This window comes from Anolis sagrei, chromosome X (genome assembly GCF_037176765.1).
Source record: "Anolis sagrei isolate rAnoSag1 chromosome X, rAnoSag1.mat, whole genome shotgun sequence".
NCBI lineage: Eukaryota > Metazoa > Chordata > Lepidosauria > Squamata > Dactyloidae > Anolis > Anolis sagrei.
This window is the reverse complement of record NC_090034.1, coordinates 91,111,389-91,175,137: the sequence shown is the minus strand read 5'-3', so window position 1 is coordinate 91,175,137 and position 63,749 is coordinate 91,111,389. Positions and strand designations below refer to the sequence as shown.

At 40.9% G+C, this 63,749-nt stretch overlaps 2 protein-coding genes across 2 annotated transcripts; both read right to left on the bottom strand.

The window, feature by feature from the left end:
* Positions 1–19,682: 19,682 nt before the first annotated feature.
* LOC132781413 (free fatty acid receptor 3-like) lies at positions 19,683–41,101 on the bottom strand. Its single transcript, XM_060785668.2, has 3 exons — positions 41,012–41,101; positions 36,633–36,710; positions 19,683–20,714 (listed from the first exon to the last, which is right to left on the bottom strand). Exon 3 carries the CDS (start codon positions 20,696–20,698, stop codon positions 19,718–19,720), a length of 981 nt encoding a protein of 326 aa, XP_060641651.2. The 5' UTR covers positions 20,699–20,714; positions 36,633–36,710; positions 41,012–41,101; the 3' UTR covers positions 19,683–19,717.
* A 20,265-nt stretch (positions 41,102–61,366) lies between these two features.
* LOC137097913 (free fatty acid receptor 2-like) lies at positions 61,367–62,576 on the bottom strand. The gene has a single exon (XM_067473380.1). It carries the CDS (start codon positions 62,574–62,576, stop codon positions 61,557–61,559), a length of 1,020 nt encoding a protein of 339 aa, XP_067329481.1. The 3' UTR covers positions 61,367–61,556.
* Between the last annotated feature and the right edge of the window lie 1,173 nt (positions 62,577–63,749).

Here is a 63,749-nt window from a genome sequence, read left to right as displayed (position 1 = left end):
GACACAGGCAAGAGGAAAAAGAAACAACTTTACTCTTATCAGCAAAGGCAATAAACTTGCAGTGTTGCATACAAAATCAAACAGTGCAACAAACTTACATAGTCCTTGTAAGTAACACAGAATAAGGCTTCTTCATCTTCATTCAAATAAGAGAGCAAAGCATAAACCTTGGGTAAATAGTAGGGCTGGGCGGTTTCGTTTCGTTAATTCGTAATTCGTTTAAAAATTCGTTAATTTTTCAATTACAAAACGATAACGAACCAGTCGGGAGCATTTTTTTTAAAAAACGAATTTTTAAATCGTTTCGTAAATGTTTTGTATTTCGTTATTTTATTCATTTCGTTATCGTTTTGAGGTCGTTTCGTTATTATTTCCGCATGTCTGGGGCAAGTTTTATAGTTGTTTTTGGTTTTCTAAGGGTTTTTATAGTTGTTTTTGGTTTAATTAAGCTTCAGAAGTTCCCCCTGTCTCATTTGGAGGTTTTTTAGCGTATTGCGTGGTCGCGTCCGCCATTAACGAATCGATTCGTTATTGTTTCAGAAATCGATTCGTTATTGTTTTGTAATTTTTTTTCACATTTACGAAATTTCGTAAATATCGAACTTTTTTAAAGGAAAATTTTGTAATTATTTTAAGTAACGAAACACAAAACCCCCCAAAAAACGAATCGATTTTAGAAACAAATGTTTCCGTTGTTACCCAGGCCTAGTAAATAGCTATTCCACCATAGCAAAGAGCATTGCTGTTAGACCATAGCAGCATTACAGCATATTGCATTTCCTTCAGAGCATCATATTGCTTCTCCTCCAAACTGTATTCTAAAATCCATACAGTTATACCCCACCGGGTGTGGCCCAAACATGCTGGCAGACCTATATTACCAGCTGCAAATAATAATTAACATCATAAGGTTTTTCTTCAACATATACACTTGATTCTGCTACGACTTACTGTAACACTATTTGCATCCATTAACACACCCATTTGGAAATGCACAGTAAATACTTGAAGATTTTCTCCATTAAAAAGTCCTCACATAACCTGGATGGACTGACTAAAGGTGGGACATGTAGAAGGTCTGGAGAGTCAGAGCTTGGCTTCCCTAACTCATTCTCCTCCTCTCCTGTTTATCACCCAAAGCACTCTTTCAGATTTTCCTCAAATAATAGATGAGAAACCTCTCTCAATGAAGCCAGGTAAAACTGTAATTGGGAGTGTTCCTTCCCAAGTGAACATCCTCTGAAATTATGGATTTACATAAGTCAACAGGTTACTTGAAGGCACATGTGTGAAGACAAAGCTTAAAGAACTGACACAGAGTCCATTAAAAATATTAACAGACCAGAAGTAGGTTCAACACTTCTCCACCTCTTTGGTGTAATGGATGGGTGGGAGATATCATGTGAGTCCTACTTGGAGAATTGCTAACTTATAATTCTAGATCAGGGGTCCCAAAACTAAGGCCTCTGGGCCAGATGCGCCTTCCTAAGCCATTTGTCTGGACCCAACCTAAACTGTAGACTTAGAATCACCCTGACTCTGAAATAACATGAAGGCACACAACAAACAACAATTGAAATTAACTTGATTATCTCATCAGCCAAAAGCAAGCCCACACTTATTTCGTATCAAAAGCATTGCATAAATTAGTATAAAACTGATAAAAATAGAAGGAGCACAAGCAGCTAAATATCTTTTGACCAAAAACTGGCAACAGCAACCACATTGCCTGTAGCCTCAAACAATTCTTCCTCTGTACATGAGGCAGGACATTGTGGACAAGCATATTGATGCGGAGTTGTCTCTTCTGCTCCACAAGGTGGAGGATTCTTCTAAGTAGTGCCATTTTGTCAGCTTGTCTTTTGACCTGCCAACTCCACTTCTGAGCCTGTTCAGGGACTTCCAAGTTGCCCATTCTTGGTTTGCCCCTGAAGTAAGACCCTCATGACAGGCCATCCAATTGGGATTTCCTGGTTTCGCTGCCCAGAGAGATTCCTTTGCTGTTGCTGGGGGAAAACGAAGAGGAGCGGTGGTTCTCATGAAGCTTTTCCTTGATTTGACTCTACTGGGAGGAGGCTGATATAGTGGAATAGTGGTAAATTTATGTTGGTTACATTGTTCTGCATTTTGAATATTGTATTGTTCCTTTGTGGTATTTTTGCACTACAAATAAGATATGTGCAGCGTGTAGTCTAGAACCCCAACAGTTTGAAGGGGCCATGAACTGGCCTTCAGCTTAAAGGGTTTGAGGCACCTTGATCTAGATCAGGGGTCTTCAAACTAAGGCCCGGGGGCCGGATGCGGCCCTCCAGGGTTATTTACCCGGCCCTCGTTCAGGGTCAACCTAAGTCTGAAACGACTTGAAAGCACACAACAACAATCCGATCTCATCAGCCAAAAGCAGGCCCACACTTCCCATTGAGATACTAATAATTTTATATTTGTTGAAATTGTTCTTTATTTTAATTATTGTATTGTTTTTAAGTGTTTTTTGCACTACAAATAAGATATGTGCAGTGTGCATAGGAAATCATTCATGGTATTTTTTCAAATTATAATCTGGCCGTCCAACAGTTTGAGAGACTGTGACCTGGTCCTCTGTTAAAAAGTGTGAGGACCCCTGATCTATATTGTACATAAGACTTAAAGCTATTAAGAGAAATATATATTAACTCACTTTAAAAACTGTACCTATATTCTAAAAAGACTTCAGTCTGCTCTTAAGGAGGCTTGTCCTGGGACCAGGTATAATATAACCTTTATTATCACTTCCATGTTGCCTCTCCCAGCCTTCAGTGCCAACTTTTCTGTGGTTCAGTTTCCATCGGAGGTCGTTGCCATCATAGGAGAGAACATCACGCTGAACTGTGCCTTTTACATCCAGACTGGGCAGGCTCCTTCAGCCAGAGGGGCCATGTCCTGGTTCAAAGGCTCACAGGGGGCTGAATCAGCTGTGGATAAAGGACACCGCTACAACATATCTTACCCAAACACATTCCTCAGCTCAGGAGAGGGATCGCTCATCATCACCAACGTTTCCTTGGAGGATGCTGGGAGATACACCTGTAAAATGATGGTCTGGGGTCTAGGTGAAGTACGTGGGAATGGAGTCAATCTCCAGGTTTATGGTAAGAAGGACCAATTACAGGTAGGCTCTTTGGGACACATCAAGCTGCTGCACCCCAGTCATCAGCAGGCTAGTCCTCCATTGCTCACTGTCGCTGTTGGCTGTTAAGATAGGTTTGGGAAGTCAAGTTAGAAAACAATCAATAGTTATGTATTTATTTTATTGATGTAGGCACCTAGCAACATTTATATCCACATGTCAGGGGTGACCTTCCTGTTAATGGGGCACAAAACCTGCTCCAGGTTTCATTCCCCACTATTATTTAGTGTCTGACTCTGGGGGTTGGTGCTCATCTCCTGAGTGGTTTTAAACCCTGAAATTCACATGTTTGTACAACTTTCCCCCAAAATCTTTATCCCACCACCATACGAACATAACTAGTGTATGTTCGTAAATACTTTCAATTATTATTTTTTTAAAAAACTATACACATTTTTAAAATGAATGCATAGTTTTGTACTTTTTCTCTGAAATTCCACAAGGGTTGTAAATAAATGAAGTTTCAAGTCATAAGTATGCTCAATTTTTTTACTAAAAACTTTTGCCTCCAATAAATTCCTTTCACTTAGATTTTTAAAAAGGCTATCGCAAGTCGGTTAAGGAAAAAGAAAGTTACTGAATTTTGGGACAGAATATAAAGACTGTTATTCCTTGCTGCTTTCTTCCTTGCTGAGAAAATAAAAGCACAACTGGAAATGATTTTACTATATTGATGGGAGAATGTGATCAGTATTTGTGCTGTCTCTTTGCTGCCCCCTGCTGGAAACGGCGGGAACATTGTGTGTATTTTTCCAGAGTGCGTAACTTCAAACCATCATGCACAGGGGCGGCTCAACCCATTACGCAAAGTAAGCATATAGTTGATTTTGCCCAGGGGCGCACTTGAGGCACTCTTGGGGGGAAATAGACCTTGACATATGTGAGTTGTAGTTACTGGGATGTATAGTTCACCAAAGAGCATTCTGAACTCCACCATGATGGAATTGAACCAAATATGGCACACAGAACTCGCACGACAAACAGAAAATATATATCAGTGATTTTGGGGGGGGGGGGGCTAAATACTGTTTGCTTACCATTGAAAATTACCTAGGGCCGCCTCTGATCATGCACACATATTATTGTGAGAGTGGTCCTACTCCCTTTCTCATCTTTCTTAACTAGAAATTTCATGCCCTACCATAGATAGTAAAGGTAAAGGTGACCCTTCGACATTAAGTCTAGTTGACTTCGACTCTGCGGGGTGGTGCTCATCTCCATTTCTAAGCCAAAGAGGTGGCCTTGTCTGTAAACAACCTCCTAAGTCATGTGGCCAGCATGATTGCATGGAGCACCATTACCTTCTGGCTAGAGCAGTACCTATTTATCTACTCACATTTGCATATTTTTGAACTGCTAGGTTAGCAGCAGCTTACCCCATCCCATGGATTTGAATTTCTGATCTTCTAGTCAACAAGTTTAGCAACTCAGCAGTTTAACCTGCTGCACCACCATGGCCCCCTTTTACCACAGATATGTCCCATATTTATCTTTATAATTTATAATAACACCTAGCAGTCTATTAATCAGATTTTTTAAATTTCTTGGTTCTTTGATGTTTATTGGCTATTGTTCTTTCTGTTTCAGTGAGATCTTATTTTTCCTGTTTTTAATTTTTAAATCCATATGGCTCAGACTTGAACACCGACCTAAATACAATTTGCAACCAGAGATCTGCTCTTTGCCCAGCTTGAATTGCTATTTGATCAATAACAACCACATGAGAAAGGAAAAAGTTTTTTTTAATACTGGTAGCTAAATTTTGTTCATTTTCATGATTTTCTCCTTTCTGCTGAAATTGTCCACATGCTTGTGGATTTCAATGGCTTCTCTGTGTAGTCTGTGTAGACAATTTCAACTCTAAAATCAGGACAGTAAATAAAGAGCAACACCCAAGAAACGGGAATTCCACATAGGGAACTATCAGGGCCAACAAACACCTCCCAACAAAGGATTCCCCAAGCAGGAAGCAACCAGGCTTTGAAGCTGCAAGGTTGTTCAATGCTAACCAATCTGGCCAATTGCAACAGTCACACTTGCCTCAAACAGACAAGAGTTCTTTCTCCCACCCTGGACTTTCCACAGATATATAAACCCCACCTGCCTAGTTTCCAATAGACTTCACAACCTCTGAGGATGCCTGTTATATATATGGGTGAAATATCAGGACAAAATGCTTCTGGAACATGGCCATACAGCCCAGAAAATTCACAGCAACCCAGTATTTTTTCTTAATTGTGTTGAGATTGATTTATAAGCTTGAGTTTCCCAGACGGAGTTCCATTGTTTCTCTTCCACTTTAACCCCTAAATATGATTTCCATACTAATCTCAATCCATCTAATTGTCTGAGTTTTGCTTCCTGAATCATTTGATATATTTTTGAGACTTGTCTTTTGATTTGATTTGGGAAGGGTTGAGAACTTGAAGACATGAGGGCTGCTTGGACAACTCATATCCTGCTACAGAAGTGGGCTCTGGCCATGTGATCGGTAACTACTTTTTTCTCCTTCCTGCAGCTCGTCCCTCCCATCCCATCATTTTCTTACAGATCCAAACTGAACCCAAGCCAAGCTGGACCCTTGTTTGCAGAACACATGGCTTCTACCCAGCTTCAGTGCAGCTTACATGGTATCTTTCTCAACTGGAGCTACCTTCATCCCAGCATAACTGGACAGACCCCACCGGGTTCCACCAGGCCTCCAGCCACCTAGATCTGCCTTATCCCCACCAGAAAGCAAGCTACACTTGCAATGTGGAGCATCCTTCCTTGATTGGACCATTGACTGTTCAGTATCACTTTGGTGAGTTGAAGAACGTAGATTATTGAAAGCATTTTCCCCTCCTAGTGGTGGTTTGAAGAAGTACAGAAAGTCCAGAATCACAAAAGTGATAGCAGTGGAAGGACTGGGGAATCACTGGTGGAAGGATTAGAGTATCGTGTATGCCAGTGTTTCTCAACATGGGGGATGGGACTCTGGGGGGGGGGGGTGAGGAGGTGTCAGAGTGGTCACCAAAGACTATCAGAAAACACAATATTTTCTGTTGGTCATGGGGGCTCTGTGTGGGAAGTTTGGCCCAATTCTATCATTGGTGGGGCTGAGAATGCTCTTTGATTGTAGGTGAACTATAAATCCCAGCAAACACAACTCCCAAATATCAAGGTCTATTTTCCCCAAACTCCACCAGTGTTCACATTTGGGTATACTGAACATTCCTGCCAATTTTGCTCCAGATCCAAAGTGGTCTCTGGATGTAGATAAACTACAACTCCAAAACCAAGGTCAATGCCCACCAAATTCTTCCAGTATTTTCTGTTCATTATGGGGGTTCTGTGTGCCAAGGTTGGTTCAATTCCACCATTGGTGTAGTTCAGAATGCTCTTTGATTGTAGGTGAACTATAAATCCCAGCAACTACAACTCCCAAATTTTAAGATCTATTTTCCCCAAACTCCACCAGTGTTCACATTTGAGCATATTGAGGATTTGTGCCAATTTTGGTCCAGATCCATTGTTGTTTGAGTCCACGGTGCTTCTGTGGATGTAAGTGAACTACAACTCCAAAACTCAAGGTCAATGCCCACCAAACCCTTCCAGTATTTTCTGTTGGTCACGGGAGTTCTGTGTGCCAAGATTGGTTCAATTCCATCCTTGGTGGAGTTCAGAATGCTCTTTGATTGTAGGTGAACTATAAATCCCAGCAACTACAATTCCCAAATGACAAGATCAATCCCCCAATTCCACAAGTATTCACATTTGGGCGTATCAGGTATTTGTGCAAAATTTGGTCCAATGAATGAAAATAAATCTTGCATATCAGATATTTATATTATGATTCATAACAGTTGCAAAATGACAGTTATGAAGTAGCAACAAAAATAATTTTATGGTTGTGGGTCACCACAACATGAGGAACTGTATTAAGGAGTTGCGACATTAGGAAGATTGAGAACCACTGATCTATGCCATTTATTCACCAGCTTTCCCCCACAACTGAAATTGAAGACGTCTTATATATATGACATATAGTAAAGCCTATATCCATGGATCAACACATGTGGTTTCACTAAAATCCAAGGAAATGCGCTCTCTCTAGGAATTCCTAGGTCCTCCAGTGTGATTCTGCAGTATGCTTCCACCAGTTGTTGACCAAAGCATTGCACAGGATGACCTAGAAATGCTTTCTCTAGGCTTTTTTCTAAGTCTTCTAGCACAGTTCTATGGTGTGCTTCCACTGTATTGTGGAACTGGATTACACAGCTGCACAACCAATTATGTAACTGCCTGTGTAGCTATAGATGCCCTCCTTGTGCAACAGTTGCTCCCAACTTGACCCCCATTGCCAAGGCTCGCACTGGTCAAGTTTCTTAAGCAGCACATTGAGGCTTGTGTATTGATGTCATAGGGCTTGCTCAACTTCATATAGGGTATTGTCCTCGTAAAAGCTCTGAGAAAGTCCAGGTGCTCCCATAAAAGCATTTTACAACAACAAAAAGTCACAATAGGATTCAAACAACGTTCAGAATTATAGTCTTCAACCATTTCAGTAGCACAAAGATACAGGGGTAAGACAAGTTTTTATATTGACTCTAGCGTTAAAAGACAGAGGAATCATGCTGTGACAAATGCTGGCAACCTTTGAAGAAACCGGATCAATTTCCAATGCTAGTAAACCCTCTACTTTTATCCTTCTAGAACCCCAACTTCAAAGCTGTTTAACTTCTTCAGCGATTGAGATCCTGAATCTGCTCAAGATTGGAACAATCTTCAGTATCACCATTGGCTTTCTGACACCAGGTACAGGAAAAAAAAATCTCCTCCCACCCCACACTGTATCTCTTTGGGAACATGACTCAAAGACAGAGCTTTGTTGGAGCATGTAAAAAATCAATTAACTGAAAATATAAAACACGAAGCTAATTGGTTGGGCTATGCCTGAGAGGCTAGCTGAGCCTGGGAGTTTTGGCAACAGTTACATATTTAGGCTTTAGCTGTGCAAGAGCTTACCAAGACAGGTTTGTCTCTGGGCTGGTGGAAGAAGATCTTCCACATGGACACCTAAGAACCATTTGAATCTCTCTCAAAGGAAATTGTGTGAGTCAATGAAACTCTTCACATGACTGTATATATGTTGCTCTGCATTTCAAAGTGTAAATTCCTTGTTCTTTACTGGTCATCTGTGTGGCATATCTGGCAAGACTGGTAAAAACGTGAACTATGTGTGATTTTCATTCTGCCTCAGCCTTACAGTCTAGACCAATATGCAAAGGGATATTGTACCACTTGTAGAAGATGTAGCATATATTATTCTTGCAAGAAAGACTGGACTATCTTTTGGATTCAGCTATCACACAAAGATTAGCAATTTTGACAAGATGGATTTCATTTCTTTCTTGGATGATATGGCTAACCCCTTATCTCCATCCATAATGTTTTCCTCTGAAATCATAGTTCCCAAGTACTTTTATTCCTTCTGACATAGATCATATCACTTATCCAAGCAGGCATCACACACGATAAATGTGATAGCATGATGTTATGATGGCATAACAGGGGCTGCAGTGGCGCAGCGGGTTAAACCGCTAAGCTGCAAAACTTGCTGATCGGAAGATCGGTGGTTTAAATTGCAGATGAGGTGAGCTCCTGTTGTTAGCCCTGGCTTCTGCCAACCTAGCAGTTTGAAAACATGCAAATGTGAGTAGATCAATAAGTACCACTTCAGAGGGAAGGTAACAGCACTGCATGCCGGCCATATGATCTAGGAGGTGTCTACGGACAACGCCGACTCTTTGGCTTAGAAATGGAGATGAGCACCACCCCCCAGAGTCAGACTTGACTAGACTTAATGTCAAGGGGAAGCCTTTACCTTTATAATGGCATCACTAGGGCAAATTTGGGGGGAGGGGGAGGAATTGAGGGTATCAGTAGCAAATGGCACCTTTCGTGTTAGTCAAATGGTGAATATACTGTGGGGTTTAGCTTAGACTATAAAGAACCTATCCACAGTGCTGGATCCATCTTGAAGAGTCCAATAATTTGGATAGGCCCTTTAAAATCTGGCCTAAAACTTGGGAGAAAAAAGTTCACAATACTGTAATCCCCAAAATACAGTGGTCGCATGGCTACTTCAGCTCTTAACTACATGTCTTCTTTCATTTTCCTTCTATAGTGTGTGTAGGTTTCTGCAAAAAGCATCCAGGAAGATCCCCCCATTGCTCATTTTAGAGGATCTCAGCGCATCTTGGGTTCCCACACCAGAGGAGTCTTCTAAGAGAGAGACAAATGGAACTTTTGCAGAGCAGGGGATCCATTTTGGTATATCTACATTTGAAGAGGAAATTCTACTTCATGTCTAATAAGAAAACAGGAATTTCCATTTATAATCTGTTGCATGTCTATGCTTTGCACCTACTGCTGATAGATACAATGATTTTTGTGATAGATTAGTTTGTTTGGCTCTGTGGTATGTTACTTTACTTACATAGACAATCCCTCATTGTCCGAGTATAATGACTTTCCAAGTGTAGTGTTTTGGCAGTGGATACGCAGGTGTCTGTGGAGCCCTATTCTTGACTCACATGCTCTTTGAAAGTAAGTTTCCATGTAGAAGGTGGTCCTGGTCAGAGTTGCTTAACATGCCTTCCTCTTGGCATGTTTCTCCCTTTCACCCTCCATTCATGCTTCTTCAAATTCTGCAGCATGCTAGTCACAGCTGACCTCCAGTTAGAGAACTCAAGGGCCCGGGCTTCCCAGTTCTTGGTGTCTATGCCACAGTTTTTAAGGTTAGCTTTAAGCCCATCTTTAAATCTCTTTCTTCTTCTTCTTCTTCTTCTTCTTCTTCTTCTTCTTCTTCTTCTTCTTCTTCTTCTTCTTCTTCTTTTTTTGTGTGTGTCAGGAGCAACTTGAGAAACTGCAAGTAGCTTCTGGTGTGAGAGAATTGGCAGTCTGCAAGGACATTGCACAGGGGATGTCTGGATGTTTTGATGTTTTACCATCCTTGTGGGAGGCTTCTCTCATGTCCCCGCATGGGGAGCTGGAGCTGACAGAAGGAGCTCATCTGCGCTCTCCCAGGATTCGAACCCGTGACCTGTCAGTCTTCAGTCCTGCCGCCCAAGGGTTTAACCCACTGTGCCATGGGGGCTCCACACTTTATAATCAATTGTATGGAAGGAAAAGATGATTGACTCCATCCCTTTTACTATTGGGGTCAGCCATTTTCTTTCCTGCCCTTAATTAAAACTGGCAGTCAGTGGAGCCTGGATATCCTTCATGTGTGTACAAGAAGAGGATGAGATTCATGCAGCCCATTAGACATTGTTGGACTGCAATTTCTAGCATTCTTCCTCGCTGACTATGCTGGCTAAGGTTGCTGGGACTTGAGATTTTTCAACCATTCTTCTAAAGGAAATACATCCCAAGGACTTTTCACATTCTCTTCCATCTTGCCGCCCTATAACTTCTCATTAGGACTGCTGTTCATTCAGTAGTTATGTCTCTGTTCACTGAAGCTAAAAATATCCCCAACATTATCTAGTCTGGAGTCCTGCTGCTTTACATCTCTCCTGACAGCTTTTGGAAAGGCAGCCAAAAGTAGATGCCAGCCAGCCTTACTAGGATTCCTCCTCCTTGCTTAGTCATTTGTGGACCAGCCATTTCTCTCTCTCTCTCAAATCCAAAAAGCATATTCAGAGTCATTGCTCTCATCCTTTCATTGAAGACCCAGATTAGAGCCAAGATGTGACAGAGAAGGAACTCATGTTCTGAGTTCGGGCGGACATGAGCTTACAAGTGGTGTCACCAAAGTTCATATTCCCTGGCTAGGGAATAAATGAGTTTGAGCAACACATAAATTTGCCTAATGTCAACAACTGACATTCTAAGGTTGATGTCAAGGACAAAATAATGGTGCTGTTGAAGATGGAGGAGGAGAACTTATCTCAATCCAGTTTATCAAAATGCAGCCAACTTTCTCAGGTAGTTTAGGACCATCGGTAGGAAAAAATAGAGGCTATATCTAATTATCATAATTAATTATACTGATATTTAACCCATTTCTGAATCAACCTGATTAGTATTTTTTGGAAAGTGTGCATCTCCATAACCATTTGGGAGATGGGATTAATAACCTTTTTGAATAACCACTGGTCACTGGAAAGGCATGACCTTGATAGAAGTCACAACCTTTTGAAAAGTGATGTTCACCAGAATTCATGCAAGGCAACTAGGTCTCTCAGCTCTCAGCTGTTAAACTGATGTACCTAGGTATGTCTTTGAACTGCTAGGGATAAAGACATGCCAATGCACAAAAGCATATATTCATTCAGTATAGTTTCAGAAGTCTTCTTTTAGTTGCCCAAAAACATCTAATCTCTCTTAAAATATGTTTTCCTTTAAATCGTGCTCTCAAGAGACAAAATAAACAGTTACTCTTTAAAAGTAACAGAGTTGGTTTACTCACAAAATTTCATGTATACAGCATACAGGCACTTTGCTTATGAATCCAGTTACAAAAGGATTTTAAGTATTTTCTCTGTGTAGGTAACACAGAACATCTTCCTTAGATTCAATAGTCCAATCGGGCCTAATGGCTTCTACTCCTGCATTGAATCTGAAGCATACTTTTCTATAGGCTGTTGTTGTTTATTCGTTCAGTCACTTCCGACTCTTTGTGACCTCATGGACCAGACCACGCAAGAGCTCCCTGTCGGCCATCACCACCCCCAGCTCCTTCAAGATCAAGCCAGTCACTTCAAGGATACCATCCATCCATCTTGCCCTTGGTCGGCTCCTCTTCCTTTTTCCTTCCATTTTCCCAAGCATCATTGTCTTCTCTAAGCTTTCCTGTCTTCTCATGTGTACATGTGATGCATCTTTGCCTCTCATATCCTTCCTTCCAGGCTTTATTTCCTGAAGTAAGGAGTCCCCGGTGGCGCAGTGAGTTAAAGCGCTGAGCTGCTGAGATTGTTGACCGAAAGGTTGCACGTTTGATTCCCAGGAGCAGCATGAGCTTCCACAGTTAGCACCAGCTTCTGCCAACCTAGCAGTTCGAAAACATGCAAATGTGAGTAGATCAATAGGTACCGCTTCTATGGGAAAGTAACGGCGCACCATGCAGTCAAGCCAGCCACATGACCTTGGAGGTGTATATGGACAACGCCAGCTCTTCAGCATAGAAATGGAGATGAGCACCACACCCCAGAGTCGGACACGACTGGACTTAATGTCAGGGGAAAACCTTTACCTTTTATCTATGGACTGGTTGGATCTTCTTGCGGTCCAAGGCACTCTCAGAATTTTCCTCCAACACCACAGTTCAAAAGCATCTATCTGTCTTCGCTCAGTTTTCCTTATGGTCCAGTTCTCACATCCGTAGGTTGTTTCTACAGGCTTCTCAAAGCAAAACTGTTTCTGATATAAACACACACTGACTTCTAAAAGCATACAGATGGCTTCTACAAACTAAAATGGAGTATTAGTTCTGAACATGTCTAGACCTGATCACATGGTCTTCAGCCCCTCTCACAACAAATAGGTTAGGTAAAATTGCAAATCAATATACGTATTTAATACAATACGTTATTATATACATAACAAACACCTAGTGAGACTTGAGAAGGTTGTTATGTCCAACATATTTGCTCACTACTAAAATGGCAAAATCAAGGTTTCCCTTTCAGAGTTTTTAGAAAATATTTGGTAGCCATGGATGGTTGAATCCATTGATATTAGAATCTATGAATAAGGTCAACTTTTATGAAAAAGTGGTATTTTTTTATATATTTCTGTTACTTTTACATCTGCTTCTTTCTCCATCCTACCAACACTAAGTCTTAGTATGTATATACAATGGGGAAAACACACATTTTAGATTACTAAGAGTTAGACAAGAGAAGACAAATGGACTGGAGAGGCAGCCTTAATGTTCCAAGCAGTAGCAACATTGTCAAGGTTGTTCTTTCCAAAAGCAAGATTGGTTGTTTGCTTTCATTTAGCTTGGGCAGCAACGTAATACCTGAAAAGGGAATGCTTCAGTGGTATGTATGCCTCAACAAAAACATATACTGAATTTTACAGAGGCAAAAAAGGCTAAGAGAAAAGATCTGCTTCAAGCTACACAGCATATTTTGGAAAATTAAGTCTGAAACATCTAGAGAACCAAATACAGAACTACCAGTGTTGATATACTCATTGTTGAATAATACACAGGGCTTCAAAACCAATCCAATAAAATTCTCAAGAGCCCTATTAATCCTATGAACCTGATTTTTTTTTTTTTGTGACAGGAGAGACTTGAGAAACTGCAAGTCGCTTCTGGTGTGAGAGAATTGGCCGTCTGCAAGGACGTTGCCCAGGGGATGACCAGATGTTTAGACATTTTACCATCCTTGTGGGAGACTTCTCTCATGTCCCCACATGGGGAGCTGGAGCTAACAGAGGAAGCTCATTCACATTCTCCGGATTTGAACCTCCGACCTGTCAGTCTTCAATCATGCCGGCACAAGTGCCACCAGGGGCTCTGTGAACCTAATGGTTGTACCTACTGGTTTCTGCTTACTTCCATTTCTGCTACAGAATGCATTCATGATGGACAGGCCTGTAGCCAGGATTTTGATTCGGGGGGCGGGGGGTCAGGATCTACCCTAGCAAACCTTTTGTATCATTATCTCAATACCCCCATGCACATGGGATATATTGAGCATAGTGATCAGATCATGATATGAATAAACATAACCTTCTCGCGGACCACTCTGAGAATTGGGGGGGGGGGGGCTGAAGCCCCTCAACACCCCCCCCCCCCCCCCGGGCTACAGGTCTGATGATGGATTTTCACTTCTGCTATAAAGAGGATTAATGATTTCACTCCATCTCTGGGGTCCATGTCTTTTATTTATTTTACCACAGAAGATCACCCTGCAGACATTATCACATTGTGATCTCATCGTGGAGCATCAAGTGCTGTGCAAACATTCGCTAATTGTGTGTTCTTAACCTCCACAGTGACTTACTATATTGAAATTGTTTTATCTTGTGCAATGTTTGGCACCCAGGAGACAGAGGATTAGAGAGATTAAATCAATCCATGAAGCCAGAAACCTGGTTTATTGTATCTACACCCACTCTTGTTTCCAGTGCTTTAAACTGTTTTGGTCTGTTTTGAGATGAAGTTTGTCAGGAGCTGATCACACACATGAAACCCTTGTCTTGATCTTGTTCTAACTCGTGCCATCCAAACAAATTGTTTCAAAAGCATCAGTGTTGTCCTTTTTCTAATATAGCCCTCTCTAATACATTCTTATCTCTCTTTGAGCCACTGTGCATCACATGTACACATAGAGAGTTATGACCACCTCCACAATAATAAATCATGAGATTGGTTATTTTTCCAGAGGTTCATACGTCAAACAGGCTCTTTAGTCTATCATCAGGATAATGCTTCCCAAGTGATAAATTAGGCTCTTAACTGGAGCAGCCACAGCAAGTCAGCAATGGCTTACAGAGAGATGTTAGTAAAAGGAGTCTCTCTAGAGAGCAACTCAACTAATCTAAGAAATACATTGGGGTAGCCATGCAGCCATGAATCAAGATACAAAATTCAAAAATGTGCAAAATATCTGTATCTATTGTGGGCCAACTAGAAAACATCAAATACCTTATGGAAGTTCTTGAAGCTCCACTGGCTTCATCATCAGACAAAATCATACAAGAGAAGAAAAGTGATGATGTTAAAGTCACAGGCCTACATTTTATATATTTCTTCTGGTAACCTATTTCCCACCTTGTGAGTGTCCAGTTTGTAAGCATGTACCTGTTGCATTGATGTCTTGCCCCTTTAGTCCTGTGTAATTAAATGTGATTAAAGTGTGGGTTACAGAATTAAAACGTAATGTGATGAATAGAAAGGGTAAGATTTTTTTTATAATTTATTTTTATTGAGGTAAAAATAGAGTTTTAAGAAAAAAGTTTCTTTTACATTAAATTGGGAGAACAATATGATTTAAAGAAAGTAGGAAAAAAATAAAAAGAGAAAAAAGAAAAAAAAGAGGATGTTTGACTTTCTTCTTCTCCTAAGTGGTTGCTTTAGATTTTCTCGATTTTTTAAATAAAGAAAAACAATAATGGTCTATCTTCTTCCCCTCTGGCTCATATAACTTCCCAAGATCCTTTCTTCATTTAATTTTCCCTTTACTAAATTATAAGTTCCAACTTGGATTGTTTGAAGTAATCCTTGACCAGGTCCCAATTCATTTGTTTCTTAGGTGATCCCTGATTTGGAGATAGCCAATAGGTCAATCTGTCCATGTTCATTATCTCTAGGACCTTATTTTGCCAAAGTTCTCTCTTTGGTATCTCCATTTCTTAGCATATACTATTCCGCCTGAAATAACCAGATAATGAAAATAAATATTTATTTGTTCTTGCCCTTTTCTAGGTCTAACATTAATAGTAAATACTATTCTGGTTCTTTTTATATATTAACCTTTAAGATTTTTTTAATGTCTCCATGTATGTAGTTCCAAAATTCTTTTGCTTTTGGAAAGGACCACCATATGTGCAAAAAAGTACCTATTTGTTGCGCACACATCCAACATTTATTGGAAGTATTCTTGTAGCACTTTGAGAGTTTCTGTGGCATTATATACAATCTATATATCTCCTCTTGATATATAGATGGTATATCTATATTAAGTCATAGGCATAAATATATTTAAGCCTCTGATTCCAAACTTTTCCCCATTTTTCTAAATTTATTGAGTGACTAATATTTGCCACCCATTTAACCATGCATTCTTTGATCCGGTCAGTTTCTGTGGCCCATTCCAATTTAAAAAATTGTAAATTTTTGTAATTATTTTATTTTCTGATCTCATCATACTGTCTCAAAAAGAGTCTTTTTCAGCAAAACTTAACTCTTATCTTTCTTAAATATTTATTTGGTTTGTCTGTGTTGGAACCATGAAAAGTTTCTAAATTTTTGTTTGATATCTCCTTCATCTCTTAATTCAATTTTCTCTCTTTAATATATCCCTGTAAGTTGGGCAGATTTGCCACCCTAATTCCCTTCTTTGAAAAGCTTCCAATGAATAGAAAGGGTAAGATTTGAACACCATGAAAATGTTCTGCTGCACCATAAATTAAAACGACTATTATTACTATTGTTTCTGAAAATTCTCTTTAGCAGTTATGAATGTGTTTAGGGGCTACTTAGGGACTGTGAAAGTCCCCCAGTTCCTATATACTGGACAATTGCTACTGTGATCAATGGGGGTCTTTCCCCTTATGGATTGAGAAGCAGCTGATGGACAGTCCCAGCCCTTTGCAATCCAAGTGGCAATCAAATAGGGGATGAGTCACAATGCAGAATGAGATATGTTGCCTATCAGAACACAGCACTCAGTGGGTGTCACCTTTGCACAACAGGGCATTTTGCATGATGCACCATTATGCACTGATATTCACTAGTATAGTTATGTATCATGTCGGGAGCACAACTCCATCCATGGAAGAGTTATGCATTGTAGCTTCTGATGCAGATTTCCAGTCACATTTTGGAGAAATATCAATCTCTTAACCACAGATCAAAATGTCTTACCAACCTTTCAATCCTTTGCACCTTTCCTATTATCCAAATCACTTAGTTCTCTCCACTTTTAATTTTATTGGAAGGAAACATCTCCTATTAGTGGGAGTGCCATTTGGGGAAACCTGTGGAACAAAGACTTTAAGTTTACAGTGGTGACTTCAATTAGTGGGAGTGGAAGATTTTCTTTCAGTTTGAATCAAAAGTGCAGGCAGGAGAGAAAATTGGGTTAGAAATAGAGCAGAAAACAACTCTACTTTGGGGTGTAAACCTAGAACTGAATGCCCCTACTTCCTATGTATGTATATTAATATTTCAGATATAACTCACCAATTTATCACCTAGAAACAGTAAAACCATGTAATCATCTTAGTGTGCCTTTTTCTGAAGAGAAACTAACTACTTCCGATTATTGGGGATATGTATGCATCTAGGCAGTCACATTTGGCCAACTCGGCATGGTGTAACACATAGTAACTCATATCAATTTATGAAAACACAGAACGTTTCACAACTGTACCATATTTATTCCATTTGTGAAATAACACATTACAAACATTTTCAGATATTGACACCTGACATGCTGCAATCCACTTTTCAAACCTGTTTCTGTCAATTTCAGGAATACTGTGGGATCTAGTTTGGTACTCTGGAATTGAGCTTCAAGACTCCAGTGGGACAGAATTCAATTTTAGGAAAATATCTCCTACTACTTCATCACACTACAGAAAAAAAATCCACTTAAAATCCCGTTTCTGCCTCCTGCAGAATTCTGGGGTTTGTAGTTTAGTGAGGCTGTTAAAGGCTCCTCCCTAAACTATAAACCCCAGAATTCTTCAGGAGGCAGAAACTGGATTTTAAGTGGATTTTTTCTCTAGTGTGATGAGGCGCTAGAAAAGAACTATATTTTTTCATTCCCTCTTATTCGATACAGCCCTTGACTGGTGTATGACCATAACAACCATCTTCCAGAATATGGGGCACATAATATGCACCAATTCAGCAAGGTGTTATGGTTGATGTATTCCAACACATCTAGAAGACACGACTGCTCATTCAGGGACCTTATTTCTAGCATGGAACACAGTGGCATGAGTTCCTACTGGAATCCTTTTTCTGCCTCTGAATAATCTCTTTGGGCAGGGAAGAGCATGGGTGAACTTCCACCTCTGTGATCCCCTTGTGAAACACCTCTATGGGTTCAGGCCTACTGGAACTCATTTTTGGTCAATATACTCTGTGAATCAGGGTTATTTGTATGGTAGGGTTGATTCTGTGAGGTAGGCGGGATAAATTATGAATGGTGTTATGTCCTTTGGGAGCTATTTCTTCAAGAAAAAATAGCCATCAAATTTTGGGAAGGGTTTGTGAGTCTCAAGAGTCAGCATGTTGTAGTGTATAAGGTTACCTTGGGCAAATCACATTCAGTGCCACAGAGGAAGTCAAAGGCAAAATTCCTCTAAACAAAACAGACCTTGCCAAGGAGAAGGTCAACATAGATTGGAATCAATTTGAAGGCACAACAACAACAACAACAACAACAACAACCACAACAACAACAGTAATGGGCCTTCAGGGGTGGCCATAGCAGTTTACAAATCCATTTAAATTGACATTTAGGGCCAAAATTAATCCCGGAGATGCTTAAATTGAGAGTTCTGCCCTTCACTATTTTTACCATTCCTCCAAATTTTCACGCTCTATGATTTTTCATAATTTTCATAGCAACAGCTTTAGAATCCTCCACACTTTTCTCCTTGTGTAAAATAGGTGGCAGCATTCACTGCAAAACAGGCTCTTGTGGCATTTCACACACAACTGAAAGTCACACATATTCTGATCAGTGCATTTCAAAATATCTTAAAACCAGGGAAGGCAGCCATAGGTTTAAACAAGAAAAATCAACACTGTTAGTGCAAACATAAGCAAGTCAAAACCTTTTTTCCACACAAATCACAACCTCCTGCTTTTAAAAGTCTCTTTTATGCTCTGCTTGCTCTTCATAGTTTTAAAATAAAATTTCCCTCTGAATTTCATTTTCCTCCTTGCTTTATCTTCCGGTACTGGTTTAACCTTGTTAACTATCGATTTCCCCACATCTTGCTCAACAACTCTTTCTGCCACCGGAGGCCCTATTTCAGAGGGAGCTCCATCCTATAATGACTCTGGTCAGTGCTGAAGAAACACTTGTGTCCATACATCCTGTAAGACGATGCTAACAATTCAAGCTGAGGCAATCAGACAATTTTACTCAGCTTTTCAAAGCAACTAGATACATTTCCAGGGTGTTCCATGACAACAGAGCTAGCCCTTCTATAAGGCACAGTGATATAATTTTCTTGAGTGGCAGACATATTAGACAGTATTCTAGCTATTCTTTTTGAGTGCCAGGCACCATGACTGTTCCACTGTGCAACACAGTCTATTTTATTCCCCAAAGGTCTCTTGCTATCAGCAACTTCTAATTGCCAGTCCAATAAATTTCTTTAAGTTTGGGGAGGAGATCATATTGTCTTTTGCCTCCACCAACAAATGTCTTTGCAAGACAGGGACCAATGAGTTGCACTTCCTGTTCTTCAATCCTTAAGTATGATGTCAAGGGGAAACCATACACACTACTTCCTCTTTTCCATTGGAGAGATGGGTGTCCTCCCTCAACTTGTCAAAAATTGTGAGGTCATGGTCACCAAATTGGGTTCCTCCATTCATCCCCAGGAAAACTTCTTTCCCATTCTGGTTGGAGAATGGTAGAGTTCACTTATCATTCTTTTCAGATTTCAAAAACCAGGAGGTAAGAAGACTGACTTTGATTCCTCAAGTCAGTGAGAAAAATACTTACATCAATGTTTTGGAACAAAAATTCTAATATCAGGCATGACTTGCGAGTTTCCGTTCTGGAGGAAACTATTCCTATTTCACTGTCTATTTGACAGGCACAGAAAGAATTAGGAAGTTCCCATTGAGATCGGAGGTCATAGCTTTGAAGAGCAAATGGACTCTTGAGGGCTTGGTCTCCTCAGGCTTGGAGTCTTTCCGAAGAAGACCTTATGGATCAAAGAAGGCAAAGTAAAGATCCTTTTTGCCCAGCTCAGAAAGTTCCAACATGAACGCTGTACAGCAGAAGAAGAAAAGTAGAAGATGATGGGGTCCAAACTGGCACTGAAGGTGCTGGGAATCAAGGCTTCGTCCCTCCACTCTGGACTTTCCCACTTGATGAAACCAACCACATGGGAGATGTTGTAGGGTGAAAAACAGATGATGAAAATAGTTAAAGTAGCTGCCACCAATCCCACAGCACGTTGCTTTTTGCTCTTGCGGATATGAGCTGATGAAATCACAATCCTCATAAAGCTGAAATAGCAGAAGCAGGTGATCAAGGAGGGCACCAGGAAGAGGACAATGCCCAGCTCTAGGCGGACAGGGAGCAGGATGGTAAGCTGTTCATTTGTGAAGTTCCTGTAACAGAGGTCATTGGAGAAATTGACTGGTGGAGAAAAATTGTACGGGTGAAACTCTGTGATGTACACAATGCTGCAGTGCCCAAAACAGCAAGTCCACAGGCTTAGGCTGGCCACTACTACGTAGACCAAATGGCGCCTCAGCCTGTAGTGTATGGGGTATGCAACACCTAGGTATCGCTCCACGCTCACTGCCGTGAGGAAAAGGGTGCTGGTGTAGATGGTGCTGAAGTAGAGAAGGCCACTAAGAGGGCACAAAAATAAAGGCAGAGCCCAGTGGCCCACAAACTGCTCAGATACCTTGAAAGGCAAGAAAGCCAGGAAGATAAGATCAGAAAGAGTGAGGTTGAAGAGCAAGATACTGTTGGGAGTTGCTTTGGTCCTCAACTTCTTAACAAGGGCATGCAAGGCAAGCAAGTTGGTGGGAAGCCCTGTTAGGATGGCGAGTACATAGATGGAAAGATAGAAGCTCCGGGCTTCATAGCTGGAAGGCATGTTGGAGGCTCTTTACCTGTTGAGAGAGAAATTACATCTGAGTCAATGTATAAATGATGAGAAGAGACAAGAAATAATATATTTCACATATTCTTCTCAAGCATTCTGGCCAGAAATATAGAAATATTTTTCTGGGACTTGGACAATTCAGGATAATCCATGTGTTGGTAATACTACCATTATACCTCTGTTTAATATCTGCCATCCATATCCATGCCCTGCTCACCCCACCAGCATAATAGATATCTTGAGCAATGATTAATTGATTTGCCCCAAGGAAATGAGAAAATAATGTTTCCATTCCTTGTTTGATGTTTTGTCATATGTCTGTTATAACAGGCTGTGTTTAACAATTTGTGTTTATATGTTGAGTTGTTTAAATTTTGTTAGTATGGATGTATTGTTGTTGTATTCAGGCATTGAATGTTTGCCTTTTATGTTTTGAATCTGCTCTGAGTCCCTTTGGGGAGATAGAGCGGAATAAAGTTATTATTATTATTATTATTATTATTATTATTATTATTATTCAGTTCTTGTGGGTTTTTTCGGGCTATATGGCCATGTTCTAGGGGCATTTCTCCTGACGTTTTGCCTGCATCTATGGCAAGCATCCTCAGAGGTGGCCTCACCTCTGAGGATGCTTGCCATGTTCTAGAGGCATTTCTCCTGACGTTTCGCCTGCATCTATGGCAAGCATCCTCAGAGGTGACCTCACCTCTGAGGATGCTTGCCATAGATTCAGGCAAAACATCAGGAGAAATGCCTCTAGAACATGGCCATATAGCCCAAAAAAACCCCACAAGAACTGAGTGATTCCAGCCATGAAAGCCTTCGACAATATTAATATTATTATTATTATTATTATTATTATTCTTACTACTACTTCAGATTAAATACTCTAATTCTACATACATTTTAATATTATTTTTTTAATTTGGAATTGTATATGTTTTAAACTATGTGTGGTTTTACTTATTGTTTACTTGTTATTTTATATTCAATTTTGAAGCCCACTTTAGAGAAAAAGCAGGATATAAATGACAGAAGTTCTCTACAGAAGAGATATGAGAAAAGCATACATCTTAGCTGTCCTGAGACCCCTTGAGGAGACAGAGTTGCCTATAAATAAAGTTTATTATTATTACATATGTCTATCTCCCCTCTTATTTTTCTTACTGGTTCTTTTCTAGTTTGGACTGATTTTTCCAGCCAGATTAATAGATTAATAGTGCAACTAGGGATTCAATTATTCATTACTTTTCTTTTCAAAGGAAGCAATTAACAATTTTAGCAATTATCTTGAAAGAGTGAGAAAACCTTAGAACGCCACCCAGTTTTTGAGACCTATTTGCAATTCATGAGTTATTCCCTATTATTCTGTGAAAAATTGAAACATGGCTATTTTGCACAGAAACCTTTTTTTTTTTTTTGCACAGGAAACTTTTTTGGATAGTATACATAATATTTCTGCATATGGACAATATTTCCTGTACAGAAATAATTCAATTTTTTTGCAACTAAAATGCAACTTTGTGCAGAATAAATCCAAAACTGCAAATATTTCCCAGGATTCTTCTCATTTGTGTTTCTCATTACTTGAAAAAAATATGTTTTTCAATGGTTTTTCAATTTTTTTAACTATGGTTTGTTTCACCCTTGGAGAATTTCTATTAAATTCTTCCCTCACTTCCTACTAAGATGGAAAACATTGATATGACAGAGAAACATAATTCTAGCAAGGTGAGATTTTGTAAAATGCCTAAAAGAAATCAGTATCCAGTATTTCACATTCATTTATTTACCCTATTTATACCCCACCTTTCTCTACCCCGGAGGGGACTCAAGGTGGCTTACCTATAGGCAATTATTCAAGGCCTTAGAACACATAAAGTAAAGGTAAAGGTTTTCCCCTGACATTAAGTCTATTTGGGGGTTCGTGCTTGTCTCCATTTCTAAGCCAAAGAGCCAGCATTGTCCATAGACACCTCCAAAGTCATGTGGCTGGCATGACTGTATGGAATGCCGTTACCTTCCTGCCGGAGCAGTAACTATTGATCTACTCACATTTGCATGTTTTTGAACTGCTGGGTTGGCAGAACCTGTGGCTAACACAGGGAGCTCACGCCACTCCCTAGATTCAAACCTGTGACCTATCGATCAGCAAATTCAGCAGCTCAGTGCTTTAACCCACTGTGGCACAGAACACATACAATTCCAATAACATAAAAATTAAATTAAAATTAATACAGTGGGTTGTTGTAGGTTTTTCGGGCTATATGGCCATGTCCTAGAAGTATTGTCTCCTGCTGTTTCGCCTGCATCTATGGTAAGCATCCTCAGAGGTTGTGAAGCCTACATATTAATACATATTAAACATTTAAAAACATTAAATTCGATATTAAAACCCCACCATCCATAATCTTAGTCCAAGGCTGTTACATATGAAATTTTATTGGTTTTATTGGTTTTAGTGGGTTTAGATGTAATGTATTGTTGTTGTTTGCTAATTTGCGTTATTGTGTTTTATTGTTGTTGTATGTTACGGGCATCGAATTGTGCCTTGTATGTGTAAGCCGCCCTGAGTCCCCTTTGGGGTGAGAAGGGCGGGGTAAAAGTAAACCAAATAAATAAATAATAAATAGTCATTGGACATTTTCCATATCAGTTATTGCAATAACAGGGGGTTATTGCATCCTGCTGTGTACTCTCTCTGGTTGGCATTGTGCTCTTCTCTTCCACTGTGACCATAAGTTCACTCTATGGTTAGCAATATTCTTAAAGAATTTCCTCCTTATTGGCAGCAGGCCCAGAAAATGTCAAGAGGAGACCTTAGTTTATAAACTATGCAATGAGACAGCTATGTGTTTAGATAAAAGATTTGGCCACCAGCCCTGCACCAGCCAACTGGCATAAAGCATTCTGGCCCCTTGGCATCCAACCCTTTGGTAACCCTTTGGTAACCCTTTGGTAACTCTTCTCTTTTTCACCCTATGTTTTCTGGCTTCCTGGGCCTTCTTGTTTCTAAGAAAATCACAGCCATCAGGAATGGATACATGGGTGGAATGGAAGCAGCACATCTCCAGGTGGTAGTGAACTTATCCATCAAATATATCCATAATGTTATTAATCAACAATATTCTGTCATTGACTCAGACAAATATACTTCACCAAACCACAATATTCCCATGAGTCTGTAGCATGGAGTCATGGCAATAAAAGAGGATTTTTTAAAATCATGTGCCTGCAATTCCCCATCCACTTTGGCAGCACCAGAGAGTAACAGATACAGAGTCATCCACAGCTGGGATCAGAAAAGCAAATTAACAAAGAAAATAAAAGCTGGACAAAGGTTAATATTCTTCTGGAACTGCGGAAGGTGAATGAAGGGTCACAACTGGAAGGGGGAAAGAACTCGGGGAGAACCATTTCCTATGACAAATAAAAACAGTGACAGGGAGCCTCGTGGCAGAGAAAGCTGTTTCATCTCAAAATTGTTGTTTGCTTTGGAAATGGGCATTTTCTATCATGCTGATTTGTGTGTGTTACTTCTCTCAGACTTTATCTGTTTACACTGTGATAGCAGCCTGGAGGTTTGCAAGAGCTGATCTGAGAAACAGAAAGTGGCTGCTGCATCCAGGGAGCCAGCCTGCTCTGGGTAAAGAGGAGCCCAACACCCCATTCATGTGCATCTTCTAAGATGGATGGAAAACAAAAACTCCCCAAAAAGATCCCAGAGGAGGCTTTATTCCTCGGGTTTTTTTATCTGCAAGAAAGAATCAGACTAATCAAGATCATTTTTTACAACTCTTGTAAGAACTCTGATATCTTGTCTCATCTAGATCAGTGGTTCCCAAACTTCTGTTGACCAGGGACCACTTTGACCAGGTACATTAGTACCAAAAGGGTTACAAATCAATTTTTGGTCAACTTTAGATTTGGTTTGGTTATTTGGGTTGCTTAAAATTGCATTGGATAGACCACATCAGATCTAGTTTCTGATTCAGAACTTATGCCATCCAGTAGTCATCATCTGCTCACCCAGAGAAAATTATATTTGATAATCTTGAACTGATTTGTTAGTAGTAATCTTTCATATATAGTCAGCCTCTCCACTCTCAACATCCCCATTGCTTCGGCACTATAAGAGGATTTTGCGAGACCAGTCACTCTTGTTGCCGTGTGGTTTTGAAGCAATAGTGTAGTAACGGCGAGGCAGAGGACCATATTTTCATCCTTGTGGATCACTGGTGGCCCACGGAGCACAGGTTGGGAACCACTGATATAGATGGATTACATGTGAGAGTCACTGGCTTGACTATGACTCTGGATGGCGTGATTCATTGAAATGTATTTTTTCTATGCATATTATGTTTTAATATTTAACTTATGTTTTGACTAATGTGGTATGATGTATTGTCAAAGGTTTTCATGGCTGGAATCACTGGGTTTTTGTAATTTTTTTGGGCTATATGGCCATGTTCTAGAAGCATTCTCTCCTGACATTTTGTCTACATCTATGGCAAGAATCATCAGAGGTCTCACAACCTCTGAGAATGCTTGCCATAGATGTAGGTGAAATGTCAGGAGAGAATGCTTCTAGAATGTGGCCATATAACCCGAAAAACCTACAACAACCCACTGATGTGGTATGTTTTAAGGCATCATAGAGGTGTAATTGTAAGTTGCCTTCAGTCCCTCTCAGGGTAGAGAAAGGCAGGATATAAATAAGGTAAATAATAAATAAATAAATAAATGTGTGCATTAACTTTTTGGAGAGAGAAAAACATTTCTGATGACTAATCTAGAACATAATCCCAAACTGTGCTGGTTTTTGCAATTATGCTCCCACCCACAATTAGCAGCATTTTAATTTATTTAATTTTGATCTTGTTCTTCACCTGAATGGGACCCAAGGTGGATCACAACATGAATTCATGTGTGTAAATTTAAAAATATATCATTAAAATTAGCCATATTAACAAGAACCAATATGTGTGTTAGAGAGAACCAGATAGTTCTTGTGATCTCTTGCAACTTTATGATTCTATCTGATCTCCCAGCACATCAAGTGGAAGAGGGCAGAGGGCCCAAATCATTATTTATTAAATCATGCATTTGCTCCTCTATTCTGAAAGTACTCCTCAAATGTCATGAAACCTTTTTTCTAAACAATTTTCAAATATTTTCTTATATTCTTTGATTCCCTATAGCATCAGTTCCCTAATTGTGATAATCTATGGAGCTCAGCAATAAAACCCAAATGGGGTAGCAATAGTACACAAATAGTACAGCAATTTTACACAAACAGACACAGGAACAGGGAGCCTATAACATTCTACAGCCTTTCCATCTTTGTGTTTCATTTCTGTGCCCTCCAACAGTTCACAAAGGATGGAACACTAAGACATATGATTGAGATAGAAAGGTTATCAATGGGGAGGAGCACACAAACCTGAACCTACTGGGGGGCCTCAGTGACATAGTGGGTTAAACTGCTGAGCTGCTGAACTTGTTGACTAAAAGGTCACAAATTCAAATCCATGTGACCCCATGGATCAGTCCATGCCAGAGCTCCCTGTCAGCCGTGGCAACCCCCAGCTCCTTCAAGGTCAAGCTTCCATCCACCTTGCCCATGGTCACCCCCTCTTCCTTTTCCCTTAAATTTTCCCCAGCATACTTCTCTTCTCCAAGCTTTCCTGTCTTCTCATTATGTGGCCAAAGTACTTCATCTTTGCCTCTAATATCCTTCCTTCCAGTAAGCAGTTGGGCATTTCCTGGAGAATTGACTGGTTTGATCTTCTTGCGGTCCAAGGCACTCTCAACACCACAGTTCAAAAGCATATATCTTCCTTCACTCAGCTTTCCTCATGGTCTAGCTTTCTCATCCATAGGTTACTCCGGGGAATACCACTGCTTTAACCATAAGGACTTTCGTTGCCAGAGTGTGGTGTCTCTACTCTTAACTATTTTATCTCTACTCTTAACTATTTCCTACTTTCTTTATACTTAAACTTTTCTTATTTATCCCCCTTTCTTTCTTTTCTTTGGTGTATTCAGCAAATCATAATTTGCTGCTTCCTTGTAAAGACAATTTCAATAAAACCAACATGCTTGGATCCTGATGCGTAGATTGTAAACAGTTTATGGGCCAGGGAGGGGAAAAAAGGTTCCCAATGTTGACATTCGATATCAGTCACTGTTAATAGCCTTGCAGAGAGTGATACTGTTCCCAATAGAAATAATTGCATGCTAACATAATCTACCGTTGCACAACAGCTTGATTAAGACCAACTAAAATGCCATATAACATTATCATAAGCAAGCTAATGAAATGCACCATGTGGTTGTTGATTAGAGATAAAGAGCTAAGAATGATACTTCATTCTGGGTATACAGGTCAGTGCAGAATCAAGATGAGATTCAGACAGAGTCTTCATATTCAGGAATGTTTGATAATGGGTGCTAAAAGTATAGCAAATAGTCTTTCAAAGTTGAGCTTCCCCATCTTTAAATACATTCTGGGATCCCCTGCCTTGCAACAGTCACTATCCTCCCTCTCTTTTTCAGGCTATCCTACATGATAGGATTGTTGTGTGAATAAACCGGAAAGAAGAGCCATGCATACTGACTTGAACTTCCTGGAATCAGGACAGAAAGGTGACTAATTCATTGTATTTGCTAAGAATGGATACATCCAATAATAGGGACTGGCACTGATGACACAGAGAACATATGTGTTCCTGGTGGGGACAGGTTGTCCAGTAACTAAGGTTAATTGCATCCTTCTCTCTTCTTCCCTCAGAAATAATGAGACAACTAGATGGAGACTGCCAGATGCATAGCCACACAGAGAGAGGTCCTCGGACTAAACTCATCCAGGCATTGTGTTATGATTGCTTGGAAATACATTCAGTTTTATTGTATAAAGCAGGAATGGGCAAACATGATAGCACTCCCTGCTTAGAGGACTGGCTGCCCAGTCATGGAAGGAAGGGAAGGAGGAAGGAAAGAGAGAAGGAAGGAAGGACAGAAGGGAGGAAAAGAAGGAGGGAAGGAGAAAGAGGGACAGAGGAAAAGAGGGAGGAAAGAGGGAAGGAAGGAAAGACAAAAGGGAAGGAAGGAAGAATAAAAGGGAGGGAGGAAGAAAGGAAGGAAGGAAGGAAGGAAAGATGAAAGGGAAGGAAAAGAGAAGGAAAGAAGGAAGAGAGAGAGGGAGGAAGAGAAGGAAGGAAAGAGAGAAGGAAGGAAAGATAAAAGGGAAAGATGGAAGGATGAAAGGGAAGGAGGAAGGAAAAAGAAGGAAGGAATGGAGGGAAGAAGAGAAGGAAGGAATAAAGGAAAGAGAGAAGGAAGGAAGGACAAAAGGAAAGGAAGGATGAAAGAAGGACTAAGGAAAAAAGAAGGATGAGAGGGAGCAAGAGAAGGAAGGGAAGGATAAAGGAAATAGATAAGGAAGGACAGACAAAAGAGAAGGAAGGAGGGAGAAAGGGGAGATGGAAGGAAGGAAGGATGAAAGAGTGGAAGAGAAGGAAGGAGGGAGGGTGAAAGAGGGAGGCAAGGGAGGAAGGGAAGGGGGAATGGAAGAGAGAAGGAAGGGAGGATAGGATGGTGAGAGAGAGGAGGGCCCGAGAAAAGATCCCAAGGGGCCACATTTGGGCCCCGGGCCTGGGTTTGCCCATTTTGGGTATAGAGAATAATTCCCTAACATGCTTTTGGAGTGTGCCAATGCAAGGAAAACACTGCACAGGAAACATTTAATTTCTCCCAAAGCAGGGAGAAAACTATGGAAATGATTTGTCCATGTATGCAAAGATTTCCCTTCCTCCTGAAAAATCACTTCCTCACACTACCCTACAGAAAAGCCTCTGTTTTTGGATGCAATATATATGAGACTAGCAAAGCAGTCAATAGAAAGAGATGAGAGCATAAGGTGACAGAAATGAAATTTATCCAAAACAGATGGCAAAGTGCCATTAGTAACAGTGGTTGCCCTGTGCTGTTGTTAGTGGAGAGGAAATTGCTGTGGATCTAACTCTATTGCCTTTGTCTCCTGATAAGGCGAATGAGACATTTTCAGATTGTTCACTGGCAAGATTAAGCTGATTTGCTTCTGGGAAGGTACTGCATGCCCTGGTGCTGATGCAATTATAGCAGGCAATCATTATGATTCAGCTTGACAGCCTCGGGATCCCTTCTAACTTTGAGATCAAGGAAAAGGAACAACTCCTATTATCTGTGTTCTGGATAAGCCTGATGGAAACTGCAGCCCCCAAACATCTGGAGGGTGACATGTTCCCAGTCCTACCTAGATCCCTTTGGGGATGTGCAGCCTAACACTGCTATAGATAAGCAGATTTGTGCTTTTATAAAACACGTCTATTTCACCCCAAGGACTGTCACCAATTCTCCCTAACATGTAATTCAGGCATGTAGCTTGAGGAGCTTGCCCCCCCCCCCCCCCGAAATTCTCATGGTGGTTCGCAAAAAGGCCTTAATGGTGCATTATTTAAACTGTTATGTTTATTCATATCATGATTTGATCACCATACTCAATATATCCCATATGCATGGGGGTATTGGGGTAATGATACAAAAGATTTGCTAGGGTAGACCCTCTTTCACTCAGACTCAGCCCCCCCCCCCTGAAAAAACTCAGCCCCCCGCCCCCCGAATCGAAATCCTGGCTACGGGCCTGATTGGAGCTTTGTTAAATGGGTCTCACACCAGGATCTTAGTTCTAGATTTGTTCTAGCAGCCCAATATGTGACTGCCTTCAGTACACCGCAATATCCCTCAAATGCAATATCCAAAAAAGTAGTTATGAGCATAAATCATCAAGAGAATTCCTGCCAATGAACAGTGGGGTTGGACTGGATGACCCTTGTGGTTTCTTCCAATTATGAGTCTACTAAATATGGTGGGGTGCAAAGAGATTGGACTACAACTCCCATCCTTCTCAGCAGGAACCACTGTCTAACCCAGGCATGGGCAAACTTCAGCCTTCCGGATGTTTTGGACTTCAATTCCCACAATTCCTAACAGCCAGTAGTTAGGAATTGTGGGAGTTGAACTCCAAAACAATTGGAGTGCTGAAGTTTGCCCATGCCTGGTCTAACCACTCATGATTCCCTGCTTGGGGAAAGATGAGTTCCTCCAACTCTCCTCTAACAACAGTAGACAGGGCTGGAAAGCATATTCAGAATTATTTATTCTTGGGTTAAAAAAACAAGATTCCAGACAGTCAGGAACCCTCTCTGAAAGCATAATAGATCAATGAGAATTTTGTACCATTTTCTCCTGCTATCCAGAGTGTTGTATAGAAATTATTCTGCAGAGAAAAATGTGTTGTTTATTTTTTTAGGAATATCTTCCCTGCCATTATCTATATAGAAAGTAGGTTTTCTGCACAAAAGCACTGCTTTGGGACAGGAAATCTGCATAACAGAACATGTGCTTTTATCCAGAGAATAATTATTGTGCAACACTTTAGGACTTTTGAATCCAGAGAGATTTATGTGGAAGATCATATAATTTCTCTCACACCAGGAATAAAAACCAGATTTTACTTTTTGTCAAAGATCTGCAGCCAAGCTACTAATAGGAGCTGATCACAGGGGGCAATACCACTCCACTGCTAAAACAGCTCCACTGGCTGCCTGTTTGTTTCTGGGCCCTATTCAAAGTGCAAGGCATAACCTAATCAATCCTACATGGTTGGGATCCAGCTTATTTGCTCGACCACATCCCCCTTTATGAACCAGACTGAGCCCTGAGATCTGCAGGGGAGGCTCCCCTCTCGGTCCCACCCCTGTCACAAGCTTGGCTAGAGGGAGCAAAAGAGAGGGACTTCAATGGCTCTGCAATGTCCTTACCAAAGAAATTAGATTGGCTCCTTCCTTGTTGATTTTTAGAAAGCAACTTCAATCTTGGCTCTGGAAGTAGGCTTTTGGAGACAATCAGTCTTAGATGGAGGTATTTTAATATGATTGATGGTTTTAACATTTTTAATGCTTTTATCCCAGCAAGAGCAGCTATTTTTTATGTTGATGTTATTTGTTATTGTTTATTTGTTCAGTCAATGTTGATGTTAGGTTATGTTCTTATATGTCAGGCATTCTCAAACTGCGGCCCTCCAGCTGTTTGGGCCTCCATCTCCCAGAAGCCCTAACAAGCTTGTTCAATTGTCAAAAATTCTGGGAGTTGAAGGCCCAAACAGCTGGAGGGCCACAGTTTGAGGATGCCTTTTATACATCATGTTATGTTCTTATATGTTTTCAGTAATTGCAATGGTTTTATTTTAAATTGTGTTAATTTGACCTGGGCCCCCTGGTGGCACAGCAGGTTAAACCACTGAGCTGCTGAACTTGTTGACCTAAAGGTTGGTGGTTTGAATCCTGGGGGCAGGGGGAGCTCCCGCTGTTAGCCCTAGCTTCTGCCAGCATAGCAGTTCGGGAACTGGCAGGAAGGTAGTGGCGCCCCATGCAGTCATGCCGACCACATGGCCTTAGATGTGTCTACGAACAACGCCAGCTCTTTGGCTTAGAAATGGAGATTAGCACCAAACCCATTGTCGGACACAACAATTTTCAGGGGAAATCTTTACCTAATGTGACCTATGTAGTATTTGTTAAATTGTTTTAACTGTTACTTGCTGTAAGCTGCCCTGAGTCTCTTCCCGGAGAGGGGACGGGATATAAATAAAACTTGTTGTTGTTGTTGTTGTTGTTGTTGTACTAAAGTATTTAGCATAATCTGTCATAAGATCTAATACATCACCAAACTACACACCCAGAGGATGCAGCCATGGCGATTGAAGTAGAATAAATGGTATTTAACTGCATGGTGCAAAAGGAACCGTAAGCCTAAAACATTTCATGGATTGCTATAAAAATAAATGATAGACCCTATCCCCTCACGCTCTCACCCTTTGGGGTGAGAAGGGTGGCATATAAATGTCATAAATAAATAAATAAATAATTCTCATGTACAAAAGACCAGATGGATTGGCAAGTGCATATTTCTTCAACACTAATGCTGGAACCAAATCTTCCATGGTCCCCAAAGGCATCTAGTTGCCACTTTTGAGCATCTTACTTAAAACAGCTTTCTCACTCTGCCTGATGGAAGTCCCAGCCATGGTTCTGATATCCACAGCTCAACTCTTACTGTGTTTTTTATTAAAAAAACAAAACAAAACATTAACATTATCAGACTATGACAAAACTAGACATTTTTGCAGTGAGGGAATAAGAGATGGTAGATTTAAGGTCCTCTGGGAACTCATATTCTGATCTGTATTCGCCTCTATGGAGCCAGGCTGAGCTCCGCCTGACATCATCCAGACAGAAAGAGTGAGACTCTTCAACCAAGAACATGCCCCTCTAGTTTGATCAACACCTAAAGAGGCAACGGCAGTGAATGTAATTTTTTCCATTGCTGTTGACACCAGTTCCCACTTAAATGGAGCCAGCACTCATGAGACCAAAAGAAAATGATTTTGACACAAGAGGCTGAGATTATAGTTGTGATTTCATGCTTTTTTAAGGTGCAGAATTAATGCAATTTGACACTATGTTAACTGTCATGACCAAATGCTATGGAATTATGGAAGTTGTAGTTTGGTGAGGCACTATTTAGCAGAGAAGGCTGAAGACCTTGTAAACCTAGTTGTGGGATGCTTGACACACCATATGTTTTAGATTACAGTTACCAGTAATTTCACTGTTGACCAAACTGTCCAGATCTTCTAAATCAGTGTTTCTCAACCTGGGGGTCGGAGGGTTGTGATGGGATGTGAGAGGGGTCGCCAAGGACCCTTAGAGAACACAGTATTTTCTGTTAGTCTTTGGGGTTCTGTGTGGGAAGTTTGGCCCAATTCTACTGGTTGATTGTAGGTGAACTATACATCCCAGCATCTACAACTCCCAAATGTCAAGGTCTATTTTCCCCAAACTCCACCAGTATTCACATTTGAGCATACTGGATGTAGGTGAACTCTTGGATGTAGGTGAACTACAATTCCAAATCTCAAGGTCAATGCCCACCAAACCCTTCCAGTATTTTCTGTTGGTCATAGGAGTCCTGTGTGCCAAGTTTGGTTCAATACTGTCATTGATGGAGTTCAGTATGCTCTTTGATTGTAGGGGAACTATAAATGCCAGCAACTGCAAATCCCAAATGACAAATTTAATACCCCCCCCCCCAAAAAAAATCCCTCCAGTATTCAAATTTGGGTGTATCGGGAATTTGTGCCAAATTTGGTCTAGTGAATGAAAATCCATCCTGCATATGAGATATTTACATGATGATTCATAACAGTAGCAAAAGTACAGTTATGAACTAGCAACAAAAATAATGTTATGGTTGGGGGTCAACACAACATGAGGAACTGTATTAAGAGGTCGTGGCATTAGGAAGGTTGAGAACCACTGTTCTAAGTGTTAAATTCCAAAATGCATACCGAGGGCTAACATATCCTTGCACAATGCACATACTCTTCAGGACAGGCTTTACAATTAGCTAGTGAGACAAGCAATGTATATAGCTGACATGGGACAGAAGAAGGAGAAGATAATACCTTCCAACATTTCACATATGTAAACTAGAACATGTGGGGCCAAGTAACATCAGTGTGTGAATATTTTTCTTTATTTCTCTTTTCCCCAGTCCACAGTAGGGAAAGAGATGGTAGCCTCCTCTTATGCCTTAGACAACAAAACACCTTGGGCTAAACCTAATTGCATATATCAATAAAAAACTCATTATTTAGGCACTGGATTAAGCTTTTACATCCCATGATGAGAAACAACCTTTATCATTCCAGCCATTGTGTCATGGAGCTCTGGTTAAACCCTTGTGCCAGCTGAACTGCTGACCTGAAGGTTAGCAGTTCGAATCCACGAGATGAGGTAAGCTCCCATCTTTCAGCCCTAGCTTCCCATGTGGGGACATGAGAGAAGCTTCCCACAGGATGGTAACACATCTGAGCGTCCCCTGGGCAACGTCCTTGAAGACGGCCGATTCTCTCACACCAGAAGCAAGCTGCAATTTTTCAAGTCACTCCTGACATGGAAAAAAGGGAAAATAGGTGCTGTAGTTCAACACATCTGCAGGGTTTATAACAGAGCATCATAGTCATTCCAAATTCCACTGTACATACAGCAGTACAATAAGTTGGGCAACTAACTAGATAGCCACCTGCCTGCATCTTTTTAAACTTTTTCCCACATTATGAGTGATGTGCAATTTGAAATTCTGTTGCCATTTCTCAGATGGACTCTGGCTGTGTTACAGACATAGCTTTACTCTGAAAATATGGCTAGGGCATTGAATGTTTCTTTAGAACTTGAGATAATTGAATCCACATCTCCACTTAAGCATAGAGAAGCTGCGGACTACAATATGGAAATATTTTGTAAAAATATGGAAAATTTGCTTTTGCCTGAGCCTACTGGAAAATACAATATTTCACCGTCACCACCACCACCACCCCCCCCCCCCCGCTCCAGTGAGTTACTTGAATGCAATTTGCTTTTGAAATCAATTTGCATCAATTGAAGTAGGATGAGGATAAAGAAATGAAGTGAGAGGAAGAGAGTAACAGAGAATTTTGGAAATGTCTGAAAAACTGGAATAACAAGACAGTCTTTGCCAAATTGGGATGCTTAGAGGTATGCAGATGAAAACTGGGATAGGTGCTGACAAGAAAATTCAAAGAGTCATCAAAGTGATGAGGAATGGATAAGCTACGGGATCCTGCAACTTTGATTTGCCTGAGTCTCCTGGGAAGTGCAAGATTCTCCTTTTCTGTTCCCATTTGCAAAATTAATTAAATGCAAACTGTGGTAATTTTGCAGTCTGAACTCAGTTTTCTGCAACTGAAGCAAGTTGAAGATGAAGGGGAAAATAGAAAGAGGAGAAAAAAACTGGGAGGTCTTAGAAAGTGGTTTAAAATGGGGGTGACAGAGAATTAATCAGGGCCTTCAATTCTAAATAGGAATATTTGGAAGACACGGTAACATGGGGCAAATTATATTGGATTAGGTTGTTGTCGGTTGTCAGAGGTTGTGAGGATGCCTGCCATAGATGCAGGCAAAACGTCAGGAGAGAATGCTTCTAGAACATGGCCATATAGCCCAAAAAATCTACAACAACCCAGTGATTCCAGCCATGAAAGCTTTTGACAGAATAAGGGGGCAGCAGTTTTCTGATCCAACCGTCATATTTTGGTTAAACCTTACACATTTCCAAGAGCTTTGAAGCAAACATTCCATAAAGTTTGAAGAGCTTTAAAATAAAGGGTGACTTCATTCCATTTTAATAAATATGCTTTGGAGAGAGAGAGAAGGAGGAAGGGTATCATTGTCCGTATTCTTTCTCTATTTACAATCAGTCAGTCCAAGAAGATTATTCATGAGTCTACCTCCAAGCTTTCGCTTATTTTTCTTTACAATTCCCGTCAATTATGACACACCACTTTAGTGGACAATTAAAAATACGTAAGTCAAGAAATTCGATTTCCCCCCTGAGCCATTAGCAGTAATGATTCTCCTTGTTGTCTGTTTTATGGAGTGACCAAAATGTGATGGCAATTAAAGAATAATTTAATGTGAGGCAGGGTGATGATGATGACCCACCAAAGTTAAATGTGATTCGAGAAATACAAAGATTGGGAACTAGCTGTCATGATGGGCCACAGAAAGCAACTATCGGTGCTCAAAGTGCTTTTTCCTTATCTAGGACACTTTTCCCTGGCCTGGGATCTATTGAATGTATTGAATTACAGCTCCCATCATTCCAGACAGACACAATGGCTTTTTTATAATCTCAGAAGTGAATTGAGAATATACTGCAAGTTGCCCAGGGGATGCCCGGAAATTTACTATCCTGTGGGAGGCTTCTCTCATGTCCCTGCATGAGAAGCTAGAGCTGACAGATGGGAGCTCACCCCATTCCCTGGATTTGAACCGCCGACCTTTCAGTCAGCAGTCCTGCCAGCACAAGGGTTTAACCCATTGCAGCACCAGGGATTCTACCTTTTTTCCTTAAACTGATCAGATGGAGTGAAAGAATTTTAATTGTCTTCTGAAACATCATGTACAAACTCCACTAAGGAAGCACAGCAAGTCTGTAAAGTTCTTTAACAAGAAGGTCTTTAACCTCAACAGCTGGGAGATGATCCAGACCTTTTGGAAAGTGTTTGGAAGTCTATTTTGCAATAGTGTTGTTCCATTTCTATATTTTTTTTCTCCACCACACTTGTGCAAGCACACAGTAGCAACTAAGATGTAGCTCAGTTTGGAGACTGGTTGGGGAGACTGGTGTAGAACATATATCTATCATCAATGCTTCTCAAATTCTACATGGCACAGAGACTTGTACTTTATTTTTTTAATACACCAAGGATTGGCACTATATTTGTACCTACTGCAACTTCTTTTTTTCTCCCTGAAAATGTAATATGAATTCATGGCTCATGGTTTATGGACTTGTGCCAATCCAGGGATAATCATTTGAACTTAAAACCCAACCATTCTCATCAGCACAGCCAATTCAACGAATGTGCGTTTTTTCAGTACAATGATTCCGACCCTTGGTTTACACTTTTGTTTATCCCAATGAGAATGGAGCCACAGTGACACAATGGGTTAAACCCTGGTGCCAGCTGAACTGCTGACCTGAAAGTTGGAGGTTCAAATCCGCGAGATGAGGTGAGCTCCTGTCTGACAGCTCCAGCTTCCCATGCAGGCACATGAGAGAAGCCTCCCACAGTATGGTAAAACATCCAGGTGTCTCCTGGGCAACATCCCTGCACACAGCCAATTCTCTCACACCAGAAGTAACACAGTTTCTCAAGTCACTTCTGAGACACAAAAAAGAGTCCCAATGAGAACAAACCTCTGAAAGTAATGGGATTTATTGATGTATTACTTACCATTCAACAATTGCTTCTCTGATCAGGACTAACCAGCAAGATTCCAACCATAAGCTCTCAGCCTTCTCTTGGTAGCTCCTATAAAAAAGCAGCACAGACAGCAACCAATGGGACATCATTAATATCATAATGATAAATAGACACAGTGGAGAAGGACAACAAGGATGATCAGAGATACAGAGAATGCAATACAGGAGGAAAGGTTGAAAGAACTGGGCATCACCTCAGTGAAGAAAAGACTGAAGGGGACATGATTGCATTCGGTACTGAGTGTCACAGAGAGGAGATTGCAGGATTATTTTGTTAGGTTTGAAGAGTAAATAGCACTTATGCAGCTGTTATTGATTCAATGTGTGTACTTGGGTTGGGAATACCAGTATAATTCAGATCGCTATTCACAAAGGTAATGTTTACACTTCTGGAGATAGCTACTAGAAGGACAGCAGTTACATGAAAAGTGTGTGGCACACAATTTGTTCTGAGCTCTGGACCATGCCTATGGTTGAGCAATTGGTTCCAAGCCACATAATTCATCTGATGGACAAAATTCCCCCCTAGGATTCGGTACCACATTTGTGCCCACTAGTTACAGTTGTTTATATCTTTCTGGGAAACTTACTAAGAACTACATTGGTCTAGGGACCGCCATTTATAGTAGCACTGCTTTGTAGCACACACGTAGAAGTCCTCCACTAAAAGAAAAGTCAGCATGCATATAGAACCCATTCCAAAAATTGGGAAAATAATATTTTTGGATGGCAACTTACAGATTCTATAAGATACAGCTTTTTTATAGGAGCCCTCTGTGGCGCAGTGGGTTAAACCCTTGTGTCGACAGGAATGATGACTGACAGGTCAGAGGTTCGAATCTGGGGAAAGCGCAGATGTGCTCCCTCTATCAGATCCAGCTCCCCATGTAGGAACATGAGAGAAGCCTCCCACAAAGATGGTAAAACATCAAAACATCCGGGCGTTCCCTGAGAATCATCCTTGCAGATGGCCAATTCTCTCACACCAGAAGCAACTTGCAGTCTTTTTAGTTGCTCCTGACCCAAAAAGAAAGCAGAATCCCCAAGCTTTGCTCTAACTGGGGCACCAGGCCTATTGGCACCAGGCCTATTGGCAGCTATGGGAGGGACATAGTTTACACAACCTTACAATCTCACTTATGATTTAACAATTATATGTCAATACTGCGCTCCAGATTTCACAACCACTATGAAGCTCAATTTTCTTGGAACTTTTCTTCCTTTTCTCTTTTACCTTCTCTCCAAATAATGAACTGCCTTCTTACTCATTCTTATAATCATAACAACACTTTGAGGTAGGTTAAGCTGAGGGATAGATAGGAGGGAGAAAGAGAGCGAGCAAACTGACTCAAAGTATCCATTTACACTAAAGAATTATAGAACTATTATTCCACTTTAACTGCCATGGATACATGCTGCGGAATCACGAGAGTTGCAGCTGAATGATCAGCCAGAGAGATCATAGTTCCACATGTCAGACTACACAGAGAAGCCACTGAAATTCACAAGCATGTCGACAATTTCAACAAAAAGGAGGAAACAATGAAAACGAACAAAATCTGGCTATGAGTACTTTAAAAAACTCTAAAATCAGGACAGTAAATAAAGAGGAACACTATGAAAATAGGGGAATTTCAGACAAGAAATAATCAAGGCCAGACAACACCTTCCAGAAAAAGGAGTTCCTCAGGAAGGAAGCAGCCAGACTTTGAAGCTGCAAGGCCATTCAAGGTGACCAATTGCAACAATCATACTTGCCTCAAGCAGACAAGAGTTCTTTCTCCCGCCCTGGACAGATTTATAAACCTCACTAGCCTCTGAGCATGCCTGCCATCGATGCAGGTGAAATGTCAGGAGATAATACTTCTCGAACATGGCCATACAGCCTGGAAAACTCACAGCAACCCTGTTTTAGCCTTGGTTTAGTTTACCTCCAGTTTAGTTTTAATTTTAGGATGCCTCTACACTGTAAAATTAATGTATTTTCACGCCACTTTAATTGGCATAGTACAATGCTATGGAATCACAAGGGTTATAGTTTTACAAGGTCTTTCTCCTTTTCTGCCAGAGTACTGGTACCTCATCAAACTACAACTCCCTTGATTCTACATAACATTATGCCAGAACCGTTACAGTCATGGTAAACTGCATTAACTCTACAGTATAGATCAGACACGAGCAAACTTTGGTCCTCCAGGTGTTTTGGACTTCAACTCCCACAATTCCTAACAGCCTCAGGCCCCTTCCTTTTCCCCCTCAGCCACTGGCTGAGGGGGAAAAGGAAAAGGCCTGAGGCTGTTAGGAATTGTGGGAGTTGAAGTCCAAAACAACGGGAGGACCAAAGTTTGCGCATGCCTGGTATAGATGCATCCTTTTTTTTCAAATGCAAACCTCCCCACCATTAGACATAACTCTAGCTTGGTCCTTTGGAATGCCTGACACCACTTTGTTCAGACCAAGCAACTGAAAAGTCACATTGGGAGGGAGGGGTGTATCTACACTGAAGAATTAATGCAGTTTGGCACCACTTTAACTGCCACGGCTGAATGTTATACAACCTTGTAGTTTTACAAAGTGTTTAGCTTTCTCTGCCACAGAGAGCTGGTGGCTCACCAAACTAAAACTCCCATGAGTCCCTAGTATTGAGCCACAGCAGTTAAAGTGATGTCAAACTGCACTAATTCTCCAGTGCAGGTTGTATTATATATGCATATCATTCATGACAGATGAATACAACAGCGTCTCAACATAAATGGACTGGCAGAACTTTGAATAACGGAAAATGTTGGATAATAAGGAGGAATTAAGAAAAAGCCTATTAAACATTAAATTATGTTATGATTTTACAAATTAGCACCAAAACATTATGTTTTACAACAAATCGACAGAAAAAGCAGTTCAATACACAGTAATGTTATGTAGTAATTAATGTATTTACAAATTTATCACCAAAACATCACAATGTATTGAAACAGCTGTGGATCCGGATGGGGGGCAGACTGTGTTGGATGATAAAGAATGTTGGATGAGCAAAAGTTGGATAGGCAAGACTCTACTGTATCTTTATTTGGTGTCTTTTATCTTTTTCACCATTTTGAGTTCAGTTTACTTTGGGTTGTTATGAGATTTCTGGGCTGTATGGCCAAATTCCAGTAGCACTCTCTCCTGATGTTATGCCCACATCTATGGCAAGCATTCTCTGAGGTTGTGAGGTCTGTTGGAAACTAGAAAATGGGGTTTATATATCTGTGGAACAGCATTTCTCAACCTGGGGGTCAGGACCCCTGAGCAGGTCACGAGGGGTTTCAGAGGTGTCGCCAAAGACCATCAGAAAACACAGAGAAGGCTGAAGATCTCTCCGCCTGTCCTTCTCTTCCTTTTTGAAAACACACGGCAAAACCTTCCACCAAAAGCCCTCCTCTGCTGTGATTGGCCAGCCTCTCAGCCAAGGGGAGGGCTGTTTCTGAAACTCCAAGCAGGGAGGGGAGAGCAGGCGTGCTCAGCGCATGGCAGTATGGTGCTCATGTGCAATCGAGGGTGAGCATGCAAGGCTGGAGGGAGGCTCGCACCAGCGAGTCCCTTCAAGGCATAGGATTTCTATATGGAAAGTTTGGCCCAATTCTATTGTTGTTGGGGTTCAGAATTCTATGTCATTCTAGGTGAACTATAAATCCCTGCAACTACAACTCCCAAAAGTCAAGGACTATTTTCCCCAAACTCCATCACTGTTCACATTATACTAAGTGTGTGTGCCAAGACTGGTCCAGATTCATCATTGTTTGAGTCCACAGTGCTCTCTGGAGGTAGGTGAACTACAACTCCAAAACTCAAGGTCAATGCCCACCAAACCCTTCCAGTATTTTCTGTTGCTCATTGAAGTCCTGTGTGCCAAGTTTGGTTCAATTCCATTGTTGGTGGAGTTCAGAATGCTCTTAGATTGTAAGTGAACTATAAATCCCAGCAACTAAAACTCCCAAATGACAAGATCAACCCCCCTAAATCCCACCAGTATTCAAATTTGGGCATATGGGGTATTTGTGCCAAATTTGGTCCAGGGAATGAAAATGCATCCCGCATATCAGATATTTACATTATAATTCATAACAGGAACAAAAATTACAGTTATGAAGTAGCAATGAAAATAATGTTATGGTTGGGGGTCACCACAACACGAGGGACTGTATTAAGGGGTTGTGGCATTAGGAAGGTTGAGAATCCCTGCTGTGGAATATCCAAGGTTGGAGAAAGAACTCTTGTCTTACTTTGCTTCTGTCAAAATAAATGGGAAGCATAACATTGGGACAGACTCACATGCATCATACACACAAACACACCCTTCTTGAGACTTACCAGGAAAGGAAAGTGAGGCTACTGCATCCTTACACTAACTTCAGCTGTCTCTTCCTTCTCCAGCTGCAAAGGGAAAGTGGATCTCTCTTCTTTGATCTTTTCCAGGATCCTTGCTTCTCCTCCTCTATCCAATCCTACTGAGTGTATCACAGAATTGGAATGGAGAGCCCGGTCACCCTCCACCCAATAGATCTCCCAAGGGGCGGGGCTAGAAGGTGAGTGGGCGGGGCCTCAAGAGGAGCTATCACATGGCTGTCTTTGGAGGGGGGGGGGGGGGGCTTCTGTTCAGAGCGTGCCTCCTGCATGACTCCAGCAATTCTTTACTAGATACTATAAAGGAGTCAAGTGAGCCTTTAAGGCACTGTTTCTCAACCTTCCTAACCCCTTAATACAGTTCCCTCATGTTGTTGTGACCACCAACCATAAAATTATTTTTGTTGCTACTTCATAACTAATTTTGCTACTGTTATGAATCATAATGTAAATATCTGTTATGCAGGATGTATTTTCATTCACTGGACCACTGTTGGGGTTGAGGGGGAGTTCATTTTGTCATTTTGGAGTTGTAGTTGCTGGGATTTATAGTTCCCCTACAATCAAAGAGCATTCTGAACTCCACCAATGATGGAATTGAACCAAACTTGGCCCCCTTTACTCCCATGACCAACAGAAAATACTGGAAGGGTTTGGTGGGCATTGATCTTGAGTGTTTGGAGTTGTAGTTCACCTACATCCAGAGAGCACTTTGGACTCAAACAATGATGGATCTGGACCAAACTTGGCACAGATACACAATATTACGAAACGGGATCACTGGTGGAGTTTGGGGAAAATAGACCTTGACATTTGGGAGTTGTGGTTGCTGGGATTTATAGTTCACCTACAATCAAAGAGCATTCTGAACTCCACCAATGATGGAATTGAACCAAACTTGGCCCCCTTTACTCCCATGACCAACAGAAAATACTGGAAGGGTTTGGTGGGCATTGATCTTGAGTGTTTGGAGTTGTAGTTCACCTACATCCAGAGAGCACTTTGGACTCAAACAATGATGGATCTGGACCAAACTTGGCACAGATACACAATATTACGAAACGGGATCACTGGTGGAGTTTGGGGAAAATAGACCTTGACATTTGGGAGTTGTGGTTGCTGGGATTTATAGTTCACCTACAATCAAAGAGCATTCTGAACTCCACCAATGATGGAATTGAACCAAACTTGGCACACAGATCTCCCATGATCAACAGAAAATACTGTAAGGGTTTGGTGGGCATTGATCTTGAGTTTTGGAGTTGTAGTTCATCTACATCCAGAGAGCACTGTGGACTCAAACAATGATGGATCTGGACCAAACTTGGCACGAATACTCAATATTCCCAAATGTGAACCCTGGTGGAGTTTGGGGAATATAGACCTTGACATTTGGGAGTTGTGGTTGCTGGAATGTATAGTTCACCAACAATCAAAGAGCATTCTGAACTCCACCAATGATAGAAATGTGCCAAACTTCCCACACAGAACCGCCATGACCAACAGAAAATATTGTTTTCTGATGGTCTTTGGCATCTCCTCTGACACCCCCTCGTGACCCCCCAGGGGTCCCACCCCCAGGTTGAGAAACACTACTTTTAGGTGAGGAAGCAGGTCACAACCTGGATCACTGTTTTGAGCTCATATTGGACTCCTCCTGTGGCCGAGAGAGTGTGATTTGCCCAAGTTAATACCATGAATTTCCACAATCATTGGGGATTTCAATGCCAGGGCTGTAGTACAAGGCTGGAACCTCATAGAAGCTCTCCAAGGTGCTGAACGCTTTCCCTTTCTTTAAATAGCTTGAGAGCCTTTGAGATCAGGATTTAACCATGGATTCACTGCTCCATTCACATGGAAGCCACCAGCTACCACTGGGAAGAAGAAGAAGAAGAAGAAGAAGAAGAAGAAGAAGAAGAAGAAGAAGAAGAAGAAGAAGAAGAAGAAGAAGAGGAGGAGGAGGAAGAAGAGGAAGAAGAGGAAGAGGAAGAAGAGGAAGAGGAAGAAGAAGGAGGAGGAGAAGAAGGAGAAGAAGAAGAAGAAGAAGAAGAAGAAGAAGAAGAAGAAGAAGAAGAAGAAGAAAAAGAAGAAGAAGAAGAAGAAGGCTACTTAACCCTACTGGGATCTGCATGCATTATTCGCTGATACGTCACATAGTCCTAGACACTTGGGAAAAGTCCGATGTGTGATCCAATACAACAACCAGCATAGTGATCTTGTTTGCTGTGTATTAATCTTGCTGTGTTTCTAATAATAATAATAATAATAATAATAATAATAATAATAATAGGGTTTCTCTGAGTATTCTGGGCTTTATGGCCATATTCTAGAAGCATTCTGACATGATGTTTTGACCACATCTATAGCAGAAGTTGTGATGTTTATTGAAAACTGAGTAAGTGGGGTTTATATATCTTTTGGCCCCTCCGGCTACAACTCAGTATCTGCCTCTTGCACTTTACCACTGCCCCTGCCCTATAGTTGTATGACTGTAATTGACTTCACCCTTCTAGCCCAATTTATCATCTGGCTCCTTCACTTTTTCACCAGCCCTGTCCTTGCAACTGCATTGCACAAGCCCCTGCCTCGCCTCTTAGCTCACTATATGACCACTACATTTAGGCTATTGGCTATTTGTTGATAGTTTTGTTTTATGATGTTTGTATTTGCAAATTTTTAATTGTGTTATATTTTAATCTCTGTATTGTCCCCATGTAAGCCACCCTGAATCCCTTCAAAGAGATGGTGGCGGGATACAAAACTAAAGTAATTATTATTACTATTATTGTTATGTGGAATAGTGTCCACGGTGGGAGAAAGAACTCTTATCTGTTGGAGGCAAGTGTGAATGTTGCAGTTGGCCACCTTGATCAGCATTGAATAGCCTTCCAGCTTCAAAGTCTGGCTGCTTCCTGACTGAGGGAATCCTTTGTTGGAAAGTGTTAGCTGGCCCTGATGGTTTCCTGTCTGGAATTCCCCTATTTTCATTGTGTTATTCTTTACTTACTGTCCTGATTTTAGGGTTTTTTAAATACTGGTAGCCAGATTTTGTTCATTTTCATGGTTTCCTCCTTTCTGTTGAAATTGTCCACAGCTGGTGGATATCAATGGCTTCTCTGTGTAGTCGGACACGGTGGTTGTTAGAGTGGTCCAGCATTTCTGTGTTCTCAAATAATATGCTCTGTCCAGGTTGCTCTGCTATGGCTGACTTCTCTGGTCGATTTAGTCTGCAGAGGGGAGAAATGAAAGGGCCTGAGACGGTTAGGAATTGTGGGAGTTGAAGTCCAAGACACCTGGAGTGCCCATGCCTGATTTACATAGTTGATTTAATGTAGTTTGATGCCACTTAAACTACTATAGCTAAGTGCTATAGAATCCTGGGGATAAAACTCAAAATTACAACAGCAAAAAAACAGAGAGAAAACGATCTGGGACATCTAATCACCTCTCAACAAAAGATTGCTCCAGGCCCTGCCAGGCCATCAAATGCTAATCAAGGTAGTCAGCTGAAACATTCACACCTAGCTCCAGCAGACAAGAGTCCTTTGTCCTACCCTGGTCATTCCACAGATATATAAACCTTTTTTCCTAGCTCCAACAGACCTCACTACCTCTGAGGATGCTTGCCATAGATGCCGGCGAAACGTCAGGAGAGAATGGCTCTAGAACATGGCCATACAGCCTGAAAAAACCTACAACAACCCAATCTTGAGGATAGTTTTTTTTCTTGTAATAAGTACATTTAATTTTGTTTTCAAAAGAACAAAAATTATAACTCAAACAAACAGTACAAAAAAAAGAACCAGAAAAGGATATATTATGTGAATTGCAAGAACCATGTTAATTAATGAGTTAGTTAGTTAATTAGTTAATATGCCCAGCACCACGGGAGAAATTATACTGTTTATACCCTGATATCCACCAGGAAGCAGCAGCCAGCAATGAAAGGACCAAAATAGTGACATCTCCAGCCCATCCCCTGTTCTGATATCAGCCAGCATGCCAATAACTTCAACCAAGAAATAGCTTCCTAAGACCTCACATCCTCTGAGGATGCCTGCCATAGATGAGGTTTTTTGGGCTGTATGGCCATGATCATTGAGTTGGAAGAGACCTCGTGGGCCATCCAGTCCAACCCTTTGTTAAGAAGCAGGAAAAACACATTCAACCAGAGAAGTCAGCCATAGCAGAGCACCTGATAAACCAACCTGGACATAGCATAATATTTGAGAACACAGAAATGCTGGACCACTCTAACTACTACCACGTCAGGCTACACAGAGAAGCCACTGAAATCCACAAGCATGTGGACAATTTCAACAGAAAGGAAGAAACCATGAAAATGAACAAAATCTGGCTACCAGTATTAAAAAAAAACCTCTAAAATTGTAACAGTAAATAAAAAACACTCAAACACAGGGGAACTCCAGACAAGAAACAATCACCTCTCAACAAAGAATTCCCCCAGGTAGTAACAGGGCACACCTAAAAATTGTCAGGTAACCAAATGCTAATCAAGATGGCCAATTGGAACATCCACACCTATCTCAAACAGAGAAGAGTTCTTTCTCCCATCCTAGACATTCCACAGATATATAAACCCCATTTCCCTAGTTCCAACAGACTTCACAACCTCTGAGGATGCCTGCCATAGATACAAGCAAACGTCAGGAGAGAATACCTCTAGAACATGGCCATACAGCCCGAAAAATCTACAACAACCCATTCAGCCTCTGTTTAAAAGCCTCCAAAGAAGGAGCCTCCACCATACTTTGGGGCAGAGAGTTCCACTGCTGAACAGCTCTCACAGTCAGGAAGTTCTTCCTAATGTTCAGGTGGAATCTCCTTTCCTGTAGTTTGAAGCCATTGCTCCACATCTTAGTCTCCAGGACAGTGAAAACAAGCTTGCTCCCTCCTCCTATGACTTCCTCTCACATATTTATACATGGCCATCATGTCTTCTCTCAGCTTTCTCTTTTGAAGGCTAAACATGACCAGCTCTTTAAGCCGCTCCTCGTGGGACTTATTCTCCAGACCCTTGATCACTTTAGTCACCCTCCTCTGGTTGCTAAGGCAATGAACATAGCAACCCCACCTTAAAGTGAGCTATGGTGGCCCTATATGGATGAATTTATGCTTGACTGGAAGATCCAAGGGATTCTGGTTCATTTATTGAGACCTTTAGCAACTCAGTTAATTCCTTCCCAAGTCTGTCTTATTTTCATGCCCCAGCACCTGCTCCCATGCCATACTCGTGTACCACTTTCTCTTTTAACAACACCCCTAATAAATAATATCTTTTATCTTGAGGTTTTGACTAATTGGATTAATCTTTATCCTTCCCCCCCCCCCCCCCCCACCACCACCTTTTCATAAGCTTGTTCCTTATACCATTACTAATAACTTTCGAATGAACAGGAAGTGTGGGTGGGGGAGAGAAATAACAAGGAAACCAGTGTTCTCTATACCATTGCCCCCGTTTTATTGACCATAGTGGTCACGTACAGGAAAGTAGTTTAAATTGGAGCAGGATGGCCAATTAATTCTTCTTTCTAGACTCAATATGAGCATCATCATCAATGTGTGAAGGCCAGGTTCAGAGTGACATAACAACATCTTTTCAGACAACCATTTCCAACCTGGTATTTTCAAAACATTTAACTGACTTTGCCTCCCATTTAATTATTATTATTATTATTATTATTATTATTATTATTATTTTATTTATACCCCACCTCCATCTCCCCAAGGGGACTCAGTGCGGCTAACATGAGGCCATGCCAAACAAATTATAACAGAGCAAAAAATCTCATAAGATTTTATTGTGTTTATTTGATGTATTATCATAAGATAATACGTCAAATAAACACAATAATAAAATCAATAAAAAAGAGATAATACAAAATAAACACAGAGTATGAACAAAATAACAAAACATTGAACCAAGTGGGCAGGGCCGAATACAACGGATAGGATTTTAAAACCCTGGTTGAGATGGACGAGCAGGGTAATGTATCTGATGGGAAGTTCGGAGGGGACAAACAATGGGATTTAATTCACTGAAGGGTGATCTAAAGTGCATCGAAAGACATTATGTGCTGAGTTGGTCAAAGGTAAGGGACTTGTAGTTCAATCTTGAAGGCACACCGAAAAAGCCAAGTTTTTAGGCTATTCCTGAGGGCTGCCAAAGTGGGTGCTTGCCTAATCTCACTGGGTAGTGAGTTCTAGGGGCCACCACAGAGAAGGCCCTCCCCCGATGATCAAAGGGATCGTGTAGGTGCATGGACAGAAATGTGGTCATGAAGGTAGGTGGGTCCCAAACCATTCAGGGCTTTGTGGGACCGGAAGCATTTGACATGTTGGTTGAATGTGATGGGATTTGTAGTTCAATACTTCTGGAGAGCACCAGGTTATAAAAGGCTGGTACAATATACTTGTAAAAACCAATACACAGGACTGGCCCAAGACATTTTACTTTCCCAGGCAGAGTATTAGATGATATCTCCCCTGTTGTTGTTTTAACTTATTTAGTGTACCGTATTTATATCCTAAGAGCCCCCCTGGTGGTGCAGCAGTTTGAGCTGCTGAACTTGCTGACCAAAAGGTTGGTGGTTTGAATCCGGGGAGCGAGGTGAGCTCCCACTGTTAGGCCCAGCTTCTGCCAACCTAGCAGTTTGAAAACATGCAAATGTGAGAAGATCAATAGGTATCGCTTCTGCGGGAAGGTAAGGCACTCCATGCAGTCATGCAGTCCACATGAACTTGGAGGTGTCTATGGACAATGCCGGCTCTTCAGCTTAGAAATGGAAATGAGCACCACCTCCTAGAGTTGGACACAACTAGACTTCATGTCAGGGGAAACCTTTACCTTTGCTATTTATATGCTAGCTTTATCCCCCAAAAGAGGCTTGGGAAATATAAGGTTAAATAGAATATAATTAAAACACAGAAAGATTCAAATATTAAAATACACTAAAGATGCATCAACGCTGTAGAATTAATGAAGTTTGGAGCCACTTTTATTGCCGTAGCTCAATGCTATAGGATTCTGGGTTTTGTAGTTTGGTGAGGAACCAGTACTCTCTAAAGAAAACCACTACTTCAATGACTGGATACACCTTTAGATCACCAACATAACAGTAACCATTTAAAAGACATCAGTGAGTAGGATAGGAAGCCCCTTTCTCAGCAGAGAATTGGCTGCCCAAAGCTTACCTAATAAAAATGTGTTCTCATCTTAGTCCAAGGAGAAAGCCAGCCTTGGAAACAGAGGCAGTTGGCAGTTCCATTATTTCAGAATGGTGAATCCATCCACACTTTTTATGGGAACTACTCCAGATTTTATAGGAGCTATCCAACATAACTGAGACTATTTTGGGAATAAGGCTTCAGCACCTTGGATAATTCCCATAAAATGCCCCTGTAAAACCAGGAGCAACTTTTACAGGAGTATTTTATGGGAACGATCCAAAATAGATTCAGCACCTTTGATTGCTCCTGTAAAACCTGGAGTAGCTCCCATAAAACTGAGCTGCAGAGGCCTCAGCTATGTCTGTGTAGATATCAGTTGCTCAGCTTGGAAACAGCCCACAAAGAAGCCCCCCCCCTTCACCCTTTACAAAGGTGGGGGGAATATAAAGCCAGCATGGTCTGTGGTTTTGAACATTGCAATTTTGAGAGGCTAGGTTTCAACTCCTGCTCAGACAGGGAAACTCATTGGGTGGCAAGTCACACTCTCTCATCCTAAGAGGAGGAGCCTTGGCAGTGCAATGAGTTAAATCTCAAGGTCGGTGGTTCAGGATGAGCTCCCATTTATCAGCTCCAGCTTTGCATGTGTGGGCATGAGAAAAACCTCCCACAGGATGGTAACACATCCGGGCATCCTCTGGGCAACGTCTCTGCAGACAGACAATTCTCTCACACCGGAAGCGACTTGCAGTTTCTCAAGTCACTTCCATCACAATTTTAAAAAATCTTAAGAGGAAGGAAATTGAAGATATGCTTTAAGCAAATCTTGTCAAGAAAATCCTTGTCAAGTATAGGGGGAAAATGAATAATCAAGAATGGGCAAACATATGGAATATGAGAATACTAAAAAATATGTCTATCAGAATTAAAGAAAATTACTACAAAATGATATGGAGGTGGTATCTAACCTCTATTAGATTAAATCAGATTGATAAAAAATATTCAAATCAGTGTTGGAGAGGTTGTCAGGAAATAGGGACGTGTCTTCATATGTGGTGGTCATGTTACATTATACAAAAATTTTGGGAAAGCACATTCAAAGAAATAAGAGCAATAATAAAAATAGAGACTGAGATTACACCAAAATTAGCTTTATTATTTATACATGATAATATAATTCCCGTACAAGAGGAGAAAGAATTAGTTTCTAATTTGATAACAGCAGCTAAATTGTTGATAGCAAAAAATTGGAAGGAAAAAAAGAAATTCAATTAGAAGAATGGTATAAGGAAATTTGGAATATATTGATTAATGATAAGCTAACTTGCAATATTAAAATTAAAAAGGGAATATGTAAACAAACAGACTTTTGGAAAATATGGGGAAAATTTATCGAGTATGTGTTTAATGAGGGAAAAGGGTATAAGCCAGCAAAAGAAACAATGATATTTTGGAATGGTGAAACAACATGAGTTGGTTGGTCCTGGTGGAGGGGGCACAAACTAAGGGTAAGGGGAAGAGGGAGGGGAAAAAAAGTATCAAAGAGAAACAACAGGAATGGACCATGGTCAGTATTCAAAGAGTGCTCATCATTATGCTTCCAAAACAGAATAAGATTGAAGGATGGGACATGTTTAGAATTTGCATGTTGTATATATGTTACGATTATATTGCATTTGGAGAGTGAAGAATGAGTGACTTGATTATAAGGATTGGTCAGATTCTAATGATTATTTTTTTGTTTTGTAAATTGAGAGAAGTCTGAATTGATTTATAGTTAGTTGGAATTTGTAGTAGTTATAGAGTATAGGAATAATTTAGTAATAAAGGTATGTTTACTTAATGTGTTTATGTTAAATTGAATAAATGCAATAAAAATATTTTTTTTAAAAAGAAAATCCCCTGATAATTTCACATCATGGCCATCATCAAACATGACTTGAAGGCACACAACAACAAAACTACTTGAGTCCCAATTTTTAAAAAGGGACAGGGTAGTGACCACAGCAGCCTCCAGATATTTTCCCCAAATGTCATTTTTTTTAACCTGGCGTGTTGTAGTAGGTGGTTATGTACCACTAAACAACAACAACAACAACAACAACAACAACAACAAGAACAATGTTACTTGGCTCTCCTGGGGCAGTTCCCCAATCCCATCACCATAAACTAAGTAACACAAAATACATACATTAAAACATATTATCACAAAACACACAAATGTTCTCTTAGGTTCAGATGGTATGCCATTTTAGGACAATGAGGAAAATGTGAAGCTCTGATGTCTGCAGTATTCAACATTTGCTACTTCTCTGCTTGTCACTCTTTACTACTTACTTATGTTCTAAAAATGCAATTTCTGAATTTGGAGCAGTACATTTTATTTACCTCAATTCATAGAATCACATATTTGAAAGAGACCTCATGGGCCATCCAGTCCAACCCCTTGCCAAGAAGCAGGACAATCACATTCAAAGCACCCCCAATGGATAGCCATCCAGCCTCTGTTTAAAAGCTTCTATAGAAGGAGCCTCCATCACACTTCAGGGTAGAGAGTTCCACTGCAGAACCCCAGTGTGGTAGTGGCTCCTTCTATGTATAGGGTTTGCCCTCCATCTGAACATTAGGAAGAACTTCCTGACGGTGAGAGCCGTTCAGCAGTGGAACTCTCTGCCCCGGAGTGTGGTGGAGGCTCCTTCTTTGGAAGCTTTTAAGCAGAGGCTGGATGGCCATCTGTCAGGGGTGATTTGAATGCAATATTCCTGCTTCTTGGCAGGGGGTTGGACTGGATGGCCCATGAGGTCTCTTCCAACTCTTTGATTCTATGATTCTTGCATATAAGGCTTGTGCATTTCGGCTGAACCACGATCTGTTTCTGCTGGCTGCATTCCGGTAGACCTCCGTATCTGTTTTCATGTGCCTCCTGAAAATGGGTGTGAAGCCAGATAGCCATTTTTGGTCCATAGCTGAAAAATACAACTATATCCGACCCATTGGCAGCAATGGGAACTTATGAGGCTGCTCTTTCCATTCCTGGGATCCTTTCCTTTTTTCCCCCCTGGGTGTCAGCAATGGGGTTAAGAAAGCATTATGGGAGACTTTTAGTTGCATACATTTTCATGTTTGCTTTTTAGGGTTTTAGGTGTATTGCTCACGTTTTAAATTGCAAGTTGTCTTTTGGAGGAAAGGTGGCATAATGATGATGATGATACCAGGTGTTTATAATGTCTGAGAGTGAGATTAGAATTCTGGGAGGTTGAGAGTGTGTGACCTGCAAGAGCACTGATTTACAAAGAGCAATTTAAACATGCTAAATAATAATAATATTAATAATAATAATAATAATAATAATAACAACAACAACTTTTTTTATACCCCACCTCCATCTCCCCAAGGGGACTTGGGGTGGCTTACATGAGGCCACGCCTATCAATACAATAAACACAATATAACACAAAAACACAACAGAAAATCGGAAAATAAAATAACATAAGATGCAAAACCAATATAAATAAGTGACACAGCAATATAAATTCAAACATTAAAACAGAAATGATCACACTGGGCAGGGCCAAATTCAAAGATAAAATTTTAAAACACTGAGAGATAGGACAATGTAAAATATCAGAGAGGGGATCTGGAGATGAGGTAGAATTTAATTGCATGTACCATAAAATAAAGCGCTTCTGAGATCATTTTATGCAGAGTTTGGTCAGGGAGTGTCTTACATTCAATCACTGAAGGCACATTGGAATAGCCAAGTTTTCAGGCTTCTCCTGAAGATAACCAGGGTGGGAGGCTTGCCTAATATCTCTGGGGAGCGAATTCCAGAGCCGCGGGGCCACCACAGAGAAGGCCCTCTCTCTCCTCCCCACAAGTCGCGCTTGCAATGAGGGTGGGAGCAAGAGAAGGGCCTCTCTGGAAGATTGAAGAGATTGTGTGGGTTCGTAGACGGAGATGCGGTTGCACAGGTAGGCAGGTCCCAAATCTTTCAGGGCTTTGTAGGTCAAAACCTACACCTTGCATTGGTGCAGGTTGCCTTGCTTTATTCATAATGCCTTGCTTTCTGATAATAATGCCTTGCTTTCTGATTCTAATTTCTATTTATGAGTATAAAAACATGGGAAACCTATTTATTTTTTCCATGGCAGATGTGTTTGGATAGCATCCATTAACCACAGTAACCAGTCTGGCCTTTTGGACCTCATGGGAGCTGTAGTTCAACATACGTGAAACTTTTTGGCGATACTGAATTTTGTTTCCTCTTGATTATTCAATCTGATCAGCATGCACAGTTTCCCTTTTCTTTGAGACGGTCAGAAGGTCTTTATTTTTTGCACCAAATGAAAACACTTCTGGATTTCTTTTATGGAATCTTTCTTCATCCCACTAAGTTGTGAGCAATACGCTTGCATATGCACACACACTTTTGTGGGTTCTTTGCTAAGATGCAATACATTAGTGCCTCCTTGTGTCTTCATCATGCATTGCAGACACAAGATAGTCCGCAGGGGAAATCATAATGTATATCTAGATCTGTTTTAAGATTTCTAGGTTAGTTGCAGAACATTGGAAATTATTCCTTACTTTCAATTGTTGACCAACAAGGACATTGTGATCTAAATTATGTCATTTTTTACCTGGCATGTTATAGCAGGTGGTTATGGAATTGAAATGTAATTTTCAAAGTGTATTTTGATGTGAAAGGACCGTGAGCTTTATTCAGTTGTAGGCAGGAATGGCTGATGCTCCAGTGTCAGTGAAATGGGGAAACTGTTCTAGGTTTTAGTGTAAACATGATTTTTTTTTCATGTAAGAAACGACTTGCGAAACTGCAAGTCACTTCTGGTGTGAGAGAATTGACTGTCTGCGAGGACGTTGCCCAGGGGATGCCTGGGTGTTTGATATTTTTTCCATCCTTGTGGGTGGCTTCTCTCATGTCCCCACATGGAGAGCTAGAGCTGAAAGAGGGAGCTCATCCATGGTTTCCCCAGATTCAAACCTCTGACCTGTTGGTCTTCAGTCCTGCCAGCACAATTATCATACTGTATTATTATATTGTATTACAATATTATGAGCAATATTATATGTACATACAATATATTGTAATTATTAGCATAGCACAATATTAGTATTATATATTACTATATTGTACTTTACCACTATACTGCAATATTATTAGTAATATTACATGTAATATAAAATATATAATTATTATATTATTATATTGTATTATTATTAGTATTAAATTATATTACAGTATTATGAGTAATATTATATGTACATGCAATATATTATAATTATTAGCATAGCACAATATTAGTATTATATATTACTATATTGTACTATACCACTATATTGCAATATTATTAGTAGTCTGACATAGTAGTTGTTAGAGTGGACAATTTGAACAGAAAATAGGAAACCAGTATTTAAAAACTCTAAAATCAGGGCAGTAAATAAAAAGCAACACTCATAAAAAAATGGGAATTCCACACAGGAAACAATCAGGGCCAGCTAACACATCCCAACAAAGGATTCCCTCAGGCAGCAACCAGCCATGCTTTCAAGCTGCAAGGCTTTTCAATGCTAACCAAGGTGGCCAATTGTAACGTTCACACCTGCCTCAAACAGACAAGAGTTCTTTCTCTTATCCGAAACATTCCACAAATATATAAACATCACTTGTCTAGTTTCCAACAGACCTCACAACCTCTGAGGATGCCTGCCATAGATACAGTTGAAACATCAGGAGTGAATGCTTCTGGAACATGGCCATACAGCCCTGAAAACTCACAGCAATCCAATGATTCTGGCCATGAAAAGCCTTCGACAATAATAAATTTTATTTGTATCCCACCCCATCTCCCCGAGGGAGAGAGCGGCTCACAACAATTATACAAATCATCTCGACAACAACACATATAGATATATCCAATTTAAATTAAATCATGTACTGTGGGGGCCCTATTTCACCTTGGATCTGAGGCTTTGTAGACTAAATTCTTTCTGACTGAGAATTCCGATTTCTCTTTATGTACATGATGTACATAAAAAGAAATGGACTGATTGAGGGTTCCCATTTCTCTTTATATACACGATGTACTTGAAGCTAGGAACGAGGCAGAAACATATACAAAGTTGTTGCTGCCATGTACCCAGGCTTAGCCATTTGACCCTATAATGATACTCAAAGCTTGGGAAAGTCAACTCCTCTCCCACTTTTGGGCAAGAACACCCAGAATAATGCTTCCTGGGGAATTCAGGAAGTGGTTTTTATAAGTACCCATCCAAGCTTGTCAATACAATATGCTCCTGACATTTAGCCAGTGACTGTACTGGTGTGGTACAGACTTGAATCTCCAGACAATTGCCTAGAGTTATGGCTGTAGTTATACACAGTGAAAAGTCCCAGAGATAGGACTGCAGGAGTTTGGCTTCCTTTCAGTGAGAAAGAGCAGCATGAGTTTATGGAATTTTTGCAGCATGAGCTATCTTTACAAATATGCATGTAAGGCACAAGCAAAGAGCAAGCAGTTTTAAAGGGCAGCAGATTTTTTTCTCCATATTGGATCACCAAACTTTGTTGTTTTAGATTGCAAAATTTCTCTCTCCCTCACATGCGTGTGCACACACACACACACACACACACAAAGACCAGAAACTATAATATTGATATCGAGCAAGAATTTAGGGGTCTTTGCCAAGAGGCAGAGACTGGGCAGACCCATCAAAGAGAGTCCTTTCAGCCCTGGTGAGAAAATAAACACCCAACAGAGTTTTCCCTGATTTTCCAATAAAAGTCTCACCAAGTTGAAGAAAATGCCACCGAGTTGCCTTTATTTCGTCCCAGCTGGTACGGATGTCAAGCTGCAACCCCTTGCCAAAAGCTGACATGTTTTGCAAAGCAGAACAGTACATTTTTATAGAAATACAGACCTGTCAAATTAGAATTTCTCGCTCCCACCCCTCTTGTCGGATTTGAGCTGATTGGATGGTGTCATCAGCTGGAGGAGAGGCATAGCCGGCTTAGGCGCGCCTCATCCAATTGGCAAGTCAGCACCACTTCGGCCTCTTGCCCAATGGGAGAGAAGGAGGTGGTACAGGCAGGAAACAATGAAGAAATGAATGGATTAAGTGACTCAATGTATGGATAATCACCCACGATAACTTTGACAGTCTTCAAGCCGGCTCTTCTATTGTCTTTGAATGTGGCAATATACGTTTTTTGTCTGACCAAAAGGCAGACCCTTTTGAAATCCTTGGGTCAGGGATATGGCTTGATTGATAGTATCTGACTTTTGGTATCGGCCTGAGGAATGTCAACACAGAAGGAGACTGTGGGGACATCAATAGCCTCTTTAGGCAGGCTGTCCCCTGTGGTGAGGAATGATTGAATTTGCCATGGGGCACATCCCCCAGATGGGCAAACTCTGATGTCTGAAAGATAGTGCCCACTGTCCTATTATTCATGCATGAGTTTCTGTTGAGTACTTTTTTTGTTTGGGGGCTTATCTGGCCCAGGAGGGGAGAGGAAGTCTCCCGGAGCCCATGTGTGGCTGGGTTCATGAAAAGGTGACATTTCATATTTTATATAGACATATATGGGATACATAAGGTATACATTCATAAAGAGGGGAAAAGAAATCATACCAACCCATCCCACCCACCAAAAGTCCATTGAAAGTCTAAAAATCATAGTGGAAGTTCATGAGGCTTGGGGAGGAAAAAGTTTCTAAAAGTTCATAGAAAAGTCCATAAAGTGTGGATTACAGGGGCATTGCCATGTGGGCCCATGGGGTCATGGAAAGAGCCTTAGGTTCCCACATGGGGGAGAGATAGGGGATTATGGGATTATTCCAACCTGGTGTCCTTGGTAAAACTATGAATTCCTTGGTTTTGAACAATCTTTTACAGAGTCCTGCAAGGGGGGGGGGGTCACCTCCAATATCAATATTAGGCCTTAGTCTGATCCAGAGACTAGAAAAGTTACTTTTAGACTAAAACTCCCCTTAACCTAAAAATTAGCATGGGTCCTAGTTGAATAAGTGGGGCAACTGCTAATTATGTGGGCTGTGAGGGATTCTGCAAGTGGCAGGCTAGAAAAAGTAACTTTTACAATACTCCTACTAATATATATAAGGAGAATGAAGGTGTTGGGTCCTTCCTGATTCCGTCTTCAAATGCAACAGGTATCGCTTGGCTTTTATTATCCATTAACTCTGTGTTTCTCCAGGGAGTGAATGTGTATGTCTGTGTTCATAACTCGTTTTCTTCCCTGCCTTCTGAGATTAATTAAAATGCTAACCCAGTTACATGGAAATGGTGTCATTGACCCAGTTTCTCCTTTCCAAACAGGAAACAGAATCTGAAGCAACGTATGCCCCAATGTAGGTCACAGGTAGGTTTTATACAAAAATCTTTCAAGCAGACTAGGCAACCATTTTATGGATAACATTCGCTACTCTTATGTTCTGTTGAAGTGGGACTGTAGTAGTGTTTCCCAAATATGTTGCTGTGCATTTCAAGTCATTTCCAAGTTTAAAAGCAAACTCTTTCATGGGTTTTCTTGGCACTGAGAGTTTGTGTCTCACCCAGGTTTATTCAGTGTGTTTCCATAGCCAAGCAGGGAATCAATAATAATAATAATAATTTTTATTTCTGGCCCCATCTCCCCAAAGAGACTCAAGGTGGCTTACATGGGGACCAGGCTCAGTAAAAGAAAATTATAATATAGCACCAAAAATACATTGTATTACACTAAATTGAACACATAAAGAAAAGAAAAAAACATATAAAACATCATAAAAATATACGCTCATCAACAACCAATAACCAGTAGCTGAGAACAGTGGGCGTGTTCAGAGCTGAAAGGGCAGGATGAGAGCCTGTGCAATATACTACAAGGGAGGGGCTGGTAATAAAGTGCAAAAGCCAGATATTAAGTTAGGGCTAGAAGGGCCAAGTCCATTGTTGAACCGATTAACCAAAGACACAATGGAACAACCAACTTTTCAGGTATTCCCGGAAGGTGGACAGAGTGGGTGCTAATCTAATCTCTCTGGAAAGGGAGTTCTGGGGGGGGGGGGGGCACCACCGAGAAGGCCTTTTCTCTTGTCTTCACCAACTGTGCTTGTGATGGAGGTGGAAGTGAGAGAAGGGCCTCCCCAGTAGATCTTAAAGCTTGCACAGGTTCATAGTGGAAGATGTGATTACGAAGATAGGCTGGACTTAAACCATTTATGACTTTCTAGGTGATAACCTGCACCTTGAATTGGGACTGGAAACTTATCAGCAGCCAGTGGAGCTGTTTTAATAGGGGGGTTGTCCATTCCATATAATTCACTCCTGTTATCAACCTGGCCACCCACTTTTGTATCAATTGTAATTTCCAGGCCATTTTCAAAGGCAACCTCACGTAGAGCACATTGCAGTAGTTGAATCTGGGGGTAACTAAGGCATGGACCACCATGGCCAAGTTAGACTTCTCGGGGTATGGTCGCAGCTGGTGCACAAGCTTTGTGTGAAGGCCCTCCCAGCCACCACCAACACTTGAGCATTAAATGTCAGAGCTGAGTCCAGGAGGACCCCCAAACTGTGTACCTGTGTCCTCAGGGGGTGTGTAACCCCATCGAACACAGGTTGCCTCCCAATAACAGATCGGCTGCACGACTGACCAGGAGGACCTCTGTCTTGTCAAGATTAAGTTTCAGCTTGTTAGCCCTTATCCAGTCCATCACAGTGGCCAGGCACAAGTCCAGGATCCGGGGACTTCCTTGGAATTAGGTGGAAAAGAGTAGCAGAGTATCATCTGCAAGTGATGGTCTCCAGAGTCATAGCCCAGTGCTCAATCCACTGTGTCATACTGACTCTCTTCCCAGATCTTGGACCATATGACTAGAAGGTCTCCTATATAAACCTACTATATGGATCTTTTCAAAAGGATCCACAGTGTTTGACACTAAGGACACAGTTCAAGTAAAGACCACTTCAGTTACTTGTTGAGAAGCCCTTCCACCACTGCATGATAAAAAATGAAAAACAAATACTGGGATAATAAATATGTGAGTTTATTGATGAAGACATTGGACATGTTGTTCCATGTATCCCATTGTATTTGTAGGCAATTCATTTCAGAAGAAGAGGCGACCTCTCTCTTTCTCAAAGGCCTCATTATCTCTAGAACATGCTGCTTTTTAACAAAACAATTTATGAACCATCAATCCACATATCACAAAAAATTCCTCAGAGTCTAACACTGCATGTCCTTATTCCAGAAAAAGTCCCACAGTGTTTAATACACTTGGCAGCTTACAAAATATCAAAGCCTAAGAGTTTATGTTTATGACAGTATAATGAAGGATCTTTCATCCTAATCATATTGTTTGAATAGTTTAAAAAGAATAAATGAGACACTGGGAAAAATGCCGGAAAACTCTGGGCTAATGACCATTACAATTTTATACTGTGGGGTGGAAATAACGTTCTCTGAACAAGCAAACTTTCTGATTTTCTGATTCACCTAGAACAGTGGTTCCCAAACATTAATTCTCCAGATGTTTTGGACTACAATTCCCAGAATCCCTGGCTGTTGATTAAGCTAGCAAGGCCTTCTGGAAGCATTGTCAGTTCAAGCCACCAAAGTTTGGGGACCACAGATCTAAAATTTGCTGAGTGTGTTAAACTCCACTGCTTACCAAACTCCTTAAGCCAGAGGTGAGAGATGCCTGACCTGCTAAACTCCAGAGGGTGTGGAGTACATTCCTGCCATGTTTGGTGGCCCACTGAGCTTGATAGGTGACAAAAAGAAATTGCAATAAAATGAAATATGCCCCAAATGCTCCCCAGGAGATACTTTCATTGGTCAAACCTAAGCCTAGATTAGGTCTTTTTTGAAGAAGGAAGTGACTTCTCTTCATTTCCCATTGTTAAAAATGACTTCCCTTGTCCTAAAATGCTCCCAGAAACAAAATAAATATGCCCCCTTGAAGTTATTTGTAGGTAGAATGAATATTTTGCAAAATCAGGTGTTAATGGAGAAGTATGGCTTCCCAAAGTCTTCTAGTGCACAACCCTTTAGTCTTGCAAAGTTGCCCACCCTCACTCTAGAGCAGTGTTTCTCAACCTTCCTAATACCGTAACCCCTTAATACAGTTCCTCATGTCTTGGTGACCCCCAACTATAACATTATTTTCGTTGCTACTTCATAACTGTAATTTTGATTTTGTCATTTGGGAGTTGTAGTTGCTGAGATTTATAGTTAATCTACATTCAAAGAGCATTCTGAACTCCAACAACGATGGAATTGAACCATGACCAATAGAAAGTACTGGAAGGGTTTGGTGGGCATTGACCTTGAGTTTTGGAATTGTAGTTCACCTACATCCAGAGAGCACTGCGGACTCAGACAATGATAGTTCTGGACCAAACTTGGCATGACTACTCAAATGTGAGCACTGGTTATGTTTGGGGAAAATAGACTTTGATATTTGGGAGTTGTAGTTGCTGGAATTTATAGTTCACCTACAATCAAAGAGCATTCTGAAACCCATCAACGATAGTAGTGGGTCAAACTTCCCACACAGAATCCCAATAACCAACAGAAAATACTGTATTTTTAATGGTCTTTGGCAACCCCACTGACACTCCCTCACGATCCCCACAGGGGTCCCAACTTCCAGGCTGAGAAACCTGGAATGCTGTTGGCCTATAAGACCTATCATACTTTTCTGTTGACGGGGTGAGCTGACGCACTCTAACAATATATGGGAGTCCACCCATTCACTCACCTCGGTTTACGATAATTGGGTACCCAATGGATTTTGGATAAATGCTCAGACTATGCAATTAGTCAATACACATTGTTAGGTGTGAACAGGTATTTTTTTAAGATGGTAGCTTCCATCAGGTCTAGCCACCTAAAATCTCTAGCAAGGGATTATGAGGAACTCCAAAATATCTGGAAGGATATGCATTGTCATTCCCAGATCTACTTTGACAGAAATGTCAACAAATAACTATGCCTTCCCCAAAAGAAAAAAAAATGAAGAAAACCCATAAAATAGATGTCCTCTTGCTGTTGTGGACAGAACTTGGGAAATATGTTGAGTCTACAAAAGTTACTGTGAGCAGGTGGCTACCTTACCCACTCCTGCAAGTTGGCAATTAATTGCGCCATTAATCAAATTGCCAGGCAGGAGAGATAGAATCTCTTAGAAACCTTTTCTTGGTAAGAGTGAACAGCCCGTGCTAATAAAACAAAAGGTAACCATAGGTTTGTTTGTCTCTACAATAAAAACTTATTCTGTATTAATACTGTCAGCAAGAGTCCCTTCCTGATATCTTTAATACCAGAGTGCTGTGTTTTCTTTTGCTTGATATTTCAAACCTATTTAACCAGCCAGTTTGTATAAATGATAACAGGCCTCCTATTGACTTAATCAAATGGCAGAGTTTTACTGGAACAGGAAGTCTGAACTTTGAATTTCCTGGTACGCATCAAAAGCAAATCAGCCTACAAGAGTGGATGGCAAAAAATTAGGCATAATTTGTCCTTTATTGCAACAGTAGGTCAATGCCAAGGGTTCAAATCCTGAAATGGTTCACATTGGATCCCAGCAGTGTTGCTATGATTCCATAAGCAGAGGAAGGCTGAACTGTGTGAGGCATCAGCTATGGAATCAATTGTGCATCGGAAACAAATGGGCTAGTTGGTAATTGAATTGGCCAGTTCCAGTTGGTAGCTTCCTTGCTCAGATCTTTCTCAGGCTTTGGGGAATTATTTATTTATTTATCGTATCAGATGCAAGTTGAGGGTAGAGTTGTAATGTATTTAAAAACACAAACAAAGTAAAAAAACTTGGCATTATACAAGATGTCCTCTGGTGTTGCTATAAGAAGGTCCTCCATTGTGCATTTGGCATGGCTCAGACTGCATTGTAATAGGTGGTCTGTGGTTTGCTCTTCTCCACACTTGCATGTTGTGAACTCTACTTTGTAGCTCCATTTCTTAAGGTTGGCTCTGCATCTTCTGGTGCCAGGCTTTAGGAAGACTGGATGGTTTTTGGACCACATAAAACATTTCTGTCAAAGCGAAGTGATTCGCTACATTTAGTGTTAGTTGAAACTCATCACTTAGGCCAACCATAAGAAGAGTTGCAACAGATGTGGAGTAGACCCCATGCAGACCTTGCTTGGGAGCTAGTCTGAAACCCTGTGAAGGACTTGTAGTTACTAAGAGTTGTTAGGAATAAATTTTCCATTACCCCATACAGACAACTTTTTTCACCCCCAGGACGTGATGTCAAACAAAACTCTTCAAGTACTACCTATCTCTCCCAAGCCTTTCTGAAGGCCTCTCCCCCATACGCGATAGAGAGGACTTGTCAACTGCATTGCCATCCGTTTCTGTCTCACAGCAAGGCAAACAAAGTTGGTAGCATGTGGGCATCAAGGCCTGCAGCTTGCAACCCATACCAGCAAAACAATCAGAAAAAGTTCTCTGGATGGCTGTGGAGGAGAAGTAGAAGATTGCTGGGTCTAAGGAAGCGTTGAGGGTGCTGAGGAGCAAAGCATAGACTCTCCAATCAGGGCTGTCATTCTGAATGAAACCCACAATGTGGGAGATGTTGTAGGGAGCGAAGCAGATGGCAAAATTGAGCAATGTCACCACTGCCAGGCCCACGGCCCGTTGCTTCCTGCGGGCTTGAATGTTTGGTAAGGAGGTCAGGATGCGGATTAAGTTGACATAGCAGAAGAGGGAGACAAAGAAAGGGACCAAGAAGAGAGAAACACAGAGTTCCAGTCGGACAGGCAGAAGAATGTGAAGCTGTCTGGGGGAGAATTTTTCATAGCATTTGGAGACATTTTTTAGGATGGGGACAGTCTCGTTGATGTCCAACACCTGGTACTGGACAATGTAGACAATGCTACAGTGGGAACAGGCAAGCAACCAGAAGAAAAAGCTGGCCACTACTGCATAGATGGGTTTACGATGCAACTTGTACTTTATGGGATGGGCAACACCTAAGTAGCGCTCCACACTGATCGCTGTGAGAAACAGGGTGCTGATGTAGATGCTGCTATAGTAACAGAATCCAGTAAGGGGGCAGAGGAAGTCCGGCAAAGGCCAAGTCATGCCCGAGGCAGCCTCCACCATCTTGAAGGGCAGGAAGAGCAGAAGGATCACATCAGATACAGTCAAGTTGAACAAAAGGATGTCTATGGGGGCTGCCTTCTTGCGCACTTTCACCAGGAATGTGTAGAAGGCCAGGAGATTTGCAGGGAGTCCAGCCAAGAAGGCAAAGATGTAAACAGCAAGGACAACCGAGTTATCTGGTGTCATAGCGACCCTTTGGGCTTCTGCAAAGAGAAAGGAAAAATTGATATTAATGGAAAACACAATTTGTTCAAACTGACTTCCCAGTTCCCCGTACTGGTTTCCCATTTCTCCATGTTCTCCCACGCTCTTATTCTAAACCAAAATACTCAATGGCAGCATGGGAAAGGTGAAGGACACATATGTATGGAGCTGCAAATGAGGGATCTGTAAACTCCTGTATGTTATTTATTTGTCAACTGTGGGTCCATGGACCGTAATCAAGTGATTTAAGCATTGTACTAGGATTCTGGATAGCAGAATCCTAGTACAATGCTAGTTCAAATTCACTGGGTGACTTTGTACATGTCACATTCTCTCTTACTGCATCTACACTGTAAAATTAATGCAGTTTGACACCAATTTAACTTCCATGCTCAATGCTATGGAATCCTGGGAGTTGTATTTCTACAAGGTCTTTAGCCTTCTCTGCCAAAGAGTTCTGGTGCCCCACCAACCTACAAATTCCAGGATTCTGCAGCACTGACCCATGAAATCCTGGGTTTTATAGTTTTGTTAGACATCCACACTCTTTAGCATCATAAGTTAAGGAGGAAATGGTGGAATGGTACATGAATGCAACATACTACATTCCAGAGTGCTTCTGGAACATGGCCGTACAGCCCAGAAAACTCATAACAACCCACATTTTTTTCTGTTACGGGACGGGGGCATTTAATTCTCTTGAAACAACTTTAGGTCCTGATTTTTAGTTTCCTGCTGAGAACAAAATGTTTGTTCCCTACCTTTACTTCAAGAGAGTTGCATTCATACTACAGTACAACATACTACAGAAACAAATAAGGCAGTTTTAAGAAATATCATAGAAGCCTTTTTTTAAACTATTAATGTTTTCACAACATCAGTGGCCAGAAAAGTGGAAGAATATTTTTGTAAAAATTCAGATTAAAGCAATTGGTGAGCCTAATAAAAAAAAAAAACTCTTGCCACTGCCTTGAACTTGCTAGATGCCTTAGGCAAACTAATCATTGAAATCTCATTCCCCGCTCCCATTGCAATATATAAGTTAACAAATATTGATTTATCTTACTGGGTTGTTTTATGGTTAGATAATGTGTAAGTAGAGCTGGCTAAGATGTGCTACCTAATATGAGGTACCTGTGTATGTGAAACCCACCC

What these genes read in the sequence shown, in the direction of transcription:
- LOC132781413 (XM_060785668.2), bottom strand. Translation starts at nt 20,698, where the DNA reads ATGCCTTCCAGCTATGAAGCCCGGAGCTTCTATCTTTCCATCTATGTA.
- LOC137097913 (XM_067473380.1), bottom strand. Translation starts at nt 62,576, where the DNA reads ATGACACCAGATAACTCGGTTGTCCTTGCTGTTTACATCTTTGCCTTC.